Below are 72,089 nucleotides of genomic sequence, written 5' to 3'. Positions count from 1 at the left end.
ACTATATACACTTCTCTCAATACACCCTCATTTCAACCCCCCCCCCCCACGATATGCAGTTTTTTTTTTCTAATAATTTCAGAAATTATGTAGGGTCTGAACATAGTACCTCAGAAAAATACACAGTTTCACATACATGGGAATATTGACAAATAGGCCTCTAAATGGCCATTCGAACCTTCTAGATGGTGCACACATAATAACATTTGAATATTTTAAGGAATATGAAATTTGACCAACATAATTTATGCAACAACTAAATATCAATTTATCTTCCCAAGCTACTATGCAGTGAACCAAAAATTTTCATGCAGCTTATTATGCAACTAATCCTCACATTCAATTTCCCAGTTACTATGCAGCTTATTCTATAACTAAACATCCATATAAATTTACTAGTACTATGCAGTTTAATATGCAACTAAACCTCGATTAAGATTACTGTATACTGTGCAACTTAATATGTACTAAATATCAATGTAGGTTTCCAAGTTACTACACAGTTTCATATATCACTAATTATCAGTTTAAATTATTATGCATACGGTTGCTCATTTCTTAGCTTGAATGTGCAAGTCTATAATTCTGTGAATAACTATTCAGTCTAGAGATATCATAAAAATTATGAATCTTGAGCAGGTTACAATGAAACCTTATTTCAACAACCAGACTTAAAGAAACCTTCTACTATGTGTTTCCCTGTACAACTGGGCAGAATATAGTCATTGCATAAATGGACGAAAATCATAATTTCATGGAAGTAGCCATCCTCAAAGTTTCAATTTTCGCATTACCACAACATACTATATTCAATATGTTACTTGTTGACCCTAATTTGCTACTACAGTTAAGCAAGTAATAACAATTACACTAATTCAAACAAAAATGGGTGTTCCTTCCAGCAAGTCAACATCCAACAGGAAGTTCGTTTTTATGATCAGTGATAAGATGGTTGTTGGAGACCTTAAGACTCAAATTGTATACTTTAACAACTGTCATAAACATAGCCGATTCTCTAAAATTTGTTATTTTTATCAAAATCAGCACATGAAACAGGGATGGAAATGGACTCTAATGACCAATATAAACAGATCGTACCCCCCGATTATGATCCTTTATACATCCAAAAACAATCGGACCTTCTTTAACATAAGATTGAGCTAGAAAACTCCTAATCCGAGTTTATTCCATGCTAATATTGCAAAACCCCCAAATCTGAAGTAAATTTCCGCAGTCATTGGAAAAACCCCAAATGCAACCCCCACTTCATGCGATAATAAGATTTCTTTCTTAACTGACCCACATACCCGGATGCACTCAACACCAAACAATAAAAGTACCGATCTCCTACCATTATTCGGCGAGGGTGTTGCGGCATCCACGAGAGGGTTCGGTCGGCCTGGACAGCACCACTACCGGCGAGGTTGGCTCCTCACTGCAAGGCCTCGAGCTGCGGCTTGGGATTGGGGGGCTTCGAGTTTTAGAAAGGTAGAAAAGGGTGAGAGAGAGAAAGAAAGAAGGGGATAGCGAGAGAAAGGAGAAAGGGGTTCGGGGGTCCCTCTTTGTAAGAGGGAGGCCACCCGAAAAGGAAGGAAAACCTACCTTCCCGGCGGCTGCGTGTGCTCCCCCACCTCCCCATCTCCTTATGTGTTAGGGTTCGGCTGAACCCTAACACCCGATGTCTCAAGGGAGAAGGTTTCCCCCTTTCAAAAATCTTTTTATCGGGCAACCCATATCGGGTTGCCCTTTTTAACCCCTCTTTTCATTTAACAGGGTGTGGGTCGGGTCCGAGTCCGAACCACGACCCGCGATGCAGGATCCGATTGCGGTTTGGATCCGGGTCGCGTGGATAGCAGTGGATCCAGGAGTTGGATCCACTTGAGTCCAACCAGGGTTTAAAAAAAAAATTATTAATACTTATTTATTTATATAGTATTACTAAAATACTCAAATATGCACATTTTTCTTTTGGATCCAATAACGGATCCCAGCCCAAATCCACAAAATTCTTAAGTTTTAGTGTAAAATTTGTGGTTCTTACAATTAGAAATTGGAATTTCGAAATTTAGGTCAGAATGACCAAAATACCCCTGATAACAAGACTATGGCCTTGAAATCTAGGTTTTCTGAAATAAATTTTGCAAAATTGAAAAATATGAAATGCAAATGAGATTGAAATTAACCCTAATATTATTCTATATGCTCATGTACATGATAAAAACCCTAAAATGATGAAAATATTATAAAATATCAAATTTAACCTGATTTTCGCTTCTGAACTTAAAGATAAACTTACACATGGAGAAAATGAACTTGGAATTAAGCCAAATTTGGCATGGACACCTAAAATATTCCTAAAAACAGAATGGAGCTCGAAAATCTATTTTTTTTTTATTTTTAAATATAGAAATTCAAGTAAAAACCCTAAATTTTGTGATTTTTGCCTAAAATGTTGATTCTAAAGAGGATTTAGGATATCAAACTTCCATAAAAATTTCCCAACTTGTATGGGGTGACAAAGGACAGTAAGGCAAGGATTTTTGCCTTTTACACTTTCTAATTTTGACCTATGGTCGGAGTTGTGCCACTCCGGCAAGTCGGATCGGAATCCGGCGACTCCAGTAAATGAAGGAAACAGACCGGTTTCGGTAGAAAATGTAGGAAAAATAGTAAACATATGGGGAAAAAGATGAAATTGTGGAAAAATGTTCCTGACAAATAGGGAAAAGTTTGATCTTTTGACACAATTGAGATTCGGGTTATGGTTTGGAAAAAGGCCATACTGTTATCAGAGACCTAAATCTCTGAGATTTCTGGATATTGAAATCTGTCAGACAAAAATTAAAAATCCATAAAAAATACTGAAACAGATCCAAAATTTCCCAAATTTTGGGAAATGACAGGAAATTATGTTAGGAACAACTTTCATGTTGAAAATTTTTGCAGAAAGGTTACATATTGGATGGAATCGGTGCATTAGGGTGTGTCTATACCCTGACAAAGGAAAATCAAGATTTTCCCAAGAGTCTGGAAAATTCGATTTTTTTTCAGAGGTCAAAACTACTTGGAAAAACCTACAAATTTTCAGATCCTTAGTAAATTCCACCATGAATCTACTATGATTTTTAGGGGGAGATTTAGATCATCCATGGGGGTGGTCTGCTAAAATGGAGTTTGGGTTTTCCAGAAGGGTAAAATCCCAGTTTGATATTCAATTTGTTTAATGGGGTTTACAAACCCGAATTACTGTAGGTTTCGAGAAAAATATCGCATACCAATGAAGCATCATCATCATAATATTTTTGAGATTTATTAAAAAGAAAATAAGTGTGAAATGATGATTATACTACACGCTTAAATGGAAATCTATAGATTAATTAGACATATACTATTGAAATCAATGAAGCATATCTAGAACCATAGAAACAATCTAGATATCATGCCTAGATTCTACATGAAAATAACAAAATCAAAGGTAATCAGGGGGGTGTACTCAAAATTTATGTTGGCTATCGGGATGAATGATTCTATCCATAGATCGAATAGATCATCTCATCCGAATAGCGCTTTTATTGAAATATCATGTGTTCAAAACAAACAAATATTAAATAAATGGGAGCCTTACCTTGGATTAGCTCGGGTTGGCTGGAGATACTGCACTTTGCTGGAAGGAGATGGCAAGCATGAGGTGATTGTAGAGGAGGTTTTCAAGGTGCTGGAGATGCCAATGGGAAGTGATGCTATGGCTGCCAAGGAAGGACCGGCTTGGTGACCTTGCTGGGCGGGAAGGAGTTTTGTTGGAGATAGTGGCTGCAACAAGGAGTTGTGGCAGCAATGAAAGAGGATGTTGTGTTGATGTAGCTTCAAGGTGTAGGGATATGGCAGCTTCAAGGTAGCTGTGTTGTTGTCTTGGCTGGAGAGAGGTGTTGTGTTTGATGCTGGAACCGACTAGAGGTTGGGGATGGTTGTCCTGCAAGGGCTGCAATGAAGGTAGGCTTTTGTTTTTGCTGAAGCAAGGTTGTACCTTGTTGTAGATAGCTAAAGATGGGAGGAAGGTCTGCTGCTGGAGCTGTTGCACTGGCTTGTGAACCGGCTGGAGGTATTGGAAGCCTTTGGAAGAGGTGGCAGCAACTGTGGCTGCTGGAGCAAAGGTGTTGTGTGGCTGGATGTTGTGGGAGCCTTTGGAAGAGGTGGCACCGGCTGTAGCTTCTTCCAAAAGGGGCGGCTGGAGGAGCTGAAGGGGGCTGCTTCAAGTGTATAATGGTGGCTGTGTATGATAGGAACCAAGGGAGAGAGAGAGAGAGACGTGAGGTAGAATTGGGGTGCAGCCGTGAGAGAGTTCCCCCTTTTTCTTTTTGGTTTTTCTAACTTAGGGCCTAATAAAAATTTCCTAAGTTTCTAATGGAAATCAAGACTAGTGAGAGGGAATAAGAGAGAATTCAAGGCATACGTACATGGGCAGGGAAAAGGAAGGAAGTAAAGGGAAGAAGGAAAGAAAGGGAAGAAAGAAGAAAAAAAAAGGAAGAAAAAGAAAAAGAAAAGGAAAGAAAGGAAGGAGAAAGGGAAAGAGAAAGGGAAAAAGAAAAAGGAAAGAAAGGAAGGGAGAAGGAGCTGGAGGTTTGGGGGACCACCTTGTGGGTCCCACCTTAGGTAAAATAAAATAATAAAATAAAGAAAATAAAGGAAATGTAATTTTTTTCTTTTTTCTATATAAATTAAAACAAAAAATGCAAATAGATGGACCATCTCAGAGCGGGTCCAAATTCCACTTTTGAAACTCATTTTGACGATTAGAGGGGTAAAATAGTCTTTTCAGAATTTTTTCAGACGAAACGAGCTATTTTTGGCAGTTTTTGAAACAAGCTCGAATTTTGAAGTTCAATACCCCGTTGCGAAGCAAATCCAGCATAGAATTTGAAAATTTAATTTTGAAAGAAATCCAGATTGTTTTTCTTGAGAAAATATTTCCAAACAAAACAAGCTATTTTGGCAGTTTTTGAAACAAGCTCGGATTTTGAAGTTCAATACCTCATTGCGAAGCAAATCCAGTGTAGAATTTGAAATTTTGAGTTTGAAATGAATCCAGATTGTTTTTCTCAAGAAAATATTTCCAAATTTAGAATCCCGGGGGTAAAAATGTTAATTTTGGAAACCCGAGGTTTGAAATTGATTTCTGAAAGCTTTTGAAACTTGATCTGGATTGAAATTTATAAAACTGGAGTTCTGGACTTCGAAAATGGAATGAAATGTGATGAAATGTTATGAAATGCTGAGAAATGATATGAAATGATAAGAAATGACATGCAAAATGCAGACCCTGAATGAAGAATTTTGGATGTTAGACCCCGATTGACACTTGTACCAGTTCAAAAAGCATTAAAATTGATAAAATTTGCAAAATAGCTCAAGAAACGGTTTTCGGGACTCTACTGGGTTAGAGTGACACTGAAAATTGGGGTTCGAGCTGAATTAAACTGAAATGAGCTGGGTTTTAAAGTTTCAGAACTCAAGTAAACTAACCAGACATTGACTCAACTGACATTTCCGGCTAAATTTTCAAGAAAAGCTGCCATTTTTAGAGAAATAGTACGGAATGGTCACTGAAGCGAAGTGAATTACGAATTTGAGCTGGGTTTGAGCTATAACAAAGGTCAGTAATACTGACATGAACTAAAATCAAAGCTCGAACACTAGCTCAATTGACTGAACTCAGCTCAATTTCAGCTGAAAGAGCTGAAATGGACTAAAATGGGCTCCTGGACACTTAGAAATGGTTTTGAACTGAAACGGGAGCACTCGAACTCCTGGTGAGCTCAAGTTATACTCTGGGGGATAAGACTGATTGTGAATGACTGACTCAGAGACAATTGGCTTAGATTTGAGTGAGAAATGAGCTCATTTCTGAAGAAATGATCCCATTTTGGCAGGAATTGTCAGAAATGAAAATGGTCTTCTCACTGTGAGCTCAGATGAGCTTTGGAATGACTGATATTCTAAATGTTCTGAACTGACCAGTGAGCTTTGTTGACTCTGACTGACTAGGGTCCGGGATGACCTAGGGGTAAAATGATAATTTTCCTAATGAAAGTGGGTAAAATGGTAATTTTCTGAAACTGACTCGGGGTTTGACTCCTACACTGACCTAAAAGGGTTGGCACTATACGAGGAGGGTTATTTGAGAATGGTTGAGGAAAATTTGGGGTGTTTACAGATTTCAACAAACAGTCCCATCACAATTCCTAATTGTTATTCAAAATTGAAAGACAATCGTTAGCACAGAACCAAAATCTAGTGTTCAAACTGGTATATTCTCAAAATCCAGTGCTCGAACTGACACATTTTCAACTTTCAGAGTTGGTTTATATTTTTCCTTTGAAGATCCGAGTTCCGACTTGGGTCTTCTGTTAAATCATTTTTTCTTTGAAGATCTGAGTTTCGACTCAGGTTTTCCTTTAAATTATTTTTCCTTTGAAGATCTGAGTTCTGACTTGGGTTTTCCTTTAAATCATTTTTCCTTTGAAGATCCGAGTTCTGACTTAGGTTTTCCTTTAAATTATTTTCCTTTGAAGATCCGAGTTCCAACTCGGGTTTTCCTTCAATTTATTTTTCCTTTAAAGATCCGAGTTCCGACTCGGGTTTTCCTTTAAATTATTTATCCTTTGAAGATCCAAGTTGTGACTCAGGTTTTCCTTTAAATTATTTTTCCTTTGAAGATCCAAGTTCCGACTCGGGTTTCCTTCAAATTATTTTTTCCTTTATTAATCAGGGTTCCGACTCATGATCTCTTTACTGTATTCGAGCTCTGACTTGAGCTCTTCATTCTCCTTTGTTGATTCGGGTTCCGACTCGTGATCTCTTTACCTTATTCAAGCTCTGACTCGAGCCATTTATTCTATATGTTGATTCAAGTCATTTCGATCCTCAGGGTCAGTCAATTTCTCAAATTTGACCTTTTGTCTACTAATTTCCAATTTAAATCTTCGGATCATTCAAATTCTCAATTTCGACCATCAGGTCATCCAATTTTCAACTTTGACCTGCGGGTCACTCAATTTCCAATTTTGACCTCCGGGTCACACAATTTCGACCTTCGGGTCACTCAATTCTCAATTTCGACTGTTAGGTCATCCAATTTCAAACCTTCAGGTTACCAATTATATCTCAATAATTTTTGACATGCGGGTCACCTTTTCCAATCATGGTCGTATTTCTATTGACCCAATATCCAAATTTTATTCATTTTTCTCTTGCAAGAGACCCTTTTAGGGAGAGTTCGAGAGAGCTCGTTCTTTTCGCATGCTATCCAATTCGTTCACTTAGCCCCTTTTCAGGGAGAGTTTGAAGGGACTCGCATCATCGTGAACCGTTTGCAAAACAATTTCCAATTTCACACAAGGAACCCTTTTATAGAGAGAGGCTCGACGGAGACTCACTTTTCTTGTGGCCCCCCAATTTTCATACTAGGCCATTTTCGTCATGGAGGACCCTCTTTTTAGGGAGAGTGTGATGGACTCGTTCCTTCATGACCCAATTTTCCGACCTCACTATTATCGGCCCCCTTAAGATAAGAGAAGCCTAATATTAGGGAGCTTTGACGAAAACTTAATTTCTCTCTGAAAGTTCGTTTTGCAAACACCTCCTCTTCAGGGAAGAGAGAAATAATTTCCATTTCCCATTCAAGTAAGGGCTAAGCCTGAGTCTTCTCCTTTGGGGGAAATGAGAGGATAATTTTCGTCACGGATGTGTTAAGCCAGACCTCAAATGCTCTCTTTCACCAAGGATTTCAAGAACATGTTGTCAATTTGTCAATCAAATTATTTGTTGATTTCAGAATCTTTATTGCATAAATCTTTACCTCAGTTTATCTTCAGCATTACTTACAAAAGAGTGAAGCTTTTGCGAAGAGAGATTCAAAATTTAAATTCTTTCTGTTGGCCAACCAAAAGGATGAAGGATAAATCCTCGATATGGACAGAAAAGAAGATTCAATGTTATTGCAAAGCCACAAATGATTGATATTGATCGCAGTTATGACATATCTCTAAAGATTATTCTTGTAAAGATGAGGCAATGAAAATATCCTGAGCGCTTGAAAAAGAGAGAATTCACCCAAGCCCTGTTTCCTCAAAATCACCTAAGCTGCAATTAAATATCTGCAAAAGGGATCTCTCAATTGTCATCAAGATGAAGGCGAATTAAACGAGTAGACCCCCGGGGCTAAAGAAAATTTAAAACATCTCCAAGATGACGGAGTTTGTGACAGATCCTTCTAGGGAAAGTCCAAAGCACTGTAGAGATGAAGGCAGATGCGATGAACCTCCCGACAATCCCTAAAAGATATTTAATTTCCGCTACCACTCAAAGATCTCCAACCAATGAGCCAATCTCATCAACATGACCCCTGAGGCAAAGAAGGATCGAAACATCTCCAAGTTGAAGAAGTTTGTGACGTACCCTTCCAAAAAGAGAAAAAAAGAGGCAAAAGAAAGAGAGAAAAGTCAGGACATCTCCAAAATGAAAGATGATGTAATAAACTACCTCGAAGTCCAAAAAGACCTCAAAAGAGTGTAGAAAGAATATCATGAGAGAGGCTCCCAGGATATCAAACTGCCAAAGCTATCAAGAATCTCCTTTAAATTTGTGAAATTCTATTATCAATATCCTTTCATCAATTGCTTTCATAATATCAAATTCTCTTTCCTATTTATATCAAGGAAATTGATAGCTTCCTTGAAGAAGGTCAATTGTAAGCAATTTGGATTCCAAATCTTGATTCTATGAAGTCAATCTCGTTTGGAGATAATACTTCAGGTAGAAAAGAAGGAATATCTTTGCAACAATGTGCACCATTTTCAAATACTTTGAATCAACAATAACATTTTTAACATTTTGACAATATTTTCTAGCTATCCTGGCGTGGAATGAGAGCTTGATGTCCATTTTTGATACATCCTGACACAATTTTCAATCCCTTTTTAGGACTTGATTACAAGAGTTTTCAAGATTCCTTCCCTTCTCTTCATAATCTGAGTGTCTAGGCTCTCAAATTCGCACACTTCTCTGTGTCTCCACTGTCCAACCACAAACAGTCCAATTTCGGTTTGAGGTCGAACCACCAATCATTTTATCGCAAAAGGCAATTTCAAAAGCTATTTAGTCTCAGAAATGAGGCGCCCAAGATCAATCTCTTTTCAAGCTTTAGGGACCTCATTTTCCTTCCTTTTGCAAAACCCCTGTCGGATTTATTGTGCAAAATCTGAAGGTTCCATCATGGTTTCTTCTTATGATGATTCCATTCATTTTCCACCCAATCAGGATAAGGGTACAAACCTGAGTCTCAATTCAATGAGATATTTCATTTTCCGCCTAATCAGGATAAGGGTACAAACCTGAGTCTCATTTCGATGAGATATTTCATTTTTCCACCCAATCAGGTTAAGGGTATAAACCTGAGTCTCATTTCGATGAGATATTTCATTTTTCCACCCAATCAGGTTAAGGGTATAAACATGAGCCTCATTTGATGAGGTATTTCATTTTCCGCCCGATAAGGTTAAGGATATAAACCTGAGCCTCATTCAATGAGGTATTTCATTTTTTCGCCCGATCAGGTTAAGGGTACAAACCTGAGCCTCATTTTGATGAGGTATTTCATTCCCCAATCAAGTTAAGGGTCAAACCTGAGTTTTTTCCCATGTGAAGCATTTTATGTTCCATCCAGGTTAAGGGCAAAAACGTGAACTTCACCACCATAGAGTGAATCTATTCCTCTTTCATTCTCCATTTCATATCTACCGTCTTCACCAGGCCAATATCACTATACCCAGTCAGACCTTTCTAACTAGAGCATTTTTATATAGCCCAAATTTGGTGTGTTTTCTTTGCCACTAAGCTCAGCCACAAGCCGATTTAGTAGCAAAGAGGGGCATCTGTAAACACCACAAATTTTCACTCACCTTCCTGACATTTCCACCAATCATCACATTTTGGTTCTCTGAGATCATCAGAGGGCAAAACAGTCATTTTCTAAGATAAGACCTTGCAGAAAGTCCAAAATTTCATTCTCGAGTCTCAAAATTTCTTTATTTAGGCTCAGAAACATTTTCAAACTGTAAATTTTTAAAATCCTACTCTTGACAAGAAGCTAGAATTTCCAATACCTGATTCAGAATGACATTTCATGAGACATGTCTTTGCATATCATCGCATGAGCATTCCATATCATTTCATTGCACATCATGTCATTTTGAGATCCAGAACTCCTCATTTTCAAAATTATCAATCCAGATTCGAGTTTTAAATATTTCAAAATTGATTTCAAATCCCTGGGTTTTTCAAAATAGTCAGTTTCCCTCATCTTAACCCCCAAGACTCCGAATTACAAAAGTTTTATCAAGAAAACAATCTGGATAGTTTTGATATTGATTTTAAAATTTCGTCAGTTGGAAAGAAGGGGATGCAACTTTAAATTTAGAAGACCTTATTTCAAACTTTTGCAAAAGGGCTCTGAATTTCTTTATAAAATCTCTGCATTTTTTTTATTTTGCCCTGAAGGACCATTTTCTTCTAAATTTTTGAAATCAAAGCAAAATTTTACTTCATGTTTTCAAATTTGCCTATTATAAAAATCCCAAAAAGGAAGTTATTTTTTTTTCTTTTTATTTAAAATAAATGATGTGGGACCCGCCTTGAAGTGGCGTCACACTCAAATTTTCAAGTATTTCTCTTATTTTCAAAACAGTGCCCACCCGGAGGTGGCACCAATTTATAAAACCCTTTCTTTAATTTTCAATTCTATTTATTTTAATAAAATAATCAGTGGGCCCACACATAGGTGGCACCTCACTAAAATTCCCTACAAAGAAAATCAAACAATTTTTTTTTTATTTAAAAAAGAATTTTCTTAAACTGGCTGAGGTGGCACCACCTTAAAAAAAAAACTCGTTTTACTCACCTTCTTTCTTTTTACTTTTTCAACCCCAAAAGCAGCCACAATGAAACCCTTATTTTACCTAAGCTTTGAACTCAAAATTTTTCCTTCAGAAAAAAACGCCGTCCTCTTCTCAAAGATTGGCGAGTTTCAAAAATTTTCAAAAATTTGTTTGAAGATTTTCAAAGGCTTTCAAAATTCGGTTTAGAAGATTTCAAAACGACCGATTTTTCTGTAAAACCTTCTGAAAATTCATTAAAAAGGAACCACATTGGGAGCAAATGAGAGGATCGATTTTGGGGATTTGGACTTCCCCTCTCTCTGAATACCTTTGTTTCCTCCATTGTTCTCAGTCTATTTTTCAGAACCTCTGAATAGATCTCGATTGGGGGTCCGTTCTACATCTTAATCTCCCTTCTTCTCCCATTGACGACGGATTGCTTCCACCAGCCTTCAGCAGAACACTCAAAAGGAAGGGATCTTTTCAACCTCTGTCGAACCAAGGTACAAACTCTTTACTTTCGCTTTTAGGTGAAATAAGTGTCATGCTCACATTATATACTGCAGATCCATTACATTTAATGATGTGGTTTGCATCTCTGTTTATTTTAACACATTGAGAACCGATAACACCTCACAATGGTGTTGTCAATTTGTTTGAATAATCATGTTTTGATCAAATTGTTGTTTTCCCTAAGATTTCGTCAGCTCTATTTCAGCATCATAAATATTGGGGAATAAGGTTTTCATATTCAAATTCATGGTTTTCATGTTCACGTCCAGGTTGTCCCACATTGTGCATCATTGATTGCATCAAGGTTTGAGAAAATCATTCTACAGGAAGTTCTGTTTTATCAATATTCCGTCTTCTGCGAATGTAATGAACAAAATTTCATAGATCATTGATGGTAGCATATTCATTTTCACTCCTTTGTCCTTCCTTTCTTACGATTCTTACTTAAAATTCAATTCCAATATTTCTGTATATCATTGGTTTTCATACGTTCATGTGGTTTTAACAATAGTGTCTGCATACCACCTTATGGGTTAAGCGAGGTCCAGTAGGACTCATCGTACAACAAAGGGTGTCATTAACAAAGACACTACATTTAAATTTATTACCCATTCTCACTCTGTTAACATTCTATCTCACATTGCATCGTTTTTTTCTTTTTCTGTATGCTTCATCATGATTTCATATATTTTCTGTGCTCTCAAATTCTATGGTGCATACTAACATAGTTCATACTTCATGTTCATAAGTAGTCAAGTGTAAGAGATCTTAGTCTTTAACCAGAGATGGTTGCATAGATGAGTTGTTTCATTTTCAGCAAATATTACCGTGTTTTAATGAGCTACAGAAAATCATTTTGTTTTTGTGAATCATTCCTTTTGAAAGCTAATTCTGTCCAATCTATGCATGTTCAAGAATTAAAACCTCTGGCCCTCAGACATCTGAGTATGCAGAAAGGTGTGGACAACAACCTGCTGGTGGAAAGTGATTGACTCTCTTGATAAACTGTAGGATGTGATAAGCTATTCTCTTTCTGCAGGTGTACAGTCTTGATAATGAGCCCTATTCGTGTCTGGATATGTTAACGCTCATTCATGATTTCTGGATCATCTTTGGTATGTTCACTCATTGATATACAGTGAGTCTTCATACCAAATGTTGCTGAGAAATGTTTTATAATTTAGGGATTATAGTTTTGCGAAGTAATGTGCAGGAATTGTGTATACTCTGTATTTCCTATTTGTGGATGAAGTGATCTTTATTCTCTAGATGCATATCAAGTCATAATCTTACCATTCGTACAGCTATAGGGGATCTATTGATCCCAGAAAAACATATGTATGCATAATAGATTGGCCATTCTTCAATCATATTCATCATTTTTGGCATATAGTCACCTGTGATGTCCCATGTCACTCACAGTACATTTACACAAGATCTTTGCATCATCGATATATGCAGCAGCATTTATGTATTTACATGTCAGTCATGCATCTAGTAGATAGGAAGTGAATCATTCCTATGTATTCAATGTTTGCACCACATTTACCCTTATCGATTCATATTGTCCTCACCACTGCATTTGTATGTCAGCGTCAGTCCTACCTTTTACACTTCATTCTTTTATTGCATCAAGCCATTTCCTGCCCATCCTTTTCATTAACCATTACACAACATCTCTCTTATAGTCGATTCTCGCATACAACATTGTATATGGACGTAGCAGTGTTTAGGCATTCGTGTATCAGTCATATCTTCACGTTTGGTTACTTCAGCATATCTATTTCTGCAAAAAAATTGTGATGCCATCATCTCTGCATGCATATTTAGGCCTTTTTTCATATTTTCACATTAATACACTGTCATATTGTGTATTATATCCATTGTCACATATATTATTTTCGCATATTGTCATTCATGATACTCTATTGTTCTGTGCATAAACCTTTGTTCACTTACTGTATAACATTTTAATATTGATCTTAACTCCACATTATCCATTGCCATAAGTTGTAATGTCGATAGCATGGATGCTTACAACGTGGTACCCCACCTAACACTTCCAGTCACTCACAGTGTATACTTGTCTATCCGTCATTGCATAACATCACATTTCTTGATATGGCACATATATCTAATCCTTTATAATAGTGGCATACTGTTCTTATCATACCTTCAATTCTACTTTAGTTATATTCCAATAGGCATATTAATACTTATATGTTTTTTTTTTTAGCTGTATATGCATTCACCCATTATGTCCTCTATAGCATATCCATCGTCTATACAAGCATATTAAATTAGGTCTTATAACATCATATTCCTTGCATTTCACATCACTTAATCCCCTGTATGTTGCATACCATCATTTGTAATAGCATTTTATCTACTATAGCATGTTGCTTGACTAAATCATTTCACCTATAGTATGTACATTCATATCTTGAATATACATTTACTTTGTTACGTGTAGGTGTGTATTCAGGGCCTACATCTCATTTCCTGCAGGCATTGGCATATAAGCATAAGCACTCCATGTACACTTTAGACATTATATTGTCATTAATATGTATATTTCTGTTGTAATATAGGTATAATTGCTGGTACATTGGCCTTAATGTGAGATTTTCAATCTCCCTTTGCATGTTGTATTTCTTGTACTAACCATCCTTTGCAGGAAAAGTTTGGAAGAGGCACATTCTGTTGGATTTTTTTTTAGTTTGCTTTATGTCATCTATGTAACAATAAAAATGTAAATTTGGAATAATATTTACTTTTCCGCTTAGATTAGGATGCATGTCATATAGTTTGAATTCCTGCAATATCCTGATTATGTGGTTCATGCATTGTATTTCAAAAATCACTGTGGATGAACACAAATGGCACGTGCACCAACTCTTAGGGAGTTGATGAACTCGGTGGAGTCCATATTTATGGCCCTAGTCGGAATATGGACGAGACCCAGATTCAGCATCTTCCTACTAGTCACACCGAGCCTACACCCTTAGGCTATCCTCCAAAATTCACTGCATATTTTCAATTTTACAAAATATTTTAGAATTAACTAAGTAAATTACAAACATATTTACAGCCATAGTCAGAATATGTGGTGATCTTACCTTAGTCTAATTTTAAAATTGCATATTTTCCTAAAAAAAGGTTTTCACAAAAAGACATTCATCCATTTGCATCATGAAATCCTATGCATTTCTCAAACTTTTTCTCAAGAAAAATTTCATTACAAGAAAATCGATTCCTCAAGAAATTCTGAAAATTTTCAAAGTTGGATTTCCCAAATTAAGTTTTCCACGATTTTCCTTGGAGAATGTCTTTTCTTAAAATTCATTTTCAAAAGGAGTTTCTCAAGAATCAATATCGATTTTCAAATATTTCAAGGCTAAGATTCTCAGAACTTCAATTTCCTGGGTTTTGATTTTCCTTCTCCAAAGAGTTTTCCAATGAATTTCAATCATTTTCCAAAGAAAAATTCCAAAGTTGAATCTTCCCCGACTAATAGCTCCTCTTCAAGTGTTTTTCTCAAGAACTATTTCTACTTTCCCAGGATTCCCATCCATTCATGATTTTCCCAAATCTTTATGAATTTTCTTGAGATTTCAAATCCTTTTATCTGAGTTTTCTGAGAGATCGATTTCCATCTTTTGCCGGAAAAATACTTTTCCAACTCCAAAATGTTGCCTAAGCATACATCATGTTTTTCAACTTGCATTTTACAAAATCTCATAGCACATGCATGAATTCTCTGTGCATTTAGGATAGAACACAATTTTGATGATTTAACTAAGTCAAGCACACATTTGGTCCTTGGTTCAATTACCTCTGTTAAAGGCGGCAGAAATGGTCAAACCTCGTACCGACAGGTCGAGCCCCATCCTATGAACTTTCCCACTATTTTCAAAAATAGAGGCGAGTATTTCAAAAACAATTTTCAAAACTCTGGTCAAGTTTGACTCGCGGAAGGTTTTCCCCTCTCTCCTGCAGGGAAGGGAAAAATTTTGCGACGATAACACTAACTCATCATCCCTTCCTGTTTCATCATCCCCTGGCTCATGTCGCACACCGTAGCATTACACCTCCCTTGCGTCCTTCATTGTTGGCTATGATTGAATTACATTACATTCACCACATCTATATTCTCAGCCTTGGGAATTTCGGAAATTACAAGAATTTTTAGCATGGTTACTGCTATGATTTGGGTTATGGGTGGCGCGAAATTTGATTCTAGAACTTTTAGGTCATGCCATTGCTATCCTGCGTTGCAGCTTGCCTTGTCAAAATCTCTTGTCTTAAGTTTTCTTTCTTTCTTTTTTATATATAGAATGGTACTGAGATTGCAGATGTAATAGCCATAAAAACTGGTTGAATGTTGTGGTTTTTCATATAATAAGAAAGCCTTGCTTCATGGTCTAAGGCTTAGTACATGCCTTCTATGAAGCTAGTACTTATCTATAAGGAATTTTAACCATATTGCCAGAGATGTTTCACCAAAAGCTTGGTCGTTGATCTGTTGAATAATAGTGAGAACATGAAGATGTCGTTCAGTTCCTGTAGCAAGAACTAGACAAGCCAAAGTTCAAATGCTATGGTTGCTGCCCAACCAGTTCCTTTTGGTCATTTTCTAGATTGTCTCGTACTTATGTTTCTGGTTCAATACAGGTTTTTCAAGTGTTTACTTAAATATATCATCAGTCATAGGAATTGGTTCTGTGGTATAGCCCTCAGACCAAACTCCTCTTCCAATGCCACGCTGCTGACAGCTCAATGATTCAAGATAGCAGCAAACTTGCTCCACCAGATTTCTGCTAACAGGATATGCCACTGAAGATATTATGGGATAATGTTCTGTAGAACAGCCTTGATGATGACAATGTGGAAGGAATGAAACATGAAGAAATTGAAGCATTACCGTCACGAACAACCCATTTATTCAAGTTGTCTGGAGTTATCCTTGTTTGTCCATACTCGTTTCACCTCACCTACACTATGATCACATAACACAATCACTCTTGCAGATTTCCATTTTCATTTTTTTTTGCTTTAATTTTCCTGTATATGCATTTACTGTCCCCACCACCTGATTTTTTTTCACCTACAGTAGAAATCATATGTTCACAGCAATACTTTGACCTTCCTACCTATGCATACCCCAACTTCATCCCATTCTCCACACTACAGCTGCTGCCTCTCACCTTTCTTCACCTTCCCTTACCATATATCTCTGTCATATCTTCACAGCCTCACCCAGCTTAATACGACACTCCCCACACCCTGTTGTTGTCGCAGCATTGCCTGTAGCTGCTCCTCTTCTCATGGTGGCTTAGTCCAAGCACTTCCCATAGGTGTTGCTCACAACACCTTGATGCCTTTCATCTTCATTTTCAATACCAATAATCCCCTGCACATTTGTAATCCTCACCACACTTCATCATTAGCTATACAAAACCATTAGCCCATTTCCAACCTCCTGTACCAATATACCCTGTTTCCTGCAATCCATTCAAGTCTCCTCTTGCATAACATATCTTGCAAACTTCACAAGCACACTTTCATACACATCTTGGTAAAAATTCAATCTTGTCACCCCTAGCTTACTGCAATTGTATTTATGCATTGACATTAGAATCCCAAGTTGTATATGCCTTCCGTCTAAGTCATGCATGAACATTCCATTTCATATAAGCTTTTAGGCATCAATATGTTTTCTAGCATGGACATTCGCATCTAGTTGCATTTAGGCGTATGTACATATATCATTTTACTAGCTATAGAGGCTTGGTGTGACATCTCTTATTATCTTCCTTATTTGATATCCTTGCTTTATTAACCCTCTTTCTGCAGGAAATATGTAAATTGCCTGAATTCCTTTTTCTAGATTAAAAATTTTTGTAATCTTAATTCAAGTTGTAATAGCTGGATTATAATGAGAATTTACGTTTCTCGCATTAGATTAGAATGTATGAGCATTGTAGACATCAAAAATTGCTTGTTTCATACTATTTTTCTTTTATCTCTCAGAAATCCACAATGGTGAAACACGAATGACACATGCACCATTCTAATAAAAGGTGATTAAATCCTAAGTTGACGATTTGCATCAATGGCCATAGTCAAGGTGTAAACAAAACTTAGGATTTTCAGCTTTTATGGAATAACACTGGATCCACACTGGATATTTTTCAAAAAAAAAAATTCCTTTATTAGAGTTTAACTTAAAATTAACTCAAGATATATATCAATGGCCATAGTCAGGATATATTGAGAGTTAATTTCATTTTAAACTCTATAAAGGCACCAAAAATATATTTTATTCTTCACTTGAATTAAAATATTATTACCAAATAATACATTCAATGACCATAGTCAGGGATGTATTATATCTTCAATCTTAGTTCAATTCATTTTAAGAATGAAATATGCTTTTCAAATTCAATTTCAAATTCAAATTCTTTAATCATTTAGGATAGAATTGTATCATATTTTCAAAATTCTTTTTTTCAAAAACCAAGTGATTTCGAGATAATTCTTCAAATACCTTCTTCATTTCTCAAATCAATTCTTCTTTATAAATTCAAATTCAATTCTAACTCATTTCAAAAATTCAAAATCCGACTTGACTTTGAAATTTTAAAATTCATTTTATATTCAAAATTCAAAATTCCAATTCAAATCAAACTTCAAAGTACAATTCGACTTTGAAATTCCAAATTCATTTTCAAGATTCAATTTCAAATTCAATTTAACATCTCAGATCCAATTTCAAAGTTCAAATCAAATTCCCGATTCATCTTTTGATTCCAAAACTCAAGTTTAAAATCAAGTTTATTCTTTATTTCAAAGTTCTATCCCAAGATTGAGTCTTGATTCTCAATTCAAAAAAAAGAAATCTAGGTTTTGAGATTGATTCTGAGCCTCAAAATCTGATTTTCCCTAAAGTTTAAATCCCACTTTTAAATTCAAATCTAGATTTCCAAAATCCAGATCCATCTTCAAAATCCAATCTCATCTCAGATTCTAGATTTAGAATCCAATTCCACCTTGAATTCAGATCTCCAAATCCAAATCTTCATTTCGGATCCCGGACTTTGGATCCAATTCCATTTAGGATTCCAGAATTCAACTTAATTTTGGATCCTAGACTTCGAATCCAATTTCATTTAAGATTCCAAATTTCGGATCCAACTCCATCTTGGATTCCAGACTTTGAATCCAATTCCATTTAGGATTCCAGATTTCGGATCTAACTTCATCTTGGATTCCAGACTTCAGACCCAATTTCATTTAGGATTCCAGATTTCGAATTCAACTCCATTTTTGGATTCCAGACTTTGGATCCAATTCTATTTAGGATTCCAGATTTCGGATTCAACCCCATTTTGGATCCCAGACTTTGGATCCAAATTCCATTTATGATTCCAGATTTCGGATTCAGTTCCATCTTGGATGTTAGACTTCAAATCAAAATTTCATTTTAGATTTCAAATCTAATTTTATTTCCATTTCTCATTTTTCAAAGCCAATTTCAAATCCATTTATCAGGTCTAAACTCAAAATTCAATTCCTGTTTAGGTATTGAATTCAAAATCAATTCTTGAAAATCAATCCTAATTCAAAGTCCATTATGACTTTGAAAAATCATTCTTATTTCAAAAATTCCAATTCTAAATTTCTTTTTCTCTTCATCTGCAGACTTATCTTTTCCAAATTCTGATCATTCCAAGACTTGGAAATTCAAGTCTCTTCTTCTAGATCTATTTTAAATTCTAAGTTAGATTCAAAATCTAACTTTTTCAAATCAAATTCAACCCTTTGAACCATTTCTTCACTATATTATCACATTTATTTCAGAATCACTTGGAAAATCTCTAAATTTCTAAAATATTTTTCTCAAAAGCATACATTTCTGTATTTGCATTGCACAAGCATGATTCTTTGTGCATTTTAGACTTAGAATAAATTCTTAGATGATATTTTAGCAAAGCAAAAGGCATAAATTCGATCCTTGGTTCGATTACCCCTGGTAGAGGTGTCAGGAACGGTCGAACCTCGTACCAACGAGCGAACCTCCGTCTCTCCATTTTTTTTTCTCGCAAATTTTCAAAACGGAGGTGAGTAATTTTAAAACATTTTTTTCAAAATTTTGGTCAAATGAGACCATGCAAAAGAATTCCTCTCTCTTCTTTCTTTTTTTTCTCTCTTCTTTTCTATCTTTTATTCCCCTTCAAAAAGGGAATAGAGGCTAGAACGGCAAAGAGAAGGAAGAGAGAGGAACAAGAGGAAAAATTTTGCATGATCACATTGTCAAAGAATTTTCCACCATTGTATATCAACATTATCATCGTACAATTGTTATCGTCGCAAAATTTTTTTCGTCTTCCCTTCCCTGCGAAAGAGAGAGGAAAATGCTTTCGCGAGTCAAACTTGACCGGATTTTGGAATTTGTTTTTGAAATACTCGCCTCAATTTTTTAAAATAGCGGGAAAATCCATGGGATGGGGCTCGACCTGTCGGTACGAGGTTCGACTCTTCCTGCCGCCTTTAACAGGGGCAATCGAACCAAGGACCAAATGTGTGCTTGACTTAGCTAAATCATCAAAATCGTGTTCTATCCTAAATGCACAGAGAAATCCAGGCATGTGTTATAAAATTTTGTAAAATGCAAGTTGGAAAACATGATGTATGCTTAGAAAATGCTTTGGAGTTGGAAAATATTTCTGAGGAAAAAGGTGGAAATCAGTCTCTCAGGAAACTCTGATGAAAAAAATTTGAAATCTCGAGAAAATTTATGAAGTTTCGGGAAAATCATGAATGAGTGAAAATCTTGGAAAAATGGAAATAATTCTTGAGAAAAGATGAACAATTAAAAAGGAAAATGTCTGTCGGGAAAATTCTAGCTTTTGAAAAGTTTCTCAAGAAAATGATCGAAATTCATTAGAAAACTCTTTGGAGAAGTAAAATCAAAACTCGGGAAACTGAAATCCTAAGAATATTAGCCTTGAAATATTTAAAAATTGATTTTGATTCTTGAGAAAGATGAGAAATTCCTTTTGAAAATGAATTTCAAGAAAATGACATTTTTCCGTGAAAATCATGGGAAACTTGATTTGAAAAATCCAACTTTGAAAATTTTCAGAGTTTCTTGAGGAATCGATTTCCATGGAATGAAATTTTCTTGAGAAAATCATGAGAAAAGTAGATGATACCATGATGCAGATGATTTGAATGGATGAATGCACTTTGAAAATAACATCTGGAAAGATTTTCTGAGAAATTTGTTGAAAAAATGTGTATTAAGTCAAAGTAAATCCTTCACATATTCTGACTGTAGCCATGAACATGTTCAGAGTTTAATTAATTTAATTCATAATATTTTGCAAAATTAGAAATATGATGTGCATTTTGAAGATAGCCTAAGAGTGTAGGCTCAATGTGACTGATAGAAAGATGTTGAATCTGGGTCTCGTCCATATTCTCACTAGGGCCGTAAATATGGACTCCACCGAGTTCATCAACTCCCTAAGAGTTGGTGCACGTGCCATTCATGTTCATCCACAGTGATTTTGAAATAAAATGCATGAATCACATAATCAGGATATTGCAGGAATTCAAACTATATGAAATGCATCTTAATCTAAGCAGAAAAATAAATATTATTCCAAAGTTTACATTTGATTGTTACATTGTTGACAAAAAGCTAAAAAAAAAAAATATGTCTGGAACCAGGGAATCAGCATCTTCCAGATTTTCCTGCAAAAGTGGGTTAGTACAAGGAATAGATATACAAGATACCCAAGGAAATGGGTATATACATAATATGTACAACGAAGTATATATGTATTTCTCTAAATGCTCAAATTTGTGCTAAGTGACATGTGATAATGGAGGTATATTTATAGGAGAAAATATCTACATAAATGCTCATATATGAAAGCAAGTGTACATGAAGAAATCCACATATGTATATATAGGTATATATACATATATATATATGCTTATAATGAGAAAATATGCATAGTAATTGAATTTCCATATTGTAATGGGTAAATGCATAGATCAGAAAATACAAAGTATACACAGTTTCTGCACATGATTTCACAAAGCCATAATTCCTAAATTATAAAATATTTCTTTGTAAAATTTGATATGAAGACTCTCTGTATATAATTAAAAGAGCATACCAAAGATGATCCAGAAATCATGAATGGATATTGACATATCCATCCATGAATATGGATCATTATCAAGAGTGTACACCTGCAGAAAAGGGAATGGGTAAATACCATCCAAACAATAATAATCATTATAGTTGCCTTACAAATACACTAATCTTGCAAGCACAAACGCTTAGGAATCAGAATGACCAAGAATCAAGATGTTTAAGTAATCACGTTGATGCTTGAAAGGTAGTTGCTGTAAAACCTTATTAGAAAACCAAATGCATGACCATGGGTTTAACAATTCATAGAAATTCAGGTTGCAATAGTGCTACTGTTGCTGATCACATGTCAATGTATCATATTAGACACCAGCATATCACTCTATAAGTGCTGAGGACTCAAATATGTCCATCAACACACTGGACGAGCATGATCATTCCAGCCACAGAGTATGTGTTCCATTTTTATCAGTCAATTGGAATCACATGATAGACACTTAACCCACAAGACACTTGAAATTCAACGAACTGGTAGAAACTCATTCAACAACTTCAATCATCCAATCTGATCCATAATTCAGCATTGTATCAACCCATGATAGCGCTCTATATTCACACTAACCCTCGCAGGGAATCATGTACAGTTGCAGCAATCAACATTCAAAAACAGTCAAGACTCAGCTGACGTAGCAAAGACAAACAATCAGTAAAATTTTTCTGTCAATTCAACATTAACAGTGACATTCAGCTGGAACGAAACACTCACAAATAGTTAACTGCAGGAAATAAAGTATTCCGTCCAAGCAATTCACTGCTGACACTCAAAAGTAGTTGACAAACAGGAATAATTTTGTTGAAATCAGCAGTAGCAAATAATAAACATATTGCAGTGAAGCGATGCTGAATGTATGTAGAACATTGCAGAATATATGCAGGAAATTCGCAGAACAAGGATAATAAACTGACACAGATTTGGCAAGCAAATACAGAGCACACGCTATGTAAAATAAAAATAAAAATGAGATGTAATGTATGCAGAAGTGATTAATAGACATTACACAAATAAACAAGTTACTTCTTATAAACTGACCCTGCTTTCTTTCTGATGCCAAACACACACAGGTAACGTAGAAGCTTTTGTTGAATCCAACTGGGTTTCAATGTGGCTGTCATCAAGTTAGCCTTCATCACTTCGGTGGTCTTAACATCAACAAAAACCTATCGTATCGCTTGTACAAATTGGGTAGTAATAATACAAGACCCACCGGATGGGTTCACTACTAACAAAAGGGGACTATAGCAATATGGAAACGCAATATGCAAATAAGATAAAAAAAAATTGTTGAGATAAAAGTGATATAAGAATGGGATAGCAATGAAGCAAATCTAATTCTGAAATAGATAAAACTTCCTGGTTCAGAAATTGCGTAAGATTGAAATTTTAAAAAAATCTCTTACAGATGCCCATCATTATTGTTGATATCTTGCTGGTCTGGAATTGTAGCATGACTCAATTCACAGGGGACGGATCTGTTCTTTTATATACAGATCTTATGAACAATTAGATGCTAACTTTAGTGAAACGTAAAGGCATATTACCAACATAAGACCTTGCCTGGTTAAATACCTGAGTGCTTGAACTACACGCCCTTGAATGACAGTTCTTCAAAATAGGCAGATTTGTTGGAATTTCTCTATGCTTCTGTTGAAGGAGAACGGAGGAATCTTACAATGTGGCTGGAGCTCTGCAGGAGGGAAAGCCTTCTGCTGGATGTTGTTATAGCTACGGTGGTCTTCAATCGATCCAGAAGGGGAAGAACCAGAGGAGGCTAGATGAGAAGGCGAAAGCTTCTTGTAGATCCCCTGCTCCAAACGACCTTGCTGAATCCCCTTGTGAATCTCCTGTAACCAGCGATAACTAGCCTGCTCCTCTTCTATTGGGCTGAAGGAAATTGGAAGGCCTCCATCACACGGCTAGCAAAGGGGAGTTCTTGCAATCTGTATGGAAAAGGTAGAATCCCCAAAGGGGAAAGACTCCACGACAGAGGAGAGGGCACCTGCGAAAAACAAAAAGGATGGGAAAAAAAGCAATTGGCCTCCCTTTCTTTCCATCTAACCCCTTTTTAAAGATTTTGAGCCCCTTTTCCAAAAATCGCAGCTTTCCTTCTGCGGGTCCGTTATTGTTTTTTTTTTTGAAAATTTTGAAACTGAAAATTTATTTGGTTTTGAAAATCCGTCGTTTTCAAAAAGGACGAACCTTATCACTTTCAAAATTTTTGGTGCGTTTACCTAAAGTTTAGGTAAAAAAAAAAATTAGGAAAGTTAGGCCGTGGCGCCATCTAAGGCTGCTCATAATAATAAAATAAATAATAAAAAAAAATGAATAGTGAAATGAAATAAATGGGAGGTTTTAGGGAAATGCCACCTCAGCCAACTTATTTTTTTTTAAATCCTTTTGAAAATAAAGTTTTATTTTGTTTAGCAAATTTCTTATTTTCAAGTGGGGCGCCACATGTGTGTGGGCCCACTAACTATTTTATAAGATGAATAATACAAAAAAAGAGGAATTTTACAAATTAGTACCACCTCCAGGTGGACTCCGCTTGAAAATAAGAAACATACCCGAGAATCTGAGTGTGATGCTATTTCAAGGCGTGTCCCACACCATTTATTTAAAAAATAAAAAAAAAGCAAAAGAAATAACTTCTTTTTGGGATTTTCATAATACGAAATAAATTTTGGTTTGTTTTCAAAAAATGGTTTTTCAGGGCAAAAATATATATAAAGAAAATGCAGAACTTTGGTAAAGAGATTTAAAGTCTTTTTGCAAAACGTTTTGAGATAAAATCTTTAAAATTGTGTCCTCTTCTTTCCAACTGACGAAATTTTAAAAAATCAATATCAAAACTATCCAGATTGTTTTCTTGAGAAAACTTTTGTAATTCAGAGTCTGGGGGTAAAATGGGAAGAATTGGTAATTTTGAAGACCTAGGGTTTTGAAATCAATTTTGAAAAGTTTAAAACTCAAATCTGGATTGACAATTTTGAAATCGAGAGTTCTGGACCTCGAAGTGACATGTTGTGCAATAAAATGCTCATGCAATGCTATGTAAAGACATGTTTCAAGAAATACTACTCTGAATCAAAAATGGGAAATTCGAGTTTTTTTTCAAGAGTAAAATTTTGAAAGTTTGCAGTTTTGAAGGTATTTCTGAGCCTAAATATAGAAATTATGAGACCTAGGAATGAAATTTTGGACTTTCTACAAGGTCTAAACTCAGAAAATGACCATTTTGCCTTTTAGTGATCTTCAGAGAACCGAAATGTGATGATTGATGGAGATATTAGGAAGGTGAGTAAAAATTTGGGGTGTTTATAGATGCCCCTCTTTGCTACTAAGCCGACTTGTGGCCGAGCTTAGTGGCAAAGAAAAATACACCAAATTTGGGCTATATATAAAATGCCTCAGTTGGAAGGATCTGACTGGGTATAGAGATATTAGCACGATAAAGATTGGTATATATGAAATGTAGAATGAAGAGAAAAGATTCGTTCTGCGGCAGTGAAGTTCAGGTTTTTGCCCTGAACCTGGATGGGACAGAAAATGCTCCGCATGGGGAGAGGCTCAGGTTTGACTCTTAACCTACTTGGGGAATGAAATATCTCATTGAAATGAGACTCAGGTTTCTACCCTTAACCTGATCGGGCGGAAAATGGAATACCTCATCAAATGAGGCTCAGGTTTGTACCCTTATCCTGATTGGGCAAAAAATGAAATACCTCTTTGAATGAGGCTCAGGTTTGTACCCTTATCCTGATCGAGGAATGAAATATCTCATTAAAATGAGACTCAGGTTTGTACCCTTAACCTGATCGGGCGGAAAATGGATGGAGTCCTTGAAAGAAGACACCATGATGGAACCTTCTGATTTTGCACAATAAATCTGACAGGGGTTTTGCAAAAGGAAGGAAAATGGGGTCCCTAAAGCTTGAAAAGGGGTTAATCTTGGGTGTCTCATTGTTGATACTAAAATCAGCTTTTGAAATTGCCTTTTGCGAGAAAATGCTTGGTGGTTTGACCTCGAACCGAAATGGGACTGTCTATGGTTGGACATTGGGGACACAGAGAAGTGTGCAAATCTGAGAGCTCACGCTCTCAAAGAAGGGAAGGAATCAAGTCCTTAAGAGGGATTTAAAATTGGTGTCAGGATGTATCAAAGACGAACATCAAGCTCTTACTTCACGTCAGGATAGCTTGAAAATATTGTCAAAATATTGAGAATTCTGTTGTTGATTCAAAGTATTTGAAATTGATACACATTGTTGCAAAATTATCCCTCCTTTTCTACCTGAAGCATTACCTCCAAACGAGATTCACTTCATAGAATCAAGATTGGGAACCCAAATTACTTGTGATTGACCTTCTTCAAGGAAGCTATAAATTTCCTTGATATGGACAAAAAAAAGAATTTGATATTATGAAAGCAATTGATGAAAGGATATTGATAATAGAATTTCACAAGTTTAAAGAAGATTCTTGGTAGATTTGGCAGTTTGATATCCTGGGAGCTTCTCTTATGATAATTTTTCTGCACTCTTTTGGGCTTCGGGAGAGTTTATTACATCATCCTATATGTCGGATAGATGTCCTGACTTTTTCTCTCTTTCTTTTTCCTCTCTCTTTTTTTTTTGGAAGGGTACGCCACAAACTCCTTCAACTTAGAGATGTTTCGATCCTTCTTTGACGATATTGGCTCATGGGTTAGAGATCTTTGGATGATAGCTGAAATTAAATATCTTTTAGGGATTGTCGGGAGGTTCATCGCATCTACCTTCATCTCGACAGTGCATTGGACTTTCCCTTGAAGGATCCATCACAAACTCTGTCATCTTGGAGATGTTTCGAATTTTCTTTGGCCTCGGGGGTCTACTCGCTTAATTCATCTTCATCTTGACGACAATTGAGAGATCCCTTTTGCGAATATTTAATTGCAGTGTAGGTGATTTTGAGGAGGCAGGGCTTGGGTGAATTCTCTTTTTTCTAGCGCTCAGGATATTTCCACTGCCTCATCTTCACAAGAATAATCTCTAGAGATGTGCCATAACTACGACCAATATCTATCATTTGTGGCTTTGCAATAACATTAAATTTTCTTTGTTGGCCATATCAAGGACTTATCCTTCATCCTTTTGGTTAGCCAATGGAAAGAATTTGAATTTTGAATCTCTCTTCGCAAAAGCTTCATTCTTTTGGAAGTAATGCTGAAGGTAAATTAAGGTAAAGATTTGTATAATAAAGTTTTTGAAATCAACAAGTAATTGATTGACAAATTGACAAGATTTTCTTGAAATCCTTAGTGAAAGAGAGCATTTGAGGTCTGACTCAACACATCCGTGACAAAAATTCTCCTCTCTTTTTTTCCAAAAAGAGAGACTCAGGCTTAGCCCTTACCTGAATGGGAAATGGAAAATAGTTCTCTCTTTCCTGAAGAGGAGGTGTTTGCAAAACGAACTTTCGAAGAGAAATTAAACTTTCGTCAAAGCTCCCTAATATTAGGCTTCTCTTATAGAAATGGAGCCGATAATAGTGAGGTCAGAAAATTGGGTCATGAAGGAACGAGTCCATCACACTCTCCCTAAAAAGAGGGTCCTCCATGACGAAAATGGCCTAGTATGAAAATGGGGGGGGGGGGGGGGGGGCACAAGAAAAGCGAGTCTCCGTCGAGCCTCTCCCTTTAAAAGGGTTCCTTGTGTGAAATTGGAAATTGTTTTGCAAACGGTTCACGAAGACGTGAGTCCCTTCAAACTCTCCCTAAAAAGGGGCTAAGTGAACAAGTTGGATAGGATGCGAAAAGAACGAGCTCCCTCGAACTCTCCCTATAAAAAGGGTCTTTCGCAAGAGAAAATGATTGAAATTGGATATTGGGATTGATTGACCCAAAGGTTGAAATTGATAGTTGGAAATTGGGTGACCCGGAGGTCGAATCTGGATGATCTGACGGTCGAAAATTGGAAATTGGATGACCCGAAGGTCGAAATTGTGTGACCCGGAGGCCAAAATTGAGAATTGAAAATTGAGAGTATGAAAATTGGGCAACCAAAAGGTCGAAATTGAGAATTGAGTGACCCGAAGGTCGAAATTGGAAATTGAGTGACCTAGAGGTCAAAATTGGAAATTGGATGACTTGATGGTCGAACTTGAGAATTTGATAATTGGAATTGAAAATTGGAAATTGGGTGACCTAGAGGTCAAAATTGGAGAATTGAATGACCCGAGGGTCGAAATTGGGAATTTGAATGATCTGAAGATTTAAATTGAAAATTGGTGGGCAAAATGTCAACTTTGAGAAATTGACTGACCCTGAGGATCGAAGTGACTTGGATCAACATAGGAGAATAAATTGCTCGAGTGAAGAGATTACGAGTCGGAACCCGGATCAATAAAGGAGAATGAAGAGCTCGAATAAAGTAAAGAGATCATGAGTCAGAACTCAGATCAACAAAGGAAAGATAATTTGAGAAAAGACCCGAGTCGGAGCCAGGATCTTCAAAGGAAAAACAATTTAAAGGAAAACCCTAGTCGGAACTCGGATCTTCAAAAGAAAAATAATTTAAAGGAAAACCCGAGTCGGAACTCAGATCTTCAAAGGAAAATGAAGAGCTCGAATAAGATAAAGAGATCACGAGTCAGAACTCGGATCAACAAAGGAAAATAAAGAGCTCGAATAAGGTAAAGAGATCACGAGTCGGAACTCGGATCAACAAAGGAAAATGAAGAGCTCGAATAAGGAAAAGTGATCATGAGTCGAAACTCGGATCAATAAAGGAAAAATAATTTGAAGGAAAACCCGAGTCGGAACTCGGATCTTCAAAGGAAAAATAATTTTGATGAAAACCTGAGTCGGAACTTGGTTTTTCAAAGGAAAATAATTTGAAAGAAAACCCGAGTCGGAACTCGGTTTTTCAGAGAAAAATAACTTGAAAGAAAACCCGAGTCGAAACTCGATTTTTCAAAGAAAATAATTCGAAAGGAAACTCGAGTCGGAACTCGGATCTTCAAAGGAAAATAATTTAAAAGAAAACCCGAGTCGGAACTCGGATCTTCAAAGGAAAATAATTTAAAGGAAAACCTGAGTCAGAACTCAGATCTTCAAAGAAAAATAATTTAAAGGAAAACCTGACTCTGAACTCAGATCTTCAAAGAAAAAATAATTTAAAGGAAAACCTGAGTCGGAACTCAGATCTTCACAAAAAAAATAATTTAAAGGAAAACCTGAGTCGGAACTCAGATCTTCAAAGAAAAAACAATTTAAAGGAAAACCTGAGTCAGAACTCAGATCTTCACAAAAAAATAATTTAAAGGAAAACCTGTGTCAAAAGTCAGATCTTCAAAAGAAAATGATTTAAAAGAAAACCCGAGTCGAAACTCAGATCTTCAAAGAAAAATAATTTAAAGGAAAACCTGAGTCGGAACTCAGATCTTCAAAAAAAATAATAATTTAAAGGAAAACCTCAGTCGGAACTTAGATCTTCACAAAAAGAATATTTTAAAGGAAAACCTAAGTCGGAACTCAGATCTTCAAAGAAAAAATAATTTAAAGGAAAACCTGAGTCGGAATTCAGATCTTCAAAGAAAAAATAATTTAAAGGAAAACCCGAGTCAGAACTCGAATCTTCACAAAAAAAAATAATTTAAAGGAAAACCTGAGTCGGAACTCAGATCTTCAAAGGAAAAATATAAACCAACTTGAAAATTGGATTTTGAAAATAAAGAAATCCGAGTCGAAACTCGAATTTCTAAAAGAAAAATGGACCAACTTGAGAGTTGGGTTTCAAAGAAAAAGAAGTCTGAATCAGAATTCAGATCTTCAGAGGAGAATTCGATTAGAGGATCAAAATTTTGCAAATCGCTAGTGCGGGGACTGGATTTTGGAAAGAGGATTATATCTGAAGAATTTTGAGAAAAACAATCAACAGAGATTGCGCACTGAAGATAAGGATTGATGATTGGGATGAGAAATCAGTCTCAGGATTTATCCCTTATCCTGAACGGGAAATGAATTGGGTGCATAATTAATGCACATGAAATGCAGATGAAGTGCAAATGAATGGTGAGAGATTTTATTTGATCCTGCCTTCATACAGAACGTTTGAAAACAAATTTTCAAAAAGGTGCCCCAGTGTAATGGGGAAGAGAGAATAATAGAGAAGACTCTTTTGAAAAAACATAACGACAAAAGAAGAACATCAGAGTTAAATGAGGAAAGTTGATGATTTTATTGTTGTATTAAAAAAGATGACAACTTGAAAAGGAAAACAAACTAGGATTGTATCGTCTTGACAAAAGTAAAAATGACAGAAATGAGAGGGTAATGGCATTGGCATTGTCATTTTTCTGAGTGATCTGGGAAAGAATTGGTCAGGACTGCAACTTGTCCCTCTCTTTCTTCTGGCACCAAAAGCTCTTTATCGATGTAGTCTTGTACAATATTTGTGAGAACGAAACAACGTTCAGTATCGTGCCCCATTGCACGATGGAATTTGCAGAAACGATCTTTCCATTTTCCCATGGTGACGGGAGGATCCACAATCCTTGGGAGTTTGATCATATTCTTCGTGAGCAGATATCCAAGAATTTCTTCGATTGGCTGACCTAAAGGAGTAAACTCGCGATCATAACCCCAACCATCATGCTTCATCTTCTTTAGAATTGCTTGATTTCTGTTGAGTGCTGACTTCTTTGACTTCTTTCTGGGAACTGGACTGAACTTGCTTGGTTAGGGCTGTTGGATGTTCTTCTTCTTTGTCTTCAACAAAGCGGTTCTTATCAATGTAGTCTTGCACAATGTTTTTGAAGACGAAACAACGATCAGTGGCATGCCCTACTGCCCGATGGTATTTACAGAACTGGTTCGCGAATCTTCCCATGATGGGGGGAGGATCTGTGGCTTTTGGGAGCCTGACTAATCCCTTGATCAACATGTATTTAAGGACTTCGTCGAGTGGCTCGTATATAGGAGTGAAATCTTGATCACCGCTCCAGTTTCCACGCTTTGGTTTTCCCTAATTTTTTTCCTTTTGTTGAGTGCTGGATTGAAAAGGTCTATCCTGAATTCTAGAATACTTTCATTTCCGATCTTTAGACTCTTCTAAATTGCTGCTTTGACTGCCTCTGTTTTTGTTGTTGCTGGGTTAAGAACTTTTTGTGCTGTTGTGGTCACCAATGATGCTCATAGGGATGGTGATAGATGCCTCTTCTTTAACATGAACTTTTCCGAAATTGGCTTCAGCTTTCTTGGATAATATCTCGATCATCATTTTTTTTAACAACCGATATATAGCGGGATCGATCTCATCCTTGCTGGTCTGAGCTCCTTCTTTGACAGACATTATGGGATCCATTTCTTACTCACTGCCTGTAACTAATATACAGAAGTAGCGCAGTCTTTTATCTCGTCTGAATCACACAACCCTGCCAATGCCTTCAGCAGAACAAAATGGGATGTTTAGCATGATGGACAAAAAGAATTTTGAAAGCAACAATCTTGAGAGAAAACAAATGATGGGATCAGGTTGGCAATCTTGGAAGGAAATGACAAACAAAAATTTTGGATAAAATTTGGAAGATATTCCAAAAAAGAAGTTTTTTGAAGATATAAGCGAAATTTGAAATTTCAAAATTTTGCAGGCAGGCTCGGAATAAGGCTAGAAATTCTAGATCCAGTAGAATGGGAGAACGAAAAATCACTTGGAGTTTTGAAAGAAATTGGATATTTGAGAAAATCATCCAGGGTTTGAGAAAATAAAAGGAAAAGATGAGAATATGGATATTTGGAAAAATATTTTGGGGAAAATATGAGAGGAATAAAGGTAAAATACAAACAGTCACATCCTGCACATACATTTATGCACATACAGCACTCCCTAAAAGGCTGACTCTAGATGCATCATTTTGAAAAAATAGTTGTAGGACCATAATCCTAACTCTAGGTTTATATCATCTTTGTCCAATCCAGTTATGCCGATATACCCGAACCGAAATCCGAGGTACGTGGCATATAATTTCAACTCCGGTTCTAAGGTAAGGTTTTTCAACATCCTTGAGCGCCTACCGATATACTTCGGACTGTGGCCCGTGGTACATGGTAGGGGGGTGTCAACCCAAATAAGTGGCCCAGTTGTGAGGCTTTGTCCCAAACTAGGGTTCTGGAAGAGAGCCCAACAACGTGAAGACCGGGTAAAGATAGGTAGGGGAGGTTTAAAAAAATGTTCACATGCAAGAAATAGAGGGCTCTAAATCCTAGAGAGATAGCTTTTGAAAACTTTTGAAGAAGCATACATTGTTTGCATTCAGATCCTAAATTGAGGAGAGTTGTATTTAGACCTAAGTTTATGTGAGCATGAAAATATCTCCTCAATATAGTCCTACCAAACAATGCCTAGTCTATATGCAGTCAATGTCAGCTAGTTCAGAATCTAGGCTCCTAGGTTCACATGATATCAGAAAGTAGAGAGCTGACATTTTGAGAACACAGTTTCGATAATTAAACTAAGTCAAGCATACTTTTGATCAGACATAGACAGGTCCCATCACGATCGCCAAACCTGTTATCATCGTAAAAAAAAATTCATCTTCCCTTCCCTGCGGAACAGAGAAAAAAATGCTTTCGCGGGTCAAACTTGACCGGATTTTGGAATTTGTTTTTTAAATACTCGCCTCCCTTTTTTGAAATAGCGGGAAAATCCAAGGGATGGGGCTCGACCTGTCGGTACGAGGTTCGACCGTTCCTGCCGCCTTTAACAGGGGCAATCAAACCAAGGACCAAATGTGTGCTTGACTTAGCTAAATCATCAAAATCGTGTTCAATCCTAAATGCACAGAGAATTCAGGCATGTGCTATGAAATTTTGTAAAATGCAAGTTGGAAAACATGATGTATGCTTAGAAAATGCTTTGGAGTTGGAAAATATTTCTGAGGAAAAAGGTGGAAATCAGTCTCTCAGGAAACTCTGATGAAAAAAATTTGAAATCTCGAGAAAATTTATGAAGTTTTGGGAAAATCATGAATGAGTGAAAATCTTGGAAAAATGAAAAGAATTCTTGAGAAAAGATGAACAATTAAAAAGGAAAATGTCTGTCGGGAAAATTCTAGCTTTTAAAAAGTTTCTCAAGAAAATGATCGAAATTCATTAGAAAACTCTTTGGAGAAGTAAAATCAAAACTCGGGAAACTGAAATCCTAAGAATATTAGCCTTGAAATATTTAAAAATTGATTTTGATTCTTGAGAAAGATGAGAAATTCCTTTTGAAAATGAATTTCAAGAAAATGACATTTTTCCGTGAAAATCATGGGAAACTTGATTTGAAAAATCCAACTTTGAAAATTTTCAGAGTTTCTTGAGGAATCGATTTCCATGGAATGAAATTTTCTTGAGAAAATCATGAGAAAAGTAGATGATACCATGATGCAGATGATTTGAATGGATGAATGCACTTTGAAAATAACATCTGGAAAGATTTTCTGAGAAATTTGTTGAAAAAATGTGTATTAACTCAAAGTAAATCCTTCACATATTCTGACTGTAGCCATGAACATGTTCAGAGTTTAATTAATTTAATTCATAATATTTTGCAAAATTAGAAATATGATGTGCATTTTGAAGATAGCCTAAGAGTGTAGGCTCAATGTGACTGATAGAAAGATGTTGAATCTGGGTCTCGTCCATATTCCCACTAGGGCCGTAAATATGGACTCCACCGAGTTCATCAACTCCCTAAGAGTTGGTGCACGTGCCATTCATGTTCATCCACAGTGATTTTGAAATAAAATGCATGAATCACATAATCAGGATATTGCAGGAATTCAAACTATATGAAATGCATCTTAATCTAAGCAGAAAAATAAATATTATTCCAAAGTTTACATTTGATTGTTACATTGTTGACAAAAAGCTAAAAAAAAAAAATATGTCTGGAACCAGGGAATCAGCATCTTCCAGATTTTCCTGCAAAAGTGGGTTAGTACAAGGAATAGATATACAAGATACCCAAGGAAATGGGTATATACATAATATGTACAACGAAGTATATATGTATTTCTCTAAATGCTCAAATTTGTGCTAAGTGACATGTGATAATGGAGGTATATTTATAGGAGAAAATATCTACATAAATGCTCATATATGAAAGTAAGTGTACATGAAAAAATCCACATAAGTATATATAGGTATATATACATATATATATATACATATATATACACATGTATATATATATATATATGTATATGTATATAGATATATATAGATATATGTGCTTATAATGAAAAAATATGCATAGTAATTGAATTTCCATATTGTAATGGGTAAATGCATAGATGAGAAAATACAGAGTATACACAGTTTCTGCACATGATTTCACAAAGCCATAATTCCTAAATTATAAAATATTTCTTCATAAAATTTGATATAAAGACTCTCTGTATATCAATAAAAAAGCATACCAAAGATGTTTCAGAAATCATGAATGGATATTGAAATATCCATCCACGAATATGGCTCATTATCAAGATTGTACACCTGCAGAAAAGTGAATGGGTAAATACCATCCAAACAGTAGTAATCATTATAGTTGCCCTACAAATACACTAATCTTACAAGCACTAACGCTTAGGAATCAGAATGACCAAGAATCAAGATGTTTAAGTAATCATGTTGATGCTTGAAAGGTAGTTGTTGTAAAACCTTATTAGAAAACCAAATGCATGACCATGGGTTTAACAATTCATAGAAATTCAGGTGGCAATAGTGCTACCGTTGCTGATCACATGTCAATGTATCATATTAGACACCAACACATCACTCTATAAGTGCTGAGGACTCAAATATGTCCATCAACACACTGGACGAGCATGATCATTCCAGCCACATAGTATGTGTTTCATTTTTATCAGTCAATTGGAATCCCATGATAGACACTTAACCCACAGGACACTTGAAATTCAGCGAACTGGTAGAAACTCATTCAACAACTTCAATCATCCAATCTGATCCATAATTCAGCATTGTATCAAACTGTGATAGCGCTCTATATTCACACTAACCCTCGTCGGGAATCATGTACAGGTGCAGCAATCAACATTCAAAAACAGTCAAGACATAGCTGACGCAGCAAAGACAAACAATCAGTAAAAATTTTCTGTCAATTCAACATTAACAGTGACATTCAGCTGAAACAAAACACTCACAAATAGTTAACTGCAGGAAATAAAGTATTCCGGCCAAGCAATTCACTGCTGACACTCAAAAGTAGTTGACAAACAGGAATAATTTTGTTGAAATCAGTAGTAGCAAATAATAAACATATTGCAGTGAAGCAATGCTGAATGTATGTAGAACATTGCAGAATATATGCAGGAAATTTGCAGAACAAGGATAATAAACTGACATAGATTTGGCAAGCAAATACAGAGCACACGCTATGTAAAAAATAAATAAAAATGAGATGTAATGTATGCACAAGTGATTAATAGACATTATACAAATGAACAAGTTACTTCTTATTAACTGACCCTGCTTTCTTTCTGATGTCAAACACACACAGGTAACGTAGAAGCTTTTGTTGAATCCAACTGGGTTTCAATGTGGCTGTCATCAAGTTAGCCTTCATCACTTTGGTGGTCTTAACATCAACAAAAACCTATCCTCTCGCTTGTACAAATTGGGTAGTAATAATACAAGACCCACCGGATGGGTTCACAACTAACAAAAGGGGACTATAGCAATATGGAAACGCAATGTGCAAATAAGATAAAAAAAAAATTGTTGAGATAAAAGTGATATAAGAATGGGATAGCAATGAAGCAAATCTAATTCTGAAATAGATAAAACTTCCTGGTTCAGAAATTGCATAAGATTGGAATATTAAACAAATCTCTTACAGATGCCCATCATTATTGTTGATATCTTGCTGGTCTGGAATTGTAGCATGACTCAATTCACAGGGGACGGATCTGTTCTTTTATATACAGATCTTATGAACAATTAGATGCTAACTTTAGTGAAACGTAAAGGCATATTACCAACGTAAGACCTTGCCTGGTTAAATACCTGAGTGCTTGAACTACACGCCCTTGAATGACAGTTCTTCAAAATATGCAGATTTGTTGGAATTTCTCTATGCTTCTGTTGAAGGAGAACGGAGGAATCTTACAATGTGGCTGGAGCTCTGTAGGAGGGAAAGCCTTCTGCTGGATGCTGTTATAGCTACGATGGTCTTCAATCGATCCAGGAGGGGAAGAACCAGAGGAGGCTAGATGAGAAGGCAGAAGCTTCTTGTAGATCCCCTGCTCCAAACGACCTTGCTGGATCCCCTTGTGAATCTCCTGTAACCAGCGATAACCAGCCTGCTCCTCTTCTATTGGGTTGAAGGAAATCGAAAGGCCTCCATCACACGACCAGCAAAGAGGAGTTCTTGCAATCTGGATGGAAGAGGTAGAATCCCCAAAGGGGAAAGACTCCACGGCAGAGGAGAGGTCACCTGCGAAAAACAAAAAGGATGGGAAAAAAATCAATCGGCCTCCCTTTCTTTCCATCTAACCCCTTTTTAAAGATTTTGAGCCCTTTTTCCAAAACTCGCAGCATTCCTTCTGCTGGTCCGTTATTGTTTTTTTTTTTTGAAAATTTTGAAACTGAAAATTTATTTGGTTTTGAAAATCCGCCGTTTTCAAAAAGGACGAACCTTATCACTTTCAAAATTTTTGGTGCGTTTACCTAAAGTTTCGGTAAAAAAAAAAATATTTAGGAAAGCTGGACTGTGGCGCCATCTAAGGCTGTTCATAATAATAAAATAAATAATAAAAAAAATGAATAGTGAAATGAAATAAATGGGAGGTTTTAGGGAAATGCCACCTCAGCCAGTTATTTTTTTTTTAAATCCTTTTGAAATTAAAGTTTTTTTTTGTTTGGCAAATTTCTTATTTTCAAGTGGGGTGCCACATGTGTGTGGGCCCACTAACTATTTTATAAGATAAATAATATAAAAAAAGAGGAATTTTACAAATTAGTACCATCTCCAGGTGGACCCCGCTTGAAAATAAGAAACATACCTGAGAATCTGAGTGTGATGCTAGTTCAAGGCGTGTCTCACACCATTTATTTAAAAAAAATAAAAAAATAAAAAAAGCAAAAGAAATAACTTCTTTTTGGGATTTTCGTAATACGAAATAAATTTTGGTCCGTTTTTAAAAAATGGTTTTCAGGGCAAAAATATGTATAAGGAAAATGCAGAACTTTGGTAAAGAGATTTAAAGTCTTTTTGCAAAAGGTTTTGAGATAAAATCTTTAAAATTGTGTCCTCTTCTTTACAACTAATGAAATTTTAAAAAATCAATATCAAAACTATCCAGATTTTTTTCTTGAGAAAACTTTTGTAATTCGGAGTCTGGGGGTAAAATGGGAAGAATTGGTAATTTTGAAGACCTAAGGTTTTGAAATCAATTTTGAAAAGTTTAAAACTCAAATCTGGATTGACAATTTTGAAACTGAGGGTTCTGGACCTCAAAGTGACATGTTGTGCAATGAAATGATATGAAATGCTCTTGCAATGCTATGCAAAGACATGTTTCATGAAATACTACTCTGAATAAGAAATGGGAAATTCTAGTTTTTTGTCAAGAGAAAAATTTTGAAAGTTTGCAGTTTTGAAGGTATTTCTGAGCCTAAATATAGAAATTTTGAGACTTAGGAATGAAATTTTGGACTTTCTACAAGGTCTAAACTCAAAAAATAACCATTATGCCCTTCAGTGATCTTCGGAGAACCGAAATGTGATGATTGATGGAGATATTAGGAAGGTGAGTAAAAATTTGGGGTGTTTACAACATTCCAACTCACATATTTCTGCACTTATCACCATTGCCACCCACTTACCTATGCACTTACTCATTGTTGTTGTACATTTTCTGCAAAAGGCACTATTCACATCACTACACTCACCTTCAGCTAATGCAACCTTCCAGCTTCACAACAACCACCATAAAGTATCCATACTTCCACTTCATTGTTTGCACACTATCACCTAACGCATACCGATGCATTGTCATTTCACCTCATATACCACAGGTATACCCTAGGCTGTCATTACATTTCCCATTTCCCATAACCACCATCACACTCTCATTTGTAGCACATGATCACCATCATGCATTCACTGTTGCAACCTCAAATTGCAATCAGTGTGCTCCCTGCTGTACATATCAAACAACACATTATTCATCCCCTTTGCATAATGGCCACTAATGTACACCACCCATTAGGTATAAATTTCTCCGTTAGCTCGGGTGCATTATTTAAGCATTACACTTACATTTAGAAGGTATATATATGTATTCTAACTAACTTAGTATATCATTCATAACTTTCAAAACAAACTTAGTTTAGGTTCATCATTATTTTAGGATATTACATTTAAGATGCTACATGTATATTTCAATACTCATTCCATACATGATTCCAGAATGAAATTTATCATTTACATTGCATTTTTTTCATTAGTGTAAAATATAGGCATGAATATTTCATCAATTGCCTCTTAAGTTCAATATGATGTCTTTCGTAAATTGCTTTCTCTATGTATCCTCCATCTTGTACTAATTTAGATTTTGCAGAAAATAGGTGAAAAATATTATTTTCCTTCCTAACTTAGGAATGTTAATTTCCATTTCAACTTCAAGTTCTGTTTAAAGATTGTAATAGCTATATATATTGAAAATGTTACATTTCCCACCATTAAGTAGAATGAATGAGCATTTAAAGTCATGAATTACCTGTCTCATATCATTTGTATTTCAAAAATCCACAGTGGTAAAACACGAATGACACGGGCACCATTCTAATAGGAGGTGATTAATCCTAAGCAAATGACCCACATTGATGGCCATAGTCAAAATGTGAACAATGCTTAGGATTTTCATCTTTTATGGAATAACACTTGATCTCTTTTTAGGAAATCATCATATTTTTAAATATCTTCCTTCTTTATCAGAGTTCAACTTAAAATTAACTCAAAATATATATCAATGGCCATAGTCAGGATATATTGAGAGTTAATTTCATTTTAAACCCTATAAAGGCACCAAAATATGTTTTATTCTTCACTTGAATTTAAATACGATTATTATATAATACATTTTATGACCATAGTCAGAGATATATTATATTCTTCAATCTTATTTCAATTCATTTAAAGAATGAAATATGTTTTTTAAATCTAATTTCAAAATTCTTTAATTCATTTCATCATTTAGGATAGAATTACATCATATTTTCAAAATTCTCTTTTTCAAAATTCAAGTAATTCTGAGATGATTCTTCAAATCTCTTCTTTATTTCTCAAATCAAATTCTTATTTATAAATTCAAATTCAATTCTATCTTATTTCAAAATTCAATTTCAAAGTCCAATTTGACTTTGAAATTTTAAATTCATTTTTATATTCAAAATTCCATTTCCAATTCAGATCAAAATTCAAAGTTTAATTTAAACTTTAAAATTCCAGATTCATCTTCTCATTTTAAAACTCAAGCTTTAAAATCAAGTTTATTCTTTATTTTTCAAAATCTTCAAAGTTTTATCCCAAGATTGAGTCTTGATTCTCAATTCAAAGTCAAGGTTTTTTTTTTAGATCGATTTTGAGTCTCAAAATCTGATTTTTTCTAAAAGTTTAAATCCCACTTTTAAATTCAAATCTGGATTTCCAAAATCCAGATCCATCTTCAAAGTCACATTTGGATTTTAAAATCCAAACTCATCTCGGATTCTAGATTTAGAACCCAATTCCATCTTGGATCCCAGACTTCGGATCCAATTCCATTTAGGATTCCAGATTTCGAATTCAACTCCATCTTGGATTCCAGACTTCAGATCTAACTCAATTCAGGATTCTGGATTTAGTTCCATCTTGGATGCTAGAATTCAGATAAAAAATCCATTCTAGATTTCAGATAAAAAATCCATTCCAGATTTTAGATCAAAATTTCATTCTAGATTTACAATCCAGTTCCATTTCCAAAAACCAACTTTGAATTTATTTCTCAAATCTGAATTCAAATTCAACTCATTTCTTAAATCTGAATTCAAATTCAACTCATGTTTTAGATCTTGAATTCAAAATCGATTCTTGAAAATTGATCCAGATTCAAAGTCCATCATGACTTTGAAAATCCATTCTTATTTCAAAAATTTCAAATCTAAAGTCCCCTTTTCTCTTCATCCAAAGACTTATCTTTCCAAAATCTGATCACTCCAAGACTTGGAATTTTGAGTCTCTTTTTCCATTTTTATTTCAAAATCTAAATTAGATTCAAAGTCTAACTTTTTCCAAACCAATTTCAAATGTTTGAGTCATTTCTTCATTATCACATTTATTTTAGAGTCACTTGGAAAATCTCAAATTTCCAAAAGTGTTTTCTTAAAAGCATACATTTCTGCATTTACATTACACAAGCATGATTCTTTGTGTATCCTTAGACTTAGAATAAATTCTTAGATAATATTTAGGCAAAGCAAAAAGTCATAAATTCGATCCTTGGTTTGATTACCTCTAGTAAAGGCGCCAGGAATGGTCGAACCACGTACCGACGAGCAAGCCCCGTCTCCCAATTTTCCCGCAAGCATTTCAAAATGGAGGCGAGTAATCTTTTAAATCTTTTCGAAATTAAGGTCAAGTGAGACCTTTGCAAAAGAGTTCCTCTCTCTCTTCTTTTCTTTTCTCTTCTCTCTTCTTTTCTGTCTTTTATTTTCCCCTTCAAAAAGGAAAATAGAGGTTAGAAAGGAAAAGGGAAGGAAGAGAGAGAAACCACGAGGAAAAATTTTGCGATGATCACAGTTTTGGTGACCATGATGGGACTCGTCTTCGTCTGGTCGAATTTGTGCCTTTGCTTTGCTTTGATATTATCTAAGTCTTTATTCTACAAATGTCAGCTTCATTTCCATGCAAACCTTAGGAGCCTAGACTCTGTCTTAGCTGACATAATGCATATAGGATTTAAGTATGGTTTGGTAGGACCATATTGAGGAGATTATTCCATGCTCACTTAAACTTAGGTCTGAAATACAACTCTCCTCAATTCTAGGGATTGAATGCAAACAATGTATGCAAGAGTATGCTTCTATTCATTTAAATTTTTTTTTATCTCTTTAGGACTTGCATTAGATCCATCTGATTTCTTGCATGTTTTTGAAAACATCCCCTACCTATATTGTCCCGGTCTTCACGTTGCTAGGTTGTCTCACTAAACCATAGTTCGGGAGAGAGCCTCACAACTGAACCACTTATTTGGGTTAGCGCCCCCCTGCCACGTACCTAAGGGCCATAGTCCGAGGTATATCGGTAGGTGCTCAAGGATGTTGGGAAGCCATTACCTTAGAACTGAAGAAATATTTCATATGCCACATACTTCGGCTTGGGTATATCGGCATACCCTGATTGGAATAAGATGATCTGAACCATAGAGTTAAGATTAAGGTCCTACAAGCCATTTCAAATATTGCATTTAGAGTCAACCTTTAGGGAGTCCTGTGTGCGCATCCTTGTTTGTGCAGATGTGATTATGCGATGTTTCCTTTTATTCTCCTATATATATATCAAACCTTTTTTTTCAAAACCCAAGGTATATTATTCAAAATTTCTCCTTATTTTCAGAAACCCAAGTGTATGTTTTTCCTCTGTCTACATTCTTTTCTCTTTTATATATCAAGCTTTCTTAAAAAAACCTTGAAAAATTCTTTCAAAATTTCCTCAATCTTTCAAAAAATTCTGAGATTTGTATTCATTCTTATTTCCTTCAAGAGTCTATCCGTAAGTCCTGCATTCTATCTAATTCTTCTCATTCTTCTTTGCCCCAGTATTATTTTCGATGGCGTCCAATTCTCCCGATGCTATCTTTCCCCGGAATCATGTTTTCTATCTGATAAAGGATAGATCCCCGGATCATCGGGCTATCCAAACTCATTCCTTCTTCTCCAGGTGGTATTATTCTTGGTTCGCCACCTTCTCACGTATGTTCCCAAACCACTTGAGTGATTGTGGATTGGAGACAACATCGGCAGTAGGCAAGAGGACCATCAATGGAAGTTTGATTCAGGCTATGGCAGAGCAGTGAAATCCACGTACCTACATATTTTGGTTTCCATGGGGAGAGATGACTCTACTGATGGACGAATTTAATGATATTATGGGATTGCCCGAACTGGCTGGTCAACTAGATGATCCTATCGAGCAACAGTTTCTGATCAACATCAAAGGGGTAGATGTTCAAGAAGCTTTGGCCAGAGCAACAGGGAGCAGATCTTGGCCTTTTACTGAGATCAGTGGAAGTTAGTTCATTGATCTGTTTGGACTCTATCGCAAGTATGGAGCTTACGAAGAGGTTGACACCTTGTCTCGAGCAGCGAAAGATAGAAGTCAACATGCCATGATCCTATGCACAGTGGGATTAGCTTTCTTTCAGGACGGTCAGAATTTCATCGATGTCAGAGTTGCCCAACTCTTTCGAAGATGGGGAAGCAAGCAGACTCGTCAACTTTCAGTTTCCATGGCAGCCTTAGCTTTTCTTTACAGAGGTTTGGCTCGTTTTGCTCTTGGAGAGACCATTTTGGTGGAAGGATGCACCTATGCCTTGCAGTCATGGTTCTTGCAACATGTGCCATCAAAGGCCAGTTCCTTCAGGTTCAACAGTAGGAGGTCGAAGTCTGCCATTCAGTGTCAAGCTTTGATCAATAAACTGCATCAGGAAGATATCGTTTGGGATTACTTCGACAGGCGAGAATCAGTTCCTCGCTACACTTATGCTCGCAACAAGCGCTACAAATTGCTTCCCCTTCTTCTGTGTCGATTATCAGCCAGAAAGGTGTCTCAGACAGTTTTCGCAACGGCAGGTTTGTGCCAACATTTGCTTCCCGACGGGTAACATGCCAGAATTCAATCTGCAGTCGGATCAGTGGTCTAGGGCATACCATGTAACCAAATATATTTGGGATTCCTTCATTTCTCTATCTGTATTTTCTGGATCAAATGTATCTACTGAATATCAAGAATTGTGGCAAGTTGTTTGTCCACCTTCTCTTTGTCTCTGAATCTATTATCAATAAAATTTACTTTTTGCTCTACTGAAAAGTTATTTTGGGCCAAATTTTACTCTTTGTTTCATAGCATAAATGGTCATGATTCTGGTGACGACCTCTTCCCTGGTAATGAGACATTCCTCATATTCTTCTTCAAAGTCTTTTATCATGGTTGACAACCTCGCATAGGTAACAAGACATATTTTTTTCCGTTATCATGAAAATGGTAACACAATTATCACAAGTCTTGTGATGACCCAATCCCGGGTAATGGGTTAACCTTTAAAATTGTCTACCAAACCCTCCATTTCTGCTTTTCTCGGAAAATTTTCAAAAGAGCTTCCTCCACACTCTAATCATTCCCTTATTCTACAAGAAGACTTTGGCATCTCAGAATGGTTCAAACTAGAACTGGCAAGCAAACTGTTCAGCAGCACAGTGACAGCGAGATAGAGGAAATGAACTCTCCCAGATTGTCTAGGGGACATGGCTCAAAAGGGGAAGATGATGTTGATCCTGCCATGTATAAAGTGTTTTAGAAAATGATGTCAAAGATGATGTCTGAGCAGGCTGGTGCTGGTCCGAAGAAAGTAGCATCTAAAAGCAAAATCAAGAGAAAGCCCATAAAAAGGCATGTTAAGATCAGTAAATAGAAAATCCAGCGTGACACCACCTCTGAGGACACAGAGTCAACAAAAGAGGATTCTGAAGAGGAAGAGCATCTAATGTATATCCCAAAGCATCTTCAATAGTCTAAGAGGGTGACTGAAGAGCCTGTATCAGTGAACAAACACAAGTACGAGCCCCCCACAGAAGACTCAATCCAAGCATTGACCAAGATAGTCAAAGATCTGCAAATTCGAGATAAAGAAAAGAAAGTGTATACCCGACATGACTTCTACATTGGATTGGATGGAGATAGCAGCTTGGAGAACCTCCCCAGGAAGTTTATTAAGTTTGATGGATCTAGTGATCCCAAGGCCCATCTTGCAATATTTTTCGCAGAATGTGCCAGATTTAGTGAAGATAATCGTGCTCTTTTCTTATGTTTCCCTCGCAGTTTGGAAGGTATAGCCACTAAGTGGTATGCCGAGTGGTTGAACTTTTTGCAGTGGTATTTTTAAAACATTATTTTCATTAAAAGCATTTGGAAAATCGTCAACCAAAGATAATAAATACCGACTTTCCACGAATGTGGCAAGTACGGGTCGAATCCTCAAGGAACGGGAAATATTCAATTTACTTCTAAAAAATTCTATTTATTAATATCAAACTATTAATCTAAGTTGAACAATACAATTCTACTGAAATTACAAACTAGAAACTACAATTAATTAGAAACAGATTTCTAAAGTCTTCTCCAGATCGTCAGGGGTAATTTTGTCCTTTCACTATATATGCATTTGCACTCTCATTCTGAATTCACCTTTTGACCTGTTGTAAACTTTATCAACCTAAAACACAATAAGACATAAAATTAGTGCACAATTATAATAAATGATTTTAAAAATTATACTAAACCTAATTCTATGAGGAATTACAGAACTAAATTATAATTAAAAATCAAAATTAACTAGAATGTCATTTCTCATTACATCAACTAATGATTCTGAATCTAACTAAGCTAATTGCTGCAAATATAGTAACTAAAATACAGAAAAATAATAAAAACTACCGAAAATCACACAACTAGTAAAATGACTATTTTGCCCTCAAATAGTGTAACAGTGGATTCTGATAGGTTTTTGTAAATAGTGAATTTGAAGAGGAAAACAAAGTCTGATTTTCACGATTTTTCTTTTTTTCTGTTTTTGACAGATTCAAGAATCTGTCAGACTTTACGGATTTGAAAAACTCATCAGGAAGCTCCAGATATAAGCGTTTCAAATTTGTATAAATTTTGGAAATCGTATGTCCCAAAATTTTAAAACGCGAAAAAGCTGATTTTGAAAAATGCTTAAAAGTCAGACCAAATCAACTCAAAATGAGCTTATTTTTGGTCTGCTGATAGTGAACACACAGAGGAAGAGAATAGAATAAATTTTTTGGAAAAACTCGGAAAATTTGCACATAAAATGATGAGTGCAAGTTGATGCAAAAAAACCGGTTTTTAATTCAATGCACTATTCATTTGAAAGGATCCACTACATACACCATGACATTAAATTACCTATAAAAACAGTCCTAAACACCTCTAATAAACTGTTAAACTACAGAAAATGGACTCAATAAAAGTAACTAAACGCGCATGCAAGCACTTAAACAAATTAACTCTAAATTTACTCTAAAAGACAAGCTATTATTAAACTAATATAACTGACATGCAATTATCAATTAGAATGTCTAAGTTAATGAAGTTAACTAATCTTAATAGACTCACCTTAATGTAAGCTTAACTATTTAACTAAAAACACGAAATTTAAATCCAAAGCTAACTTGAAATGAATGTTAACACGAACTTCAACCTAATGTTAGTTGATCAACTTAGCTAGGGTTAATTACCTAACTAGGGTTAGTAAGGGGGACGGTTTAGAGTTTAGCTTTGACATAGGCTCACGCCACCCTAGATGGACCCACTAGGGTTAGTAAGGCTTGGACTTGCTAAACAAGGATACCTACACGATTTTGGTTAATTTCTAATAACTAACCTAATCACTTAGAAATTAATCAATTAGAATTGGTAACTAGATATATAATCCTAAAACAAGATTTTAGCCTAGAAATAAAATCGGTAATTAAATCAAAACCACTATAAAGACAACTTACTTTCCTAAATTACTAAACACGTTTTTGAAAGCCTAAATCAAAGTCAAAACCTACTAAAATCGTTAATGCCATATCTATACTATGTCAAGCTATGGAATTAAAAGGGGGCATATAAATACTAAGTGGCGAATTTGGAAAGTGAGTGGACCCCATGCATTCTTGCCTTAGGGATTCATTTGGAAGGATTGTAAAGTCAAACTCGTCAAGCTCAATGGGCCCACACGGTTTCAATTTTGCATTAAAATGAGATAGACAATTTGAAAAGCTTTCCCAAACTCTTGAACACGAATTTTAGAAAGGGAATTGAAAATCAAAATTATTTCCAAAATGGAAAAGAGAGAATGATTCTACCTTGGCTGGACTAGAAGAAGGGGTCACAACTTGCCTCAATTGAATTCCACGAATTTGGATGGGCTACCACACATACTAAAAACGTCCCTTAAACAAAAATACCAATATGCCCTTCGTACTGAAATGCAAAGTTGAATGATTTGTCAGCCTAGGCTCTAACTACCTACCCAAACTAACATCTACCCAATTGAATATAAGGGTACGAATGGGATGTAACACACAAAATTGTAAAATGCTATTTTGGCTAACACACACAAATCTAAATTACTTAATTAATTCTTAAAACTGACTAAAACTAAATACAACGAATCTGGACCCTAAACAAAGCTTTCCTAAACTCAAAACTACAGCCATGGTTGCCTTCTCCTATGAAGGAAACGACAACCATTAACACACATACAACGAATTTTCTAATTCACGCATAAAAATTATTTTATCCACTAACACAACAAAGGTAAAACGATATTCTAATGTAATCTAAACTAAGCTATGGCTGGATATGATTCTAGTAAATCTAACACACTAAACTAAACGAAATTGCTGTAACAACAAAATATTTTATCAAAATAAACAAAACTAAACATACATCAAAATCGGCTAAGATGGACTTAGCCGATTTTCCTATTGGACTAAATACCAAAGAACTTGACTCTCTAAAACACCTTAAAACTCGATCTAAACATGCAAATGACAGTGGTTTTTGCTGTCAAAAAAACAGAAAATAGAAAGGAGGTTTGAGGTTGAGGAGAATCGACCATGCGTAGACTCGATTTTATTTAAAAGAAAATGAGGAAGAAGACAACTAACCTCTTGGGCAGTCCGACGAGTGGAGGAGAAGGAAGAGCGATTTAAGCCATGGACTTCGCTGCCAAACTCGTTGTGGCTGTGATTCGCATCCACGTGGTTGTGTATGGCTGCCAGGATATGCCGAACGAAGGGTGCCGAGCGGTGGAAGTGAACGGGCTGCGCCCAATGGAGAAGAGGGTCAAAAGGAGAAGAAGCCGACCTTTCCAAGTGGTGTAGACGGCACACCAGCTGGGAAGGACACCCAGGTTGATCTTCAACCCTACAAAAATACAGCAATCACACGTTAAATGATTCGCACGATGGTGAGGAAGAAGATGACGGAAGAAGCAAAACGTGAAGGACAAGAAATTGTAGACGAAGAAGAATCAATGGAAGTGGCATGTAGAGGACGGCATGGAGGAGGAAGAGGAGCTCTGGCTGGGCGCAAATCTTAAGGCAAAAACGTCCTAGGGTTTTCAGAAAATCATATTTAAACTTAAGCTAAAGTTTTCACCATTTCAAAAAGGGGTTTAAAATGAAATGACTTGCTAGGCGCCTCTTTTGAAGGAGGTTTTCTCAAAACAATTTATAAATTGGGTTTGGATCACACGTGAGTTGGATTGTGATGTTTATGAACTGATCCAAGACCCACAATGGGCTATTTGGGTAAGATCTTGATCTGAATTACCTTAAAATCCGTGCCCAAGCACTAAAATTGCAATATCTCACTCAATTCAACTTCGATTTGATTGAAATTCGAACCGAGACCTCTTTATATTTAAATACATCCATTCATGGGTTCTAAGCCTTAAAATCACATAAAAATGCATGAATATTATATTAAAATGATGTGCATTTCATGCATCATCAAATACCCCCATGCTTGAATGTTTGTTAGTCCCTTAACAAACAAAACTAAACTAAGTTATGAAATTAGAAAATAAACAAATATGCAATAAATAATTAAAATACTTAACTCACTTTCGTAGGAATCACAGTTGCATTTAGCTCATGCAACAAGCCCTTTAAACCCCTGGGTTACCCCAGTGGACGAGTAAGGTCTCGTGAGGGTTTGCAGAGATGCTACCCACAAACATCAATGTCATGCAGAAATTAGTTTTCAAAAATATTAGTGATCATGCATATATTTTAGGGATATTTCATATAAAAATATGCATGATTTCATGAGAAAATGATTTAAAAACCCAATTTTATGTTAGTTTCGAGTAAATGTGCTAAAATAATATAAGAATAGAAAATGCATGAAAAATAGTGTTATTTTACATTTTAATGCATATTTTAGTGTTTGACATAAGTGTAGTAGTTTAGTTTTTGAAAATCATAATAAAATTAGATTTAAAATAGACTTAGTTTTACAATTTCTAAAACATAGTCATTTTGAGTTGTTTTGCAAATAAATTTTTGAAGAGAGTTGAAATGCAATTGTAAAAAGAAGATGGACTTATGGACTAAACTTCAAAATTATAAATATGATACGTAGGGGGAAGAGAGACTTGTCTTCTCTCTTATGCCTTTGCCTTCTTTCCTAACCCTTCCCCTTCACCTTGTTTCTTTCCTCCTTCTTCTCCTTCTCCCTTGATCTCTCTTCTTCCTCAATCCGGTGGAGGCATCCAGCTACGGTAATGGCATATAGGAGGATTCCACTTCTCTTCTAACCCTTCCAGTTCGGTAAGTGTTTTTCTTCTTTTTCTTCTTCTTCTTCTTAACCTCTTCTTTCTCTTCTCTTTTCTTATTCTTTTCTCCTTTTTGATATCACGTAGTGTTTAGATCATTTTCTTTATGCATTGGCTCTTGTTTTCCTGTAGCATACATTACATAGCATTCATGTGTTTTATTTTCATCTTTCAATTTTTGTAGTAATTAGTTTTCATTACAATAGAGTAAATACTTTAGGATCTAGCATCGTTTCTGCAAAGTAGCAGGAATTCTGTTTTTACAAAAGCCTCAGCCTCAGCATTAACATTAGCAGAGGTTAATATTTGGAATGTGATCATCTGATCGTTTTGTAAAAGAATAGTTGATCATCTGATCAACTATTAATTGATGTCGGGTGATTAAATATCCAGATCGGATGGATCGACTATCTAAAGTCTGATCAATCAAAGGTTTAAATCGATCAAACTTGCTTTATAGTTCATATTGAAATGTTTACTGTTTACAGCAATGAAATAAGGAAATCTGATTGAACTATCTAATGCTCATATCGATTATTGTTTTCAAAGTTAATTGGATCTGATTTTTAAATCGATAGGAAGTTTGGATCAATTGCCTCTATTGGAATAGGATCTGCCAGAATCGGCCAGATGACATTGCCGGAATTTTTTGCTTCAGCCGCCGGAACTTCTCCTCAGCCTGTCGTGAGATTCTAGATCTGCAAGACTGAAAAAAAAAATCTGCCGAAATCTGCCAGTGCCTCTTCCGGTGGATGCCTCTTCTGTTGTCCTTCTACTGGAATCCCCTGTGTAAAGTCTAAATCCACCGATAGATTATCTAATATCAACCGATTAGAAGAGGTCTGGATTGAAATCCAGTCTGTCGAAATCCTAATCCGCCGTTCTCCTACCAGAATCATTGCATGAGTTGTGAATTTGTGAATCCTCTGTCATGATATGCCGTGAAAGTTGAATCCTTTGAATCTGCCGTAACTAGGTGACCGGAATCTCCTGTGTAAGTTGGAAACTGCTAGAAATATTGAGATTTCTGATGATCTCTTGCATTTAAATCGATTGAGATACAAATTAATGATATTGTGCCTGAGCATTGTATTTTTGGTGATTCCTTGTGCAAGTTGAAAAAAATTGAGACTTTCAGCTATTAGTTACGAAGGAATTGTGATTTTTTTAGATTAATAGTGATTGACAGCAGGCATTTTTGAACTTTGCTGATGATAACTGCTTTCTGGCAAAAGTTTTCCGGCAACTGAAATTGATAATGAGTGGCAACCTTGTATTGATTGAAGAGTGCTGAGATTGGAGTGAAAAATTCGTTTTATAATTTTTATATCTGTGAATGTTGATGTTGTGAAAATACAGTACATAGCAATTGCATGAAATGCTAAGTTTACAGTGTATTTTCTATGAATAGCACTGTTGATTTTCAATAAGTTTCATTGCACGTTAACTAAAACAAATTTGAGTTTTGCTGAGTTTTCTTTTAAGTATTAGTTCATTTACTTATAGAATTTAGTTTAACATAACAATAGTTAGTTGTTAGTTCATCAATTAGTTAGTAGTTAGACTTAATTTGAATCTGTGATAATTAGTAGTTAATTTCATGTCAATTAGTAGTTAGTAATCAAATTTTTTTAAATTGAAGTGTAATGCAGATTTTATAATTCTTTTAGTATAGTTTTATTCTTTTATTTTGTACTGCTCGTGTTTCTTTTGACTTGTGCAGGATCGCATAGGAGTGGAGCTAAAGCGCATTTGTGACACAGAAGTGCAAGAATAGAAGATGTTTTTCTTTTATTTTAGAATTTAGGCATTTAATTGGGTTTGTAAATATCGCTTTTTACGCCCTCTGCGAAGGGTATTCATTTGTTGTAATAGTTAGTTGTTTTTATTTTTCTCAAACATTTTCCATTTAATAATTTGGCAATAAAGAATAGTTTAGAATTTGTGTGTTTGAATACAACATATTCCCGTTCCCTGAGTTCGACCCGGTCTCATCCACTAGTGAGAACCAGTTTTTATTATTTGATGTCTGGTTTTCACATGTTTTCCATATAAAAATCTTTTCAAAATTACAACGATTTAAAAAAAGACATCAATTAGGTAATTAAGAAATCAGTTTAAGCAAATATTTCATGTAATTTACACTCTCATAACAAATTTAAAATTCTTATGCCACCATGGTAAAAACCTTTTCCTTTCACTTTTCTAAACTTGTAATTATTTATGATTTCCCTTAGTAAGTCAAGTATTATCATGTTATTATTCATTTATCCTCACTTGTATATTTTCTGCACAGTATTTCACAATTATTCCTAAGCAATGAATTTTATTTTTCTCATTAAGCTCATTCTTTTTCTTTTGATTTTCAATTTTTCCACCTATTTTTTTTTTAATTCTCTCACTTGAGCACTATTTCAAATATCCAGTTTCGTGACCCGTGTAACGAGCTTTGGGTCAGTGACTCCCAAGCCAGACGACCTTAGGGCACCAGATACAGAGTATCCCTTGGACTTAATTGCTCGAGTCACTAGACCTTCTATTTTCATAGTTTACGTATAGTCTTCCTCTCATCATGTGCAATGTCTCTATCTCTTAGGCTTTTTATAAAGTTCATGTAATGAGTCTTCGAGTCGGTGGCTCCCAAACCAGATAGCTTTAGGGAACCAGGTGTAAAACACTCTTCAGACTCTACTTACTCGAACCACATAGGCCATAAATATCGACTAGACAATAAGATGATCTCCTTCGTTATCATTTTCGTCAAGAGACTTCAAACACGTCAACTTGTGTCTGAGCTCAACTACTGGGAATCGCGAAGACATCAACAACTAAACGTAGCACTTTTCTTTTAAGCTCATATTTCTAAATATTTTTCAATTGCTTAGTTCTTCCATAAACATACTGTGCATACTTACACTAAAGTGATTCAAAACATTCTAACATTCAAATACTATCTTTTCTTTGAATTGTTTCATAAATAACTACTCTTTTTGGATCAGATCAGAAAAAAAAATTTACATGGGGCTTAAAAAAATTCTAAATTGTTAGATTATGCACAAACAATCATATATGCTATAAACTAGTTCTTAAGGACCTAATTTTCTGAGTTTTTAGCTACCTGACATAAAAAAATTTTTAGTGTGCATCTAAACCATCCCCCCATGCTTGAATGACACTGTCCCTAGTGGCATACAAAATATGAAAACATGCAATGCAGATGCACACTGAAGAATAATAAAATAAATATGGGAGAAAGGATAGATACAACCTGATATGCGTTGGGCCTCTGAAGTTGATGATTGACTTGACTTTGCACCACCACTATGCATATACGAATGCATAATTTTCTGCTAATCTGGTCAATGGTCTGCTCTGAAGGTTGTGCCCTGCATTTGGTAACCAATCCTCACACATTGAATATCAGATAAACCGTAATTAATCAGAACAATTGTAAACTCATATGAAATCAAATGACGAAACAAAAACAAATGCTAACTGAAAAACCTAATTCTACTATCTACATATGATACATTCATCCTCTCAGATCTTATTCCTTCTTGAGATCCCAGACCTCACACTCACCGGTCTGTAGGGTATCTGAGATGTAGGGCTTCAGTCTTTGCCCATTCACCTTGAATGTGCCTCTGATACTTGGGTCAAATAATGTAACTGCTTCGTGCGGGAATACTTCTCTCACAATGTAAGGTCCATCCCATCTTGACCTTAATTTACCTGGGATACGATGCAAGCGAGAATTGAACAACCACACTTTTTGATCCTGCTCAAGCACTTTTTTGATAATGTGCTTATCATGAAAGGCCTTAGTGCGAGCTTTATATAACTTGGCATTCTCGTATGCATCATTCTTGAGTTCTTCTAGCTTAGTGAGCTGCAATGATCGCTCTTTGCCAGCCTGGGTGATGTCGAAATTAAACTTCTTGATTGCCCAATAAGCCCTGTGTTCTCAATAGGGAGGTGGCACGCTTTCTTGAAAACAAGATGATACGGGGACATGCCAATGGGGGTTTTAAACGCAGTCCTACATGCCCAAAGAGCATCATCTGAGCGTTGGGACCAATCCTTGCGGTTCGGGCGGACTATATTTTCTAAGATCCGCTTGATTTCCCTATTAGAAACCTTGACCTGTCCACTGGTCTGTGGATGATAAGGAGTGGTGAACCGATGATTGATAGAATACTTTCTCAGAAGAGAAGCTACATGTACATTCCTGAAATGCTTTCCACCATCACTTATCATCTCACGTGGCACACCAAAATAACTGAAAATATTATGCTTGATGAACTTAAGCACAACTTTGTGATCGTTGGTCTTGGTTGCCACAACCTCGACCCATTTGGACACATAATCAACTGCCATTAAGATATACAAATTGTCGAACGATGGTGGGAATGGGCCCATAAAATCTATGCCCCAAACATCAAAAACCTCAACAATCAAGATTGGGAGCAAGGGCATCATGTCCAAAATCTATGCCCCAAACATCGAAAACCTCAACAATCAAGATCGGGAGCAAGGGCATCATGTCCCTCTTGGACATATTGCCAGTCTGCTGACAACAAATGCACTTTCTGCAGAACTCATGCGCATCTCTATGGAGTGTCGGCCAAAAAAATCCAGACTGCAAAACCTTTGCAGTTGTCTTCCTACTACTAAAATGCCCTCCAGAAGCTAGCGAATGACAAAAACTGAGGATGGACTCATACTCCTCCTCTAGGACGCACCTTCTAATGATCTGGTCTATGCAATATCTGAACAATTTTGGTTCATCCCAATAGTATTGCCTCACCTGTGATAAGAATCACTCTCGCTCATTCTTATTCCAATGCTCGGGAATCTGCCTCGAAACCAGATAGTTCACAATATTAGCAAACCAAGGTAACTGCGATGTTTCGATGGCCATAATCTTCTCATTAGGGAAAGAATCATTGATCAGTCTCTGATCCTGAGTGGACTCCACGATCAATCTAGAGAGATGGTCTGTTACTACATTCTCCCTTTCCTTCTTATCTTGAATCTCAAGATCAAACTCCTGTAGTAGCAGGATCCATCGGATGAGTCTCGGTTTGGTGTCTTTCTTGTTGAAAAGGTACTTCAATGTAGCATGATCAGAATAGACAACCACTTTCGAACTGAGAAGATAGGACCTAAACTTTTCCAAAGCGAATACTATTGTGAGCAGTTCCTTCTGTGTCGTGGTGTAGTTCATATGAGCATCGAACAGAGTTCTGCTCGCATAGTATATCACATAAGGCTTCTTGTCAACTTGTTGTCCTAAAATAGTCCCAATCGCATAGTCGAAAGCATCGCACATGATCTCGAATGGAAGCATCCAATTCGGAGGTCTCAAAATGGGTGCAGTGGTCAAGGCCCCTTTGAGTATCTCAAAGGCCTTCATGCAGTCATCACCAAACTCAAAGGGCTGATCCTTTTCCAATAACAAGCAGAGCGGTCGAGAGATTTTGCTAAAATCTTTGATGAACCGCCTGTAAAATCTAGCATGCCCTAAGAATGAACGTACCTGCCTAACAGTGGTGGGTGGAGCCAATCGTGAAATTGACTCAACCTTCGCTCGATCAACCTCTATCCCTCTTTTGGACACAATGTGTCCGAGCACAATCCTCTCTTGGACCATAAAATGACTCTTCTCTCAACTCAAAACTAAGTTTGTCTCCACACACCTACTCAGTACTCGAGTATGTTTCTGGAGGCAATCCTCAAAGGAAGAGCCATATACAAAAAAATCGTCCATGAAAACTTCCATGACATCGTCCACCATGTCAGAGAAGATAGCTAACATGCACCTTTGAAAAGTTGTCGGGGCATTGCAGAGCCCAAATGACATGTCTAAACGCAAAAGTGCCATACGGACAGGTAAATGTGGTTTTCTCCTGATCGTCAGGATGGACAGCTACTTGATTATATCCAGAATATTCATCCAAGAAACAGTAATAGCTCTGTCTGGTGAGTCTTTCCAAAATTTGATCAATAAACGGCAATGGGAAGTGATCCTTTCGTGTTGCAGCATTCAACTTCATGTAATCAATACAGACTCGCCACCCTGTGGTGGTCCTCATCGGAATGCTCTCCCCTTTTTTCATTCTCCACAACAGTGAGTCCAGATTTCTTTGGCACGATCTGAATCAGACTGACCCACTGGCTATCAAAAATGGGGTATATGATCCCACAATCCAACCACTTGACCACTTCATTTTCACCACTTCTTTCATATTAGGGTTTAATCTTCTCTGCATGTCACACACCGACTTGGCTTCTTCGTCACAATGAATCTGATGCATGCAGAATGAAGGATCAATCCCTTTCAAATCTGTGACCCCCAATCAATTGCTGCCTTATGCTCTCGTAAAATGTCTATCACTCTCTATTCCTGCTCCTCTGTGAGCAGTGATGAGATGATCACAAAGAAAGTCTCACCAACTCCGAGGTATGCATACTTGAGTGAATCTGGTAAAGGTTTCAGCTCAAGTTGTGGGGGAGACTCTATCGATGATTTGGTTGGGTTCTCAGCAAGTGGTGGGCAAGGCTCAATGCTCCTTCTCCAATGAAGGGGTCCTGACAATGCTAACGACACATCTACACTAACTCTACAACTATCATCTTCTATATAATACATATCAAGGGACTCCTCTGTCATATACAACTCTAGCTGTGCTTCTACTAAATCTTGTGCTATATCAACCTGGAAGCACTCCATATCTCCCATTGGACCCATCGTGGCATTAAAAATGTTCAGCCTAACCTTTCGGTTGCCAAACGACAAGTCCATAGCTCCGGTTCTGCAATTGATGCAGGCATTGGCTGTCGCCAAAAATGGTCTGCCCAAAATGATCGGAGTCTGGTGCTTGCTATCAATTCTCTTCATGTCAAGGATAATGAAATCAACCAAAAAATAGAACTCATCGACTTTCACTAGCACATCTTCTAAAATACCTCTTGGTACCTTGACAGAACGATCTGCTAGCTAGAGTGTAATCGGGGTCGATCTTATTTCTCCTAGCCCAAATGAATCATAGAAATATCCAGGTAGGATGTTCACGCTTGCTCCAAGGTCAAGCAAGGCGCATTTTATCCGGATGTTTTCTATGGTGCATGCGATGATCGAGGCTCCAGGGTCCTTGAGCTTTGGTGGGGTCTGGTGCTGAAGCACTGAACTCACCTGCTCAGTCAGATGGACCTTGGTAGGAACTCTTCATCTGGATTTTCTCTTCTGGTTACAGAGTTCCTTGAGGAATTTGGCATAAGCCGACACCTACTGGATGGCATCTAGCAAGGGCAGGTTGATATGTACATGCTTGAAGATCTCAAGCATATACTGGACCTTCGTGCTTTGCTTTCCTCTGCCAACGAGAGATTCTAACACTTTGGGATAGGGTGGTTTTGGAATATACATCTGGGGGTTCTCCTCTTTGTGAGAAGGCTCACTCCTATCCTTCTCCTGAACTGGGGTGGAGGACTGAGCCGCAGAAGATGGTATGCTCGATTCTGACTCATCTGTCCTCACTTTACTCTTAACGTGATACTCACGTCCGCTCCTAAGGGCCATAACAACTTTGGCCTGTTGTTGTGACTCTGTTATGTACATGCCTCCTATCATTGGTTCCTTGCCCTTCGGGTTCATCACGGCCTGAATCGGCAAACTGCCATTAGGTCTCCGACTTATTGCTTCTGCTAACTGCCCCATCTGCGATTTTAACTTCGCAATGGACTGAGTATGAGAACTCAAAATCTGACTGCACTTCTCGAAGGCATTCTGATTAGAGGTTTTCACCTCTTGGAATGCTTGGAGAAGTCTCTCCTCAAAAAAAGTCTGCTGAGCAGACTCTTGTGAGATCTGAGGAGAAAAAAGAGTGGTCTAAGGAAAACTCGGCCTCTGAAATGTCTGAGTAAATGGTGGCAGTCGAGCAGGCTGAGAGGGGAGGAGCTGAGTAGAAGTTTGGGAATTCTTCCATGAGAAGTTAGGATGGTTACGCCACCCCGGGTTATATGTAGATGAATATGGGTTGTTCGGGGGTCTGGCGTAACCCTGAGCGGCCTCAACTTGCTATTGCACAAATTCAAGATATTGAGCTGGCGAAGGGCATTCAGTGATCGAATGTGCCAGACTGGCACAGAGAGTACACACCTGATGACTGGGAGATGGGCTCGCGAGAAGTTGATCCAGCTTCTGCGAAATCATATCTACCTTGCATTGCAATGCAATAGATGGACCAATCTCGAGAACGCCACCTTTCTTGGGAATGCTGGGTGTGGGTCTATCAGACTGAGAGCTAGAAGCATGATGGAGGGAATTCTCTGCTAAAGTATCAAACAATCTCCATGCTTCATGCTTTATCTTCACTTTTCACCATGAATATCCCCCTGCAAGAAGAGTCGATCATCTGACGGTTCCTGTTAGATAATCCATCGTAGAAACTCTGCACTAGTTGCCATCTCGGCACCTGATGATGGGGACACTTCCTAAGGAGATCCTTCATCCTCTCCCAGGTCTCATGAAACTGCTCGCCATCTAGCTCTGAAAAACTAGTGATGGCTCGCCTATACTGGTCCGTCCTACCTATGGGAAAGTATTTTCTCAGGAACTCCTTTTGCAATTGATCCCAGGACCCTATTTCTATGAAATCTAAGGATTTTAGTCAATACTTGGCTTTGTCTTTCAATGAGAACGAGAACAGGATTAATCTCAAAGCATCGTCATCGAAATTCTGTATCTTCAATATAGAACAGATTTCGAGAAACTCATCAAGGTGCCTATAGGGATCCTCATGACTAAGGCCGTAGAAGGATGGGAGCATCTGAATGATACTAGCCTTAATCTCATAATGAGGAGCTCCTACATCGGGTCTCCAAATACAGGATGCCTGGACATAGTCTGTGGGAGTGAAGTACTCCCTCAGAGCGCGGGGAGGAACTGGAGCTGGAGGATCCATATCACCCATTGTTGTCGAACTTCGAGGAGAATGTAAAATTCTCTCTGTGTTGTCAACAAAAGGATGTAATGGAGTAGCCAAAGCTCTTCGCCCCTGCATACACTGGTGCTAAGACCAGATGTATGGAACGACCTAAATCTATCTAAACTAAACTAATCTAAATACTGCAATTAAAATCACAAAAGCAAAGAGTAAATAACAATACTACTCTAACTATGTCAGAATTAACTATTCTATATGAATAACAGAACAAAATCTAATCTAAATCACCAAAATAAAAAGATATAGGAAATCACAAACTATGTTCGCTAAAACCCACCTGTCTAATCGCTCTTTGAAGTATGCATTCCAGTGAATCCTAGGAAAACAGTAAGTGAATCCTATATTTACTAACTATGTTAATCCTACTGACTAAAACAAACAAAAACAACTAACTAAACACATATTAATAAATTGAAATCGCAGAAATAACATATAATAATCGTCGTTCCCCGACAACGGCGCCAAAATTTGGTTGAACTTTTTGCAGTGGTATTTTTAAAACATTATTTTCATTAAAAGCATTTGGAAAATCATCAACCAAAGATAATAAAAATCGACTTTCCACGAATGTGGCAAGTACGAGTCAAATCCTTAGGGAATGGGAAATATTCAATTTACTTCTAAAAATTTCTATTTATTAATATCAAACTATTAATCTAAGTTGAACAAAACAATTCTACTGAAATTACAAACTAGAAACTATAATTAATTAGAAAAAGATTTCTAAAGTCTTCTCCAGATCGTCAGGGGTAATTTCATCCTTTCACCACATATGCATTTGCACTCTCATTCTGAATTCACCTTTTGACCTGTTGTAAACTTTATCAACCTAAAACACAATAAGACATAAAATTAGTGCAAAATTATAATAAATGATTTTAAAAATCATACTAAACCTAATTCTATGAGGAATTACTGAACTAAATTATAATTAAAAATCAAAATTAGCTAGAATGTCATTTCTCATTACATCAACTAATGATTCTGAATCTAACTAAGCTAATTACTGCAAATATACTAACTAAAATGCAGAAAAACAATAAAAACTATCGAAAATCACACAACTAGTAAAATGACTATTTTGCCCTCAAATAATATAACAGTGGATTCTGACAGGTTTTCACAAACAGTGAATTTGAAGGGGCAAACGAAGTCTGATTTTCCTTTTGTTCTATTCTTGACATATTCAAGAATCTGTCAGACTTTACAGATTTGAAAAACTCATCCGGAAGCTCCAGATATAAGCGTTTCAAATTCGTACAAATTCTGGAAATCGTATGTCCCGAAATTTAAAAAAGCGAAAAAGCTGATTTTGAAAAACGCTTAAAAGTCAGACCAAATCAACTCAAAATGAGATGTTTTTTGGTCTGCTGACAGTGAACACGCAGAGGAAGAGAATAGAATAAAATTTTTGGAAAAACTCATAAAATTTGCACATAAAATGATGAGTGCAAGTTAATGCAAAAAACCCGCTTTTTAATTCAATGGACTACTCATTTGAAAGAATCCACTACATACACCATGACATTAAATTACCTATAAAAACAGTCCTAAACACCTCTAATAAACTGTTAAACTACAGAAAAATGAACTCAATAAAACTAACTAAACAAGCATGCAAGCACTTAAACAAATTAACTCCAAATTTACTCTAAAAGACATGCTATTATTAAACTAATATAACTAACATGCAATTATCAATTAGAATGTCTAAGTTAATGAAGTTAACTAATCTTAATAGACTCACCTTAATGTAAGCTAACTATTTAACTAAAAACACGAAATTTAAATCCAAAGATAACTTGAAATGAATGTTAACACAAACTTCAACCTAATGTTAGTTGATCAACTTAGCTAGGTGTGATCATGGAAATTTTTTCCTCCCGTTCGTCTTTTCCTTCTATTTGCCTTTCTAGCCTCTATTCCCCTTTTGAGGGGGAATAAAAGATAGAGAAGAAGAGAGAAAAGAAAAGGAAGAAGAGAGGGGAACTCTTTTGCAAAGTCTCATCTGACCAAAAAAATCGTTTTAAAATTACTCGCCTCCGTTTTGAAAATCTACAGGGAAAATGGAGAGACGGGATTCGCTCATCGGTACGAGGTTCGACCGTTCCTGGCGCCTTTACCAGAGGTAATCAAACCAGGGATCAAATTTATGCCTTTGTGCTTTGCTAAAATATCATCTAAGAATTTATTCTAAGTCTAAATCCACAAAGAATCATGCTTGTGCGAAATGCAAAGATGTATGCTTTTTTCGAGAAAATGATTTGGAAATTTCCAAGTGTTTCTGAAATGAACTTGATAATGGAGTGAAGAAATGGTTTTTAAAAGTGGGATCTAACTTAGAATTTTGAAATAGATCTCGGGAAGGTTTTTGGAGTTCTAAGTTTTGAAATAATCAGAGTTGGAGAAATAAATCTTGATTTTAATGAAGAAAAGGGGAATTTTTAAAGCTGAGATAGAAAAGAAAAAATGAAGTTTAAAAGTCAAAAATGGGTTTTGAATTTGAATTTTGAATCTGGAATGCTAGATGGATTTGGATCTGAAGTATGAAAATGGAACTTGGATCCGAAGTCTAGAATAAAAAATGGAATTGAATCTGGGATCTGAAATCCTAAATAAAATTGGATCCGAGGTCTGGGATCCGAAAATGGAGTTGAATCCGAAATTTGAATCCTAAACTGAACTGGATCCGAAGTCTGGAATCCAAAATGAAGTTGAATTCTAGAATCCTAAGTGGAATTGGATCTGAAGTTTAGAATCCAAAATGGAGTTGAATCCGATATCTGGAATCCTAAATGGAATCTGGATCCGAAGTCTGAGATCCAAGATAGGGTTGGATTCGAAATCTGAAATCCTAAATTGGATCCGGATTCTGGAAAAATGAAGTTGAATTCTGGAATTGGATCCGAAGTCTGGGATCCAAAATGGAGACTGGATTTGGAGATCTTGATCCAAAAAGTGGAATTGGGTTCTTAATTTTTGGAATTAGATTTTGAAAATCCAAATGGAATTTTTGAAGATGGATCTGGTTTTTTGAAGACCCAGATTGAATTTAAAACTTAGAAAAAATTGAATTTTGAGATTCAGAATCAATCTCAAACTTTGATTTTGAATTTGAGAATCAAGACTCAATTTTTAGATGGAACTTTGAAGATAAAGAATAAACTTGATTTTAATGTTTGAATTTGAAATCAGAAGGTGAATCAGAAATTTCAAAGTTAAATTGAACTTTGAAATTGATTTTGAGATATTGATTTGAATTTGAATCTTGAAAAATGAATTTGGAATTTCAAAGTTGATTTGAACTTTGAAATTTAATTTGAATTGGAAATTGAAGTTTGAATACAAAAATGAATTTAAAATTTCAAAGTCAAATTGGACTTTGAAATTGAATTTTGAATCTTGAAGTGAGATAGAATTGAATTTGAATCTATAAATAAGAATTGATTTGAGAAATGAAGAAGATACTCAAAATCACTTGGAGTTTTGAAAAAGGAATTTTTGAAAGTATGACATAATTCTATTTTAAATGATGAAATGAGTTGAAGAATTTAAAATTTGATTTTGAAAAAGCATATTTCATTCTTTACATGAATTGAGATAAAATTGAAGATATAATACATCCCTGACTATGGTCATTGAATATATTATATAGTAATCATATTTAAATTCAAGTGAAGGATAAAATATATTTTGGTGCCTTTATAGAGTTTAAAATGAAATTAACTCTCAATATACCCTGACTATGACCATTGATATATATTTTGAATTAATTTTTAAGTTAAACTCTGATAGAGGAAGAAATTATTTGAAAATATGATGGTTTTGAAAAGAGATCCAGTGTGGATCCAATGTTATTCCACAAAAGATGAAAACCATAAGTTTTGTCTGCATCCTGACTATGGCCATTGATGCAAATAGTCAACTTAGGGTTTGATCACCTCTTATCAGAATGGTGCATGTGTCATTCATGTCTCCATTTCTGAAATTTTGAACTAAAAGGCAAAATGAGATGAAACAAGCAATTTCCAAGATATGTACATGCTCATACATTCTAATCTAATGCTTGAATTAAAAATTCTCATTAACATCTAGCTATTACAATTTTTTTGGATTGAATTGAGGTCAAACTCCTAAACTAAGAAGGGAAAAGCAATTCTACCTAGTTCCTGCAAAAATCTCAAGTTTAGCATAAGCAGAAGGAGATGTTACATTGACAACTCGACATGCATATGTAGATGCCTAGTAGCTAAATGAGAATATACACATTTAGTACACACGGGTAATCTCCTAAGTTAGGGAGAAAGAAGAAAAGAAAAAAAAATGAAGTTGATGATGCCTATATGATAAGCTAAGCTAATGGCAAAGCATAGACTGCTACTGAAGGTATGTATGGGTTGATCCCTATACTAATGGACATATGGTAGCTCAGGCAAGTGGGTAGGATATACAGGGAATGAAAATGGGGTAGTTGTGCATTTGATGCAATGAGAGGGCAATGTGCTGGGGATGCTTGAAATGAATGATTTACGAATATTTATGTCAAAATGTCATGGGTGCATGAGGTCACGGCAGTGCCTTGCACCACTGCAAGTGACAAAAAAGAAAAATATAGCAGTGTTTCCTACTGATGTAGGTTCAGATGAACCATAATTTTATTTTGCACTGCTGTAGATGTAGGAAGATCACAGCAGTATTTCATACTGCTGCAAAAATGCAAGAAGGATACATTAGCGCTTTGCACTGCTGTGGGCTTTAGAGAAATCACGATTGTACCTTACACTGCTGTGAGTGCAGGTAGAAGCTGGAAAGTGTAGCAGTGAATCCAGTGTTGGTTGTGCAAACGCACGTTGTAAGTATAGCAGTGTGCTATGTAAAGATGGGAGATGTTGAATGTAAATAACAAACTGGATATGGCAAAATGCTGTGCACAAGTGTGTACAAAAGAAAGTGTCATGCAGGTGGTGCCAAGTTTATGTTATTGATAAGAACCTACAGTACAAGACTACTAATATCGCCACTAGAATCCTCTAGAACCTGAGTCGCTCCATTGTGAACTTCCAGACAGGCATCATACTCCTCCATCAAACTGACAGATCCATAGAGCTTCATCTCCAGCTAAACATTCGGATTCCTTTTTATAGACTTCTTTGAACAATTTCAAAAGTAATATAAAAGGGGCACGAGTTTGCTTTTTGACATTAAGTGCCACTATACTGATCCAACTCTATAGCAGAACGTTACATGGATACCAGATTAATGATGCACAGACCATGACATGAGGTTAGGGTATGAGGGTATTCCTACAGAAACAGGAATCATGATGGGTTTTATACCTTACCTTCATAAATGTAGATGATTACCCCAGAACACGTTTCATATCAGAAGAATACCATCAGATTTGACTTAAAATGTAAGTAACAAAGGAAACACAACAACAACAATATGAAACTACTGAAAATATGATAAATGTATATTTGTACTGCTTCCTGTGTTCTTGCAAAAAAAAAGTGTGATTGTCAGGCATGCTAAAATAAAAAATAAAAAGAACAGGGGTGGGGACATATATATACATAGATGTGATTGAAAAAAATGACAGTGATGAAGAACGCAGTAAATAAATATGCAGTTAACGGTGGTGATGGGTAGTGAGCTGGGATGCAAGGATCATAGACCCTAAATTTGCACAGTATGTAATTGCTACTGATGAAAATATAGGAAAAGTTATCAAAATTGACTGTATTTATATTGATCCCCAGGGCATAACACCTCTTCTATAATCTGGTTTTAAGAGTAAACCATACTAGATTCACATTGTTGAACACTAACATTAGCTTTCTGAGCGTAAGCCATGGGAGACCACATTGATCTCAAAATATCCCACAGTGAACTTTAGAGCCTCTTTTGAACATGATCATCATGGTTGCAACAGGTATCCTTAAAATCTGGAATCTAATTTTCAGAGATTGCTCTGTTCCTGAAGCACCCAATCTTTTGAATAGGAGAACTTGTCTCCACCAAGCGATGCATTAATGATTAAACTATTTTGGTTCAACAAAGAGAGAGACAAAAGATGAATCTCCTGGAAGAAACAAGTGAAATTCCCACTGAACCACCATCCAATGTGAGGTTTATAAGGGTCTGATTCCATCTAACTTTAAATAATTGCTCATTATACAAATGTATGATTTAAAAAGTTTCTAAAGATTTGATATTAACACTTGTTTGAGAGGCTGCAATTAACTGATCTTTGTAAGCAAAACCAAATCATCAATGGATGTATAATCTTAAAAATTTTAGCAGATTTATCAGAGGTGACATAGACCTGGTGATGACAAGTTGTTGGGCGTGGATTGCAGGTAGTTGAGAGTGATGACTGTATCGAAAGAGGCGCACGAGTGCAACCGTTGGAGAGGTGGCTATGTGGGCCGAAAAATGGGGGACATCACAATGCAAATGCTTACAACAAATGGAGTGGAAGATGGACTGAAGTGGAAGAGGGAACGTAGGGGGAGAGGTAACGTGTACAGGCTAGTGATAGAATGCAATTTAAATAGAATGAAGGAAAAAAAAAAACGCAGGTACTATAGCCTAAAAACACAAAGAATATGGATCATGCATATTGCCGAAGATGAAACCACTGCAAGCGATGGCTTATCAGATTAGTTCTGTGGGGAAGATGTGAATTTCCTCCTAAAGGGTCAATAACTGGCTTAATGTATTTAGGATGTGGGCACCCTAATCAGAAGGGAGCCAGATGTTAGGGAAACAACCCATCATCTCCACGAAACCTTCCCAATTTAACAAGACAATGGTTATATACCCAGGGCATTACAACAACGTTAGACAGGGGATCAAAAGGAGAAATAACATCCTGTTGGCAAACAGAGGAAGTGAAAATGTTGTAATTGATTATGATAATGAGAGAGAGAAAAAAAAGAATTAATAAGCAGATTTAACCAGTAAGACAAATAATGGATGATATCTGACAAGGGTAGATAATCATAACATAAAATAGCATGATCAGATTTACCAATAAACGAAAGAAAACGAATGGCATGCGGTAATGAACAAGGATTGAACATATTTACGGAATGATTCATCATGGGTGGATGAACATTGAAAGATAAAAAATGTGACAATATAGAAAACCAATGAAACGATGGAGAATTCAGATCATAACTATAATCAGCATAACAAATGTAATAATGTGGATGCCTAATGAACTAAATATGGCAAAATGATCAAAATATCATGGAACACTATTAACAGAATGATTGAAATGTAACTAAAATGGGAAATAAAGGGGAGTGTCGTGAACGAATTCCCAAACACACTCACACGATGCCATCAATTTAAAATAAGGGATCCGATGTGAATCGAGAATGTAAACTCTATATGACTATCAAGATCGACAGGCTAACAAGAACACAAATCTAAAATTAACAGATGATCAAAAATAAAATAGGAATTCACCATGAGTTGGGCATCAGACTAACCATGAAACAACTAAAAGCATAAACAGGAAATAAAAAAAAAATAGAAAATCAAGTATAGACAGATATTCGATCAAAAGCCAGAGAAAATTTGATAAACATGAAAGGGTAATGTCGGAATGGATACTCCATTGCTCTTGCACAAAGATGGGTTGAAGTAGCTATGAGCGCTTCAAACCTCATCCATGGTGCGTAGAAGGGGACTAAAAAAACAAAAAGAAAAAGAAGAAAAGAGAGAAGAAAAAAAAAACTGAAACAGGAGACTTGAAGGAAATGGAGAATGAAAGGGTGCTTACCAAAGAGTTGTAGGAGTCTAGAAGGAAGCGGTCGACCTTCAATAACTTCCAAGGGAGCACCAAAGGGAGAGGAGAAGAAAGGAGGGAGAGAGAGCAATGTAAATCGAAAGGGGGGGGGGGGGGGGGTGAATCGCCGATGCCAGAGCTTCCCCCTTGTGTTTGTTTTATAGAGGGGAGAGGAAGGCTCCGGAACGGGGAAACGGTTGGGGATCAATGATGTAGATGAAGAGGGATGATCGAATGGCGGGAGGGCAATGGAGGCTTCCAGAGGGTTTTTCATCGGGGAATAGAAAAAATGCGAGGCAATCGGCCATTGTAAACTTTCAGAATTTCTAAAACAAGGTTCTAAAAAAACAATTTTTCTTAAACAGGGTTTTAAAACTTTATCTTTTGTAGTTTTTTTTTTTTTTTTTTTTGTTTGTTTTTTTTAAATATATATATATACATATTTTTTGTTTTTCTTCCTGTTTTCGCATTTTTTTTTGTATTTTTGACAATAAAATGAGAAAACAAAGGATTTTTGACATATTTTTATAAAAATTGAAAATATTTACAAAAGGAAGGCTTTTTGAGAATTCAAGGCTATTCTCTGAAAAGTTCTTCAGAAAGCTGGTTTGAATTCAAGATTTGAGAAAATTTTCGAGTTTTGAACCCCGAATTGAGAAACATAGAGCAATGAATCCCAACGGATGTTGGATAGACTGTCCGAGCCTATCAAAATTTATTTTGATATTTTCATAATTTTAATTTGAAAACTGGATAGCGAGGCTCAGGTTTGGATCTTTTACCTGAATCCAGATCTGAAATCGAGTCAAATATAGAAAATTGATTTGATTCCAGTAATTTTGAAAAATAAACCAGAATTTTGAGCGAGACATGACTCAATTGCTTAGAAAACGGGGGCCAGGGGCAAAGAGGAAATATTTATAAGATTTTGAAAAAATTGGGGTGTTCACAGATGCCCCTCTTTGCTACTAAGCCGGTGAAATTCTACTAGAGGGGGGGGGGGTGAATAGTGAAATATTGTTATAGATCGATAATATAAAATTAAAGACAATAAGGCACAACACAATAAACATATGATTTATACTGATTCAGTCGAGTTACTGACCTACATCCAGTCCCCAAGTAAAACACTTGAGCCTTTCACTATAAAATTCATGTTATAGGATAAATAGTACAACATCCTTTTCCTCAGAGGTCTACTTCTCTCAACAGAGAAGGGAAACACCCGCTTTCCCAGAGGTTTACTTCTCTCAACAGAGATGGGAAACACCCTCTTTCACAGAGTTCTACTTCTCTCAACAGAGAAAGGAAACACTCTCTTTCACAAAGGTCTACTTCTCTCAACAGAGAAGGGATACAAAAGATAACAGAAAGTTACAACACTTTCCTAAAGAACCTTCAAAATGATATGAATGCACGTATAAAGATTCTCAGAATGTTCTCTCTTTGAAAAGTGGATAGAATAATCTCTCAGAGGAACAAAATGTTCTTTTCTTTTTCACACAGTTGATTCTTTTGACAAAGAGTTTTTCTTGTATTTTTCTCTTTCTTTTCTCTTTCTTTTTCTTAGCTCTTTTTTAGAATATCGAATAGGAGTTTTTCTCTTTGAAAGCTCACATGTGTCTTGTGAAAATACTATTTTGTTTGTATATATAGTCTTAAGAAAAATAGTCGTTGCTTTTTGAAATGATTGTCCTTTTGAGATGTGAGATGTTAGGTCATCAAAAACAACTTTATGTGATATGATGTGTACTATATTGCTTTTTCAAAAAGTCGTCATTCATAAATTAACTATTTGAGGTACACTATACGTTGTTGTAATTAAAAATGATATTTAATTTGTAATGAGTCTTTTCTCAAAATAAATGTTTTGTAGTATATTGAACGTTAAAGTGTAATTTTGTCTTTATTCAATTTAATGATTTATAGTGTGTTAATAGTTTTCTTACAAATCGTCACTTCTTTGGTTAAATGTATGTAAGTACAATAAATGCTTGTTAAGTACTTTATTTATAAATGATCATTTCTCAAATGCTTTTTGAGATGGTATTTAATGTTTACAGAAAGAATGATGGCTTTAAATATAAGTCGACATTCTTGAGTGTGGATTTTATTAATAAATAAATGGTCATTTCTCAAATGCTTTTTGAGGTGGCATTTGATGTTTACAGAAAGAATGATGGCTTTAAGTATAAGTCGACATTTTTGAATGTGGATTTTGTTATTAAATAAATAAAGTCTTTTCCAAACTTAATTGTCTTGTTTAAATAATAAGTAATTTTGTATATAAAACAATATTTGTTTTCTCAAATTGTCAATTCAAGATAGACGATTGTGTATTGTGAGTAAATTCATTTTGTCTTTTTCTTTCATATTTGAAATCATTAGCTTTTATATCTTTTTAAGTTGTCTTTTTCATAAATGCTTGTTAGAAGGTATAATTAATTCTTTTGAAATCATGAGCTATTATATCTTGTCAAAATGTCTTTTTCATAAATGCATGTAAGAAAGTACAATGATTAGTTTCAAAAAAGGTGTTTTTGAAATATCGTATCCTTTTATGAAAAGCTTAGCTTTTTGTAAATAGATGGCTTGTATGATGTTTAAAGCATATAATGTAACATGAGATATACAATATGCATGCTTCTGAAGGTTCTGTTACATATGACTCTAAAGAAGAAAAAAATCTTCATCTTGAAGTAGCCAATCTTCTTGGATAAACTTTATGAATGTATGGCCCATCAACCTTTTTCTTCAGAGAGTATGATTGCATCAAATAGTTGTACTTGATCAGGTTGTCTCCATTCTTCTTAGGTGAAATAACCTTGCATCAAATACTCGTTAAATGCATGACAAACATATCCAGTCATAATATAACATATTCATGAAGATATGTAATCATGCAAAAATTTTCCTCTAGTTCCTCTTTTCCTTTCTCTTCGCCTTTCTAACCTCTATTTCCTTTTTAAAGGGGAATAAAAGCTAGAAAAGAATGAGAGAAAAAAAAGAAGAAGAAGAGAGAGGAATTCTTTTGCAAGGTCTCATTTGACCAAAATTTTGAAAATGTTTTTTAAAATCACTCGCCTCCGTTCTGAAAATCTGCGAGGAAAATGGAGAGACGGGATTCGCTCGTCAGTACGAGGTTTGACCGTTTCTGGCGCCTTTACCAGGGGTAATCGAACCAAGGATCAAATTTTATGCCTTTTTCATTGCTAAAATATCATCTAAGAATTTATCCTAAGTCTAAATGCACAAAGAATCATGCTTGTGTGAATGCAAAGATGTATTCTTTTTTTGAAAAAAAAATGATTTTGGAAATCTCCAAGTGTTTCTGAGATAAATTTGATGATGGAGTGAAGAGATGATTCAAAGAATTTGATTTTGATTTTAGATTTTGAATTCAACTCAGGATTTGAAATGGATCTGGAAGAAGAGACTTGAATTTTCCAAGTCTTGGAATGATCAGGATTTGAAGAGATAAACCTGTGGATGAAGAGAAAAGGCATTTAGAGTTGGCATTTTGAAATAAGAATGATTTTCAAAGTCATAATAGACTTTGAATTGAGATTGATTTTCAAGAATCGATTTTGAATTCAATATCTAAACAAAAATTTGAATTTGGATTTAGACTTGGGAAGTAAATCTGAAATTTGGCTTTTGAGATTTGAAATAAAATTAGATTTGAAGATCCAGAATGAAATCTTGATCTGAAGTCTAATATCCAAGATGGAACTGGGTCTGAGATCCGGGATAGATCCGAATTTTAGAATTCTAAATAGAATTGGATCCGAAGTCTAAGATCCAAGATGAAGCTGAATCCTGGAGTCCTAAATGGAATTGGATTCAAAGTCTGGAATTCTAAATGGAATCTGGATCTGAAGTCTGAGATCCAAAGATGAGGCTAAATTTCTAGAATCCTAAATGGAATTGGATCCGAAATCTGAGATCCCGGATGGAGTTGCATTGGGAAATCTGGATCCTAAATGGAATTTGGATCTGAAGCCTGAGATCCAAAATGAAGTTGAATTCTGGATCTAGAATCCTAAACGAGAATTGGATCTAAAATCTGAGATCCAAGATGAAGTTGAAATTCTGGATCCCAAATGGAATTGGATCCAGAATCTTAAATCCGAGATGGAATTTGGATCTGAAGCTTGAATTTGGATTTGAAAAATGAATCAAAAGAAATTTCAAAGTTAAATTGAACTTTGAATTTGATTGAAGTTTTGAATATAAAATAAATTTGGAACTTCAAAGCCAAATTGGACTTTGAACATGAGACGATTGATGAATTGAAGAAAGATATTCAAAAATCACTTGGAGTTTTTGAGAGGAAATTTTGAAAATATGATGCAATTCTATCCTGAATGATGATGGAAAAGGAATTTGAAATTGAATTTTGAAAACCTTATTTCATTCTTTAAGTGAATTAAAAATAAGATTGAAAATATAATACATCCTTGACTATGGTCATTGAATGTATTATATAATAATCGTATTTAAATTCAAATGGAGAATAAAACACATTTTGGTGCTTTTATAGAGTTTAAAATGAAATTAATTCTCAATATATCCTGACTATGGCCATTAATATATATTTTGAGTTAATTTTAAGTTAAACTCTGATAAAAGAAGAAAATACTTTGAAAAATATGATGATTTCTGAAAGGGATCCAGTGTGGATCCAGTGTTATTCCATAAAAGATGAAAATCCTAAGTTTTGTTAACATCCTGACTATGGTCATTGATGCAAATCATCAACTTAGGATTAATCACCTCCTATTGGAATAGTGCATGTGCCATTCGTGTTTCACCATAATGTGATCTTTCAGAAACAAAAGAAAATAATGAAACAAATGTTATTTACATGCTCATTCATTCTAATCTAAGACTGGAAATGTAGAGTTTTCATTAATAGCTGGCTTATTACAACACTGGAATTTGAAAACATCAAAAACTTCTAACTCAAGCTTTTCACACATTCCTGCAAGATGGAATTAGCATAAAGGGAAAAAATGAATGTAGATGACTATCCCTATTCTTACACAGAAGGCTTTACTCATATTAAATGAGAAAGACATATAGCATACCCTACATTGGTTAGAAAATGTGCACCTATATTTATATGTATATATATATAGGCAATGCCATGAAAATCTATATGCAATGAATGAAGGCAAGGGCCAGGATGGTTCAAGGTGAACCATCGTGACATATAACAACCACAACTACTTATGATGCAGATGACGGCTTGCTCGATGAACTCTGTGGCACCCAATGATAAACCTAATTCTTGAACCTACCTGAGGATAGAGGTATTACATGGCTGAGCCTTCAATATGCTTGAAGTACTGGAAGCATGAATGATATATGACCCAGATCTGAACAGGGAAACATGTTCTTAATGCTATATGACTAGAATGCTTATTGAAATTCCACTAGAGGGGGGGTGAATAGTGAAATACGATAAAGATCGATAAAATAAAATAATCAGGCAATAAGGCACAACACATAAAACACAGAGTTTATACTGGTTCGGTCAATACCCAGACCTACATCCAGTCACCAAGAAAACCACTTGAGCTATCCACTATAACATCCGAGTCACCGGATAAATAGTACAACACCCTCTTCCTCAGAGGTCTTCTTCTCTCAACAGAGAAGGACAACACCCTCTTTCACAGAGGTCTACTTCTTTCAACAAAGAAGGAAAACAGTGAATAACAGAGTTACAATACTTCCTATAGAACCTTCAGAATGATATGAATGCACGAATGAAGGGTTCTCAGAATGTTCTTTTTGTCACTCAGAGGATACTCTTTGTCAAAGAGCTGGACTTGACTTTTTCTCTTTTCTTTCTTTTCTTTTTCTCTTTCTTTTTCAAGGCTCTTTTTTCAAATATCGAATAGGAATTTTTCTCGTTGTAAGCTCACATGTCCATTCCATTCCCTTGTTGAATAGTTTATTTGAGTGTGTTTATATAGCTTTTTTAAAAAGTAGTCGTTATATTTTGAAATCGTAGCCTTCTTGAGATGTGAAATGATATGTCATTTCAAAAACATCTTTAGAGAAATTCGAAAAAGTCTTTTTCCATAAAAGTAAAATATAGGGTACACTAGTCGTTGTAAATTTTTTAGGTAATACATATTTTATGTAAAAAGTTTATTTCTTACAATAGTACATTGAACGTTGGATTGTGGTTTTGTCTTTATCTTAATTAATGATTTGAGGTACATAAGTACTTCTTTACTTTAAATGAGTGTAAGTACAATGAGTGCTTTGAGATATTTATTTGTACATAGTCATGTCAAGTGTTTTCTTTATGTTGTGGTTTTCAAAGTCTTCAGAGAGAATGAGGACTACAAGAAAGTCGACATTCTTGAGAAGGATATTTTAACAAGGATTTCTTATAGGAGGTATTTAATGCTATACAAAGAGAATGATGACTTCAAGTAAGTCGACATTCTATGGATTTGTAAAAAGGTAACTAGAGTCTTTTCAAAACCTTTATTATATTTGTTTTCTTTGTGTAGCCGATTTTCATGTTTCGTCTTTTACCCATATTTGAAATCATTTCTTTAAAGAAGGTAACTAGAGTCTTTTCAAAAACATATTATATTTGTTTTTCTTTATGTAGCCGATTTCATATTTTGTCTTTTTCTAACATTTCTTTTCATGTTGTCTTGTATATGATGTAAGGTACAATTATTACATTTTGAAATCATGTCAAAATACCTTTTTCATAAAGGGTTGTAAGAAGGTACAATTATTAGTTTTCAAAAAGGAGCTTTTTGAAACTATCGTATACTTTTATGATATAGTTTTTATTAATGAGTATGTAATATGCAATATGCATGTTCCTGAAGGTTCTGTTACATATGACTCTAAAGAAGAAAAAACTCTTCATCTTGAGGTAGCCGATCTCTTCAGTTGATCTTTAGGAATGCAT

At 35.7% G+C, this 72,089-nt stretch overlaps 1 pseudogene; it reads right to left on the bottom strand.

Moving 5' to 3' along the window:
- Positions 1-51,881: 51,881 nt before the first annotated feature.
- Positions 51,882-56,054, bottom strand: LOC149840241 (uncharacterized; annotated as a pseudogene).
- Positions 56,055-72,089: the final 16,035 nt, after the last annotated feature.

The sequence above is a fragment of the Nuphar pumila genome, chromosome 4, assembly GCF_984573655.1.
Source record: "Nuphar pumila chromosome 4, dmNupPumi1.hap1.1, whole genome shotgun sequence".
In the NCBI taxonomy this organism is placed as follows: Eukaryota; Viridiplantae; Streptophyta; class Magnoliopsida; order Nymphaeales; family Nymphaeaceae; genus Nuphar; species Nuphar pumila.
The sequence above is the reverse complement of the archived record's forward strand: the minus strand, read 5'-3'. Positions and strand labels throughout refer to the sequence as shown.